At 48.5% G+C, this 60,440-nt stretch overlaps 1 protein-coding gene across 7 annotated transcripts; it reads right to left on the bottom strand.

Annotated features, from left to right (window-relative positions):
* Positions 1-346: 346 nt before the first annotated feature.
* ZC3H4 (zinc finger CCCH-type containing 4) lies at positions 347-59,553 on the bottom strand. 7 transcript variants are annotated; one of them, XM_043994146.1, is made up of 17 exons: positions 59,461-59,553; positions 46,022-46,241; positions 44,729-44,839; positions 42,618-42,840; positions 41,862-42,040; positions 41,068-41,164; positions 40,795-40,937; positions 40,410-40,520; positions 40,046-40,157; positions 39,612-39,721; positions 32,570-32,940; positions 31,984-32,387; positions 30,313-30,564; positions 28,266-29,502; positions 15,262-15,318; positions 1,080-1,135; positions 347-815 (listed from the first exon to the last, which is right to left on the bottom strand). In XM_043994146.1, the coding sequence occupies exons 1-16, from the start codon at positions 59,472-59,474 to the stop codon at positions 1,123-1,125; spliced, it is 3,654 nt and encodes a 1,217-aa protein (XP_043850081.1). In that variant the 5' UTR covers positions 59,475-59,553; the 3' UTR covers positions 347-815; positions 1,080-1,122. The 7 variants fall into 7 exon arrangements, with proteins under 7 accessions (XP_043850081.1, XP_043850083.1, XP_043850082.1 ...); XM_043994148.1 differs by lacking the exon at positions 15,262-15,318 and having other exon boundaries at positions 348-815; XM_043994147.1 differs by lacking the exons at positions 347-815; positions 1,080-1,135 and adding an exon at positions 12,556-12,693.
* Between the last annotated feature and the right edge of the window lie 887 nt (positions 59,554-60,440).

The raw sequence follows: 60,440 nt of genomic DNA, 5'->3' as shown, positions 1-60,440 counted from the left end.
GAGAGGGGGTGACAGCAACTGCCAGGGTTAAGTTCACACCAGACTGAATAATGATCAAGAAAACCAATGGGAGGGGGCAGCTAGGTGGTGCAGTGGATAGAGCACCAGCCCTGGATTCAGGAGGACCTGAGTTCAAATCCGTCCTCAGCCACTTAACACTAACTAGCTGTGTGACCCTGGGCAAGTCACTTAACTCCAATTGCCTCACCAAAAAAACCCAAACAAACAAACAAAATAAAATGCATAGAAGAGAACAAAAGGAAGTTCTGAAAGAAACACAGACAAGCAGGAGAGTTGTGAAAGTAACAGAATTTATTATGTATTTTTAAGCAAGTGATATGAGAATCATGATTTCATATGGAATTTTTTTCATGTTCATATGGTTTTGGGGGGATTAATTTCAAAATAAAAAATAGTTATTTTAAAAAGTGCTGCCAACCTAGGGAAGAGATGAGAAAAGATAGTTCCCTCTCTTCTTTGCAGAGGTGGGGGACCAAGGGTGGGGAATGTGGCAAATACTGTCGGCTTTGGTTGATGTGTTGGTTCAGCTGAATTTTTCCACCCTCTGATTTGTTTTTTTTATCCTCTGCTACAAGGTCTGGCTCACTGCATAGGGGAATAGGTAGGGATATATTAAGAAATAAAAGTGATGTAAAAACAATTAGAATTCTTTTAAAAAAAAAGTATGGCTAGACATTTTTTTGAGTCTCTTCTGAAGAGTGTATCCATAATAATATGTTTTTGCAGGTTTGGCACCATCCTTCATGCCCAGAGTGAGCGTGGACTGGTGGGAAGCCCAGGTGCAAGATGAAGCCCTATAAGAAATGACAGAAGGGAGGGTATTGTGAGCCTTGTGCAATCAAGCTTCCCTCCCGTGAGGGTACTCTACAGTTGGGGGAGTGACTATATTCACCCATGACCAATCCTATGTGAGGCCTGAGAAGTCAGTCAGAGCTACCCCAAGAGAAAGCTCCAGGCCCAGGAGAGGACAGATTCTATTAGCCCAGGACAGCAGCAGGGGTGAGAGATCTGCCCCAGGGATGTTCTGAGGAAACTGACACTGACTTTGGAACACTCACCTGGTGGGAAGAGGCATCAGCAAGCCATCAGATCTGGCCAAGGTCACTTCTCATCTCTGAAAAGGGATAGGGAAAACATTAATGCAAATTAGCACTGGGCCAAGTGTGGAGTAAGATGAAATCTGGGTGGTTGTTGTTTTTAAAGTACTTATAAGTAGAGGCAGTTAGGTAGCACAGTGGATAGAGTACCGGCCCTGGAGTCAGGAGGACCTGAGTTCAAATTTGGCCTCAGACACTTGACACTAGCTGTGACCCTGGGCAAGTCACTTAACCCTCATTGCCCTGCTTAAAAAAAAAACAACTTACAAGTACAAGACTGGGTGAAGCATAGCTGGACAGTAGTATATCTAAAAAAGATCTGAGAGATTTAGTAGACCACAAGCTAAGTCAGCTGTGGAGACCATGAAAGTTCATGCCATCTCAGGCTGAATTAAAAAAAGGCACCATGGGGCAGCTAGATGGTGCAGTGGATAGAGCACTGGCCTTGGAGTCAGGAGTACTTGAGTTCAAATCTGGCCTCACTTAACCCCAATTGCCTCACCAAAAAAAAAAAAAAAGGCACCATATTCCATCCAAAGGTGGGAGGAGCTGATTTGGGAGGTCTGTTCTCCCTCACCAGAGGTCTTCAGGCAAGGACTGGGTGACCAATTTGTTAAAGATGATACCAAGGGGATTCATGTTGAGGTCTGAGTTGGGTTAAATAGTGTCTGATAAATTCCTTCCAACTCGGAAATTCTGCAATTTGGCGACCTCAGAACACGGAAGGTCAGAGTTATAAGGAACCTTTAGAGCACAGAACGTCAGAGCTGGGAGGGACCTTAGAACATAGAATGTCAGGGGCAGCTAGATGGTGCAGTGGTTAAAGTGCTGGCCCTGGATTCAGGAGTACCTGAGTTCAAATCCGGCCTCAGACATTTGACACGTACTAGCCGTGTGACCCTGGACAAGTCACTTAACCCCCACTGCCCCGCCAAAAAAAAAAGAACATAGAATGCAGAGGGGGAAAGGTCCTTGGAGCACACAATTAGTCAGCATCTCAGAGCAAAGAATGTGACATAGTTGGAAGGGACTTTAAACATACATAGAATGTCACAGATGAGAGGGACTTTAGCAAAGAGAATGCCAGAGCAGAGACAGAACTCAGAACATGGAACACAATAAATCAGAGCCTTAGAAGGGACCTTCGAACATAAAACAAGGGCTCTCAAAGTTGGGAGGAATCTATGAGATATAGAATATTGGAAGTCAAAGGAGAACATGTTAAAATTAAAAGAGACCATAAAACATAAAATGTAAGATTTTGAATAAGAAGCATTAGAAGATAGAACTTAGACCAGCAAAGCTATACAAGAACTGGGAGCACAAAATTTTGAGTTGCAAGGAACATTAAAAGGAACATTAAGAGGAAAAGCGGCCTCTAGAATATAGAAAAGAATATAAGAGCCAGAAAAGACTTAGAAATTAGAAAGGCAGTGGCAGAAGGGACCTTAGGACAGCAAATGTCTGACCCAAAGAATACTTTAGAACAGGGCGCTCAAGCATTTGGGGGGTTCTGGACCCCTTTGGCAATTGGTGGATCCTAAAGAGCTCTTTTCAGGATCATGTCTTTAAACGAACTAGTGTCGCACTATTATGAAAACATTCAGAGGTCCATAGTCATGGATCCCTGCGGAACCCAGATTAAGAACCCCTGCCTTAGCATTGGAACTGGCGAGTACCTTAAAATACTGAACACAGAATATCACTGCTGACAAGAAACTTAGAATATAGAAAGTCAGAGCTCCCCATCAACTGGCAAATGGCTGAACAAGCTGTGGTGGATGATGTTTGATGGAATACTACAGTACTACAAGAAATGACAAGCAGGATGCTCTCAAAAACCTGGGAAGACTTACATGAACTGATGCAAACTGAAATGAGCAGAACCAGGAGAACATTGTGCACAGTAACAGCAACACTGGACAATGATCAACCGTGGATGACTTAGCTCTTCTCAGTAATACAATGATCCAAGACAATTCCAGAGGACTCATGATGAAAAATGCTCTCCACCTCCAGAAAAAGAACTGATGGAGTCTGAATGCAGATCAAAGCATACTTAAAAAAAAAAAAAAACTTTCTTTGTTTTTCTTGTGGTTTTTTTTTTTTTTGGTCTGTGGTTTCTTTCTCAAGATGACTAATATGGAAATATGTTTTGCATGACTGCACATGAATAACATATCAAATTACTTGCCTTCTCAATGAGGGCAGAGGGGAAAGAGGAAGGGAGAGAATTGGAACTCAAAATTTTAAAAAAATATTAAAAATTGTTTTTACATATAATTGGGGAGAAACAAAATATAAGATATATATGTATATATTTCTTAAAAAGTCTGAGCTAAGAGACCTGAAACTATATAGTGGATGGATTGAAGAGGTCATTTGACCAAGAATGTCTGGGCTGGGAAGGGCCTTAGAGCATAAGGAAATGTTTGTAGACAGAAGCTGCTTTCTTTTCTCCCCCCACTTAACTTATACTAACAAGTTTAACCCCTTTCTGGATTATTTCCCCTGAGGGTGACTACTTCCCTCAGATTCAAAGGGCACTCTATGGGTCCACACTCTTTTTTTCTTTTGCAGGGCAATGAGGGTTAAGTGACTTGACCAGGGTCACACAGCTAGTGTCAAGTGTCTGAGGCTAGATTTGAATTCAGGTCCTCCTGAATCCAGGGCCGGTGCTTTATCCACTGTGCCATCTAGCTGCTCCCTAGCTTGTCTTTTTAAGGGTCACCCTGGGCATCCCCAATCTTTCCCAGGCCAGTGGCCGGGCTCCCTTTCTAATTTTATCAAAGAACTTTTTCCCACACTTAATAACGGTGTAGATGCATCTCTGCACTTGGTTGGCCTATTAGCACCTTGTTACCTCTATTATCTGTCCTTTAATTGCTAGGATTATATAAACCAGCTCGGGGAGTCCAGGGACCAATCAATCCCTCATTACTATTGTGAGGAAGCCAGCAGTTTCTATTAGGCTTAGAGTCTTTTGTGAGGTCCCAGGCCTTCTCCATACAGCTGGTGGTCCTGGAACTTACACTCACCCCCAAACACATAATTGTATAAATCTGACAACAGAGTTCCTTAGCATCTTAAATTCACTTTGGTGCTTGTAAGAGTCTGGACCAACTCAAACAATAAGGAAAGGGGAAAAGTAAAACACCTAACAGTAGCCAAATAAATAGTATAAGCAGAAAAAATGAGAATTAAAAAAATTCCCCTCCTGCAAAGGGAAGTCTAGTCCTAGAGAAACTTCCAAGTGCATGTGGGGTGGCCGAGAGGAACCTGAGAATGTGAAATGTCGGAGGTGGAAGGGACCTTAGAACATGGAATGTCAGATCTGGGAGAGGCTTAGAACATGGAATGTCAGATCTGGGAGGGATCTTAGAACATGGAACATCAAAGCTGGAAGGACCCTTAGAATAGGGAATGTTAGATCTGGCAGAGACTTAGAACATGGAATGTCAGAGCTGGGAGGGACCTTAGAACAGAGAATGTCAGATCCAGAAGGAACACCTTAGAACCACAAAATGGAACCATCGGTGCTAGAAAGGACTGTATAAGATAGAACGTGGACCATTACCGCGAGGAGTTACCTCCAACCATATAACAGGAAGGACGAAAAGAACTGAGTACATAATGTAAATAACATCAAGTGGATTAATAATTCCAACTATTCTTAGCAATCAGCTAAGGCTCCATCTTGTAGAGATTCTCAAAACTCACTTTGTTGTCTTTTGACTTCCCACCCATATTTTCATCTGGGAAAAGGTATCCGGTTCATTTCTCAGGTATATGTTTTGTACCCACTTATTCTCCCTATCTGTTGCGTTCAATCTACCCTCTCCCCCACACAGAATGTAAGCAACTTAAGGACAAGGGTTGTTTTATCTTTGAATCCCGAGCACCTAGCACCCGCCTGGCAACTAGAAGAGCTTATCGGCTTAATCAAATTGAACTAAATAAGTGGAACTTGGATCTGAGTTGTGGTAGAGGTGGAGGTTGTTAATGAGGAGGAGGATTGGGGAATAGAGACTGGACTTGTGATTTTATTGGTTAAATAGCCTCAATGGTGAGGAAACTCCCTCCAGCAGTGGAGGTGGGCAATGCAGAGAATTGCCTAGAACCCTAAAAAGTTAAGTGACTTGGGGCAGCCAGGTGGCGCAGTGGATAAAGCACCGGCCCTGGATTCAGGAGTACCTGAGTTCAAATCCGGCCTCAGACACTTAACACTTATTAGCTGTGTGACCCTGGGCAAGTCATTTAACCCCAATTGCCCTGCAAAAAACAAACAAAAAGCAAAAAGTGACTAGCCCGGGGAACATATGGACAGTATTTGTCAGAGGCAGCACTTGGATATCCCTCTAGGAGAATTTAATCTCTTTAAGGGCAGGGATAATGCTTCATTTTGTCTTTGTATCTCCAAATACAGAAACAGTTTCTTGCTCAGTACATGCTTAATAAAATACTTATTGTATTGGATCGGAAGGTGATGTGTGCCATCTGCTGGAAATCTGTGGAACTGCAGAAATCAGCAAAAGAGAGGAGCGTGGGAGAGCAAAAACCAGCCCTCCCTGCCTGCTGGAGCCCCACTCAGGGCAGTACTATAAGTCATAGAGATTACAAGGCTTTCAAAAAGGCAGCTTTTGAGCTAGACTCTAAGGGTTGGCAGGCAAGTCCTTTCTGTGTTCACTGACTTGTAAAAAATTATACTTTTGGGGGCAGCTAGGTGGCGCAGTGGATAGAGCACCGGCCCTGGAGTCAGGAGTACCTGAGTTCAAATCCGGCCTCAGACATTTCACACTTACTAGCTGTGTGACCCTGGGCAAGTCACTTAACCCCCATTGCCTCACTTAAAAAAAAAAATTATACTTTTGAGTTGTGCAAGCTTGAATGCTTGTAATAGGCTGGGGGGAAGTGCCATATAGCGATGTTCATCTGATGGAAGGAGGCAACAAACTAAGAAATGTGCCCATGCCAGCCTCTACCACAAGAGCTGAAGATGAGGAGGGAATTGAGCCAAGCCAGATCCCTCCCTCCCCTAGTTCTCTGGGATCCCTTGGGGGGAAAAAAAAAAAGAGAGACATAAAATGACAGGCTCTCCTCAGAGCCCAGTACAGTGTCTTGTGGGCCAAGGTGTACCAACCCCCGCCCCCCAAGGGGCTCAGCGTCCTTGGTGCTCTTTCAGCTCAAAATCTAAGGTCCTGTGCTTTAAAGTCTGCAGTCTGTCACATCCACAGATCTCACAGAGTCTCACCACCACCATCTGAGTTAGATATTTTATCTAATGAGGTGAAATCCCCATTTTATAGATGAGGAAACAAAAGATCAGAGTTTGACCTGACTCTCCAAGTCACATAGTGGTGTCAGGGGCAGGATTCAAACGCAGGTTTTCGTGACTTGGAGACCGACTCTCTAGCCACCACATCATACTATTTCACATCCAATTGATATTTTCCTGTCCCCAGTGAGAGGCAGTGTGCAGCCCAGTGGATAGAGTCGGACTTAGAGGTCAGAGAGACATGGGTTCAAATCCTATCTCCTTAACTTTTATTACTTCTGTGATGTTGGGGCTTGGATTAACTCTCTGAATCTGTTTTCTCATCTGGGAAAATGGAGATAATGATCCCAACTGTGCCTAACCTAGAGTGAGTGAAGATCAGATGAGAGGAATGTATATCAAGTGACTTCTTTTTTTTTTCCTTTGCAGGGCATGAGGGTTAAGTGACTTGCCCAGGGTCACACAGCTAGTGTCAAGTGTCTGAGGCTGGATTTGAACTCAGGTCCTCCTGAATCCAGGGCCAGTGCTTTATCCACTGTGCCACCTAGCTGCCCCTATCAAGTGACTCCTAAACCTTAAAGTTTTTGATGTTCTGTGAGGAACTGAAATCCTGTGCTGATTGTGAAACTCCTCTTCCTTGACAGGAGTATTTGGCATGAGCTTTTAGGGAAGGGGTCTTTGGCCTTTTTCTGCATCAGTGCAGGCATGTTAAATTTTATTTATTTATAATTATTGTTATTTATACTTATATAAATATAAATATTGTTATTGTAGTCATTCATAATAACAGCTAGCATTTTATACAGCAATTTAAGGCTTACAAAGCAAGAGAAACTACGTTAACTCATCTGACTTTCACAACACCCCTGTGAAGCAGGTTGCTGTTATAATCTACCCATTTTACAGATAAAGAAATCGAGGCACAAAGTGATTTGCCCAAGGTCATCCAGCTAAGTTAGTGTCTGAGGTAGGATTTAAACTCAGTTCTTCCTGACTCCAAGTTCTGTGCCACCTCGCTATAACTCTTTAGGTTAAACTAGAAAACATGACTCTTTGAGGCTAATATGAAAAAATAATGATCCAAGTACCCTAAAAAGTGTGTGAGTGTGCGTATATGTATATACACATATATGTGTGCATGTATATGTGTATGTATGTACATATGGCAGCTAGAGGTGCAGGGGAGTGTTGGACTTGGAGTCAGGAAGAGTTCAAATCCGGCCTCAGACTCTTATTAAGCTGTATGACTCTGGGAAGTCACTTTACCCTGTTTGCCTCAGTTTCCTCATATGTAAAATGAGCTGAAAAATGAAATGGCAAACCATTCCAGCCTCTTTGCCAAGAAAACCCTAAATTGGGTCACAGGGAGTTGGACATGACTTAACAACTACAACATATATATGTATGTGCATACATAATATATGCACACACATATATTTGTTCTCTCATACAACCTAGGATATACTCTTCCATAGCAATGGTGTCAAACTCAAATAGAAATGGATCCCTATGGATAACACACTGACTTAGAAAATTAACATTATCTACATTTCATTGTATTTTTATTTATTTTGTCAGATATTTCCCAATTCCATTTTAATCTGCTTTGGGCAGCACTCAGGAGTTAGGCTCCTGCCAGCTGCTAATTACAGAGGAGCCTGATGGAAGACCAGTCTCTGTTATACACTGACTGTGTGACCTTGGACAAGTCACTATAGTTGAGTACAGAATTGATTAGTGGAGTTCCCTATACTATGACTGCAGGCCCATATGAGTATGTACTAGGCCATATATTATCTATTATATGCCTTCTATAAAAATCTGAAAATGAAGCTGCCTCCCCTTCCATTGACTATTTTTTGTTTTTGTTTTTTGTTTTTGCAGGGCAATGAGGGTTAAGTGACTTACCCAGGGTCACACAGCTAGTTAAGTGTCAAGTGTCTGAGGCTGGATTTGAACTCAAGCGCTCCTGAATCCAAGGCCAGTGCTTTATCCACTGCGCCACCTAGCTGCCCCCTTCCATTGACTATTAATTAGATTATGGGGGTTTTTTGGTTTGGTTTTTTGTGAAGCAATTGGGGTTAAGTGACTTGCCCAGGGTCAGACAGCTAGTAAGTGTCGAGTATCTGAGGTTGGATTTAAACTCAGGTCCTCCTGACTTCAGGGCCGGCATTCTATCCACTGTGCCCCCTAGATTATGTTTTTAAAGAAAAGTTCTGTCACAAGAAAATTGTGTTTGGTCATTACAGAGCCTAGGAGGCTGCTAAGAAGAGAAATGTTTAAATGTATGCCATGGGATAGGATAGACTGGAAATAGGAGTTGTCTAATTTTGTCTGAACAGAAATTAGGACTTTATTATGTTTTAATATAATGCTAGGAAAGGGACTGATCAATAGATACAGAGGTCTGGATTGGGGAAGGGGTGTATGTAAAAAGAGACTATACTTGTGTTTTTATTACCATAGGAAAGCCCCAATGAGAAAAGCCCTCCTACCAAGAAGAGACCCTCAGCTGCTCGGAAACTTAGCATCTCTTCCCCTAAAGCACTGATCAGTGGGTGACTTCCCCAGGCTAGACAGTAGGTACCTTACACTTGGCTCTTCCTGTGCTCCCAAGTTGGCTATCTACTCTATAGTAATGCACTGATGCTCTCATAGATAGACTTATGTGGGTATTATGTATGTGTGTATGTGCATTGTATGTGTATGTGTGTGCATGTCATGTGTATATATGTGTGTGGATGTATTGTGTATACATGTGTGTGCATATATATATGTATTGTTGTGTTGTGTGCATGTTATGTGTATATGGATGTGTGTGTGTGTGTGTGTGTGTGTACTGACACACACTTCTGTGGATCTCATCACCACTCCTGCAAGGAGAGACCACGACCAATCTACTACTCAGTAAGACTTGCTGGAGGGACATACAGATTAAGTGATTTGCCCACTGCTGGAACCTGGAGTCAGGAAGACTTGTTTTTTCAAACCCGGCCTCCTAGCGCGTACTAGTGGTGTGCCGTTGAGCCCTCAATTAACCCCTCTGGGCCTTGGCTTTCTCATCTCTAAAATGGAGTCACTAGGGCCCGTTGCACCAGCCGCAGAGTTGTTGTGAGGGAACCTGCAAAGAAGTATGTAATCACTAAACCTTAATGCATGAAAAGAGTGACAGTTACTGCTCTATGCATTTCTATGATGAGATAAATCTAAATATTGCTATATCAATGTAATATATAAAGTAATGCCATAATTATAATTCAGGGCCTCAGAGACAAGAGCTGTGGGTTCTACCCGGAGATCACCACATCCCGTACAATTTAGCAGGCTCATTAATTACTGCAACTAAGAGAAAAAAAATGACCAGTGGGGGCAGCTGGGTGGCGCAGTGGATAGAGCACCGGCCCTGGAGTCAGGAGGACCTGAGTTCAAATCCAGCCTCAGACACTTAACACTAGCTGTGTGACCCTGGGCAAGTCACTTAACCCAATTGCCTCACTTTAAAAAAAAAAATTAAAAACGACCAGTGAGCAAACTCTGAGTGGGGCACCCCTGCATATCCCTAATTAGCTGGGCTGGGCTGGGCTGGGCTGGCCTGTGAACCAGAGATAACAGAACCCAGCACCAGGGCCTGTCCCAGAAGATTTTCTGGTGTGGGAGTAGGGGCGGGGAGGGACTGCAGTTTGCCCTCTCATAGTGGAGATTCCGTACATCACAGTGAGGCTGTAAGAGGAGGGGCTTTGGAGGGCGTTGATTAGTAAGAGAATGAGTGCTTCCATCTTAACTCTCTGGTCCAAGAAGTCCTGAACTGCTCTAACTCTCAGGAGAGGGTACTCAGGACAAAAGTTAGAATGGGCACAAGTGGAGAAGAGGGTGTCGGGGTGAGCCTGGTGTGGACAATTAAGAGGAAGAGAAGGGTCTGGCTGGGACGGAGTGGAGCCTTGTGTCAGAGTCAACAGGCAATGATTAAGCACCAACATATACAATGTGTGTGTATATATGTATGTATGTACTTGCAGCCGTCTGCGAATCATATCAACATCTCTGTATACGTTGTTGTTGAGCTGATGAGTTGTGTCTGACTTTATGACTCCATTTAGGGTTTTCTGGGTTTGCCTTTTCCTTCTCCAGCTTTTTACAGATGAGGAAATGGAGGCAAACAGGATGAAGTGACTTACCCAGGATCACACAGCTAGTAAAAGTCTGAGGATGGATTGGAACTCAGGTCCTCCTGACTCCAGGCCCAGCACTCTATCTACTGTGCCACCTAGCTGCCCTTTATAAATGTTACCTATTTTAATCTTAATTTTATTTATTTATTGGTGGCGCAATGAGAGTTCAGTGACTTGCCTAGCTAGGGTCACACAGCTATTAAGTGTCAAATGTCTGAGACCAGATTTAAATCTAGGGCTGGTGCACTATCCACTGCCCCACCTAGCTGCCCCCAATGTTAGCTATTTTTGAAAGGATGGTGGTGATGGTGGTGGTGGTGGTGTTGTTACTCTCCCTATCTACTTTTGTGCCTCCTACTTCTGCTGGACTGGGTGCCCAGAGGACAGGCAATCTATCTGACTAGACCTCATGCTTCTCTAAGGGTAGCCATCTGCAAATCATAGGACTTAATAGATGTTTGTTGAATGAATTCTAAATAACAGGCAGGCTGGGACATGGGCTCCAAGAGAGGGTCAGACCCAGGACTAGGGGAGGCAGAGAAGGAAGAGAACACTCCCAGGGAGCAGGGCGGGGGGGTAGTCCATGCAAGCTTCCTGGGGCATGGGAGCCCCCTAAATGCTGGTCTACCAGGTCCCCTGCACAGACTCCCAGGCCTCAAAGATGGCCCCTGTCTGACCCCACCCTACAGGTCCCTCACCACCTAAGAAGCCAGTGCTGGCTCCCTAGCCAGGCCAAGAGCAAGCCGTGCATGGGTGCCATCTTTGAAACTCCTTCATCCCATCTCTCCAGTGCTCACAAGAACTTGGTTTGTTGTGACAAAGAATACAGTGTAGTGGACAGAAGGAGAAGTCATGGGACCTGGGTTCGAGTCCAGCCTCAGACACTGACCAGCTTTGTGATGGGGGGGGGTGGGACCCCACCTCTCAGAAACCCCATTTCATCCCCATGATGGGGAAAACAATATTTCTATGACCTCAAAGAACTATACAAAGGGCATATGATTATTCAATGCAGTCAAATTTAACAAGCATTTATTAGGTAGCTACTATGTATTAAGCAGGGATAGGAGGGAGTTACAAAGACAAAAATGAAATCATTCGAGCCCTCAAGGAATTTTCATTCTGTGCGCTGGGGGTGGGGTAGGGAGCAGAGGGGCAGGGATACAAGCTGGCCACTGAGGAGTCTGTGACACAAAGTATAAACAGCATAAATACAAAGTTAGCTGGGGGGGGGGGTCACCAGGAGAGGCTTCCTGGAGGACATAACACTTGAGCTGAGCCTTGAACGGATCTGAAGATGGGAAAGGTGGAGATGAGAAGGGAGGATATTCCAGGCACTGGAGGAGGGGGATGGGGCGCCAGACTGTGCAAAGGCAAATCGGTGGGAGGTAGAATAGCGTGTACGGGGAATAGATAGGAAGGCAGCCAGTTTGGCCGGACATGGAATGTGTGAACTGTGGGGAGAGTGTAGACGCAGCAGCTCGTGAAGATGCCGGAGCAGTGGCGTGTTTTATCCTAGGGGCAATGGCCGTGCTTTGGGGATATCGATTTAGCAGCTGTGTGGAGGATGGATGGTGGAAGGGAGAGACTGGAGGCAGGGAGAAGAGGCTCTGGAAGAAGTCCAGGTGAGAGGTGAGGTGCAAGTGCCAAGCCCAGGAGCTGAGGGAAGGGGAGCGACCGTGGAGACAGGAGTGATGAGATCCACCGAGGATGGGATGGGGGGGGGGGGACCTGAGGGAGAGTGGAGAAGGGGGAATAAGTCCAAGGCTGAAAACCTGGCATTCCACAAGGATGGTGGGAAATAGGGGGGATTCAGAGGAAGGACAGGCTCAAGGAGAAGAGACGATGCCATTTTGGATGGGTAAACTTGGAGAGGCCTATCGGACACCCAAGCGGAGATGCTGACCGGGCACTGGCACTCAGGACACAGGTGAGGTCTGGAGCCATCTGCAGAGAGATGATAAGGGAGTCCAGGGCCTTGATGAGATCACTGGGAGGAACAGGCCTGCGGCCACACCCATGAAGAAGGGGGCGGGACACGAATGAGGATCCAGCAAAGGAGACTGAGAAGGAGCTACAAGACAGGAAGGAGAACCAGAGAGAGGATCCAGGAGGAGGGGACGGTCAACAGCTGCAGAGAGGTCAAGAAGGATGAGAATTATTAGTCAAGGCCTCTGCAATCTGGCCCCAGCCTCCCCTCGCTTCCACAGCCCCTCTCGATAGAGGCCCAGTTCTCGCACCAACTCCCACTCCCTTTGCCAATCAAAGCTCAGCACGCTCTTCCCCTTTCTTTAAGACATATTCTAGACTCCCTACCCAACACCACCTACACCCTTGTCCTGTGGTGTGTGCCTAGTCTCCTAACAATTCCATTTCTAGCTGGAAGAAACCTTGCAAGTCTGGTCCAACCCCATTTTATAAATGAGACAAGTCACTCCACCTTTGTCAGTCTCAGATTAATCAACTGTAAACACCCACTTCCCAAGGTTGTTGTGAAGATAACACAAAATGATATTTGCAAAGCGCCCTGGAAATCTTCAAGCCCTATAGAAATGTTCATTGCTGTTGTTCTAACCCAGGACATTCTAAGCTCCACAGGCCTAGCCAGGCCCCCACAGCACAGGCTTTGGACCCCCTTGGGGGCCACCCAAGAGAATAATTTCTCTTCGCCTTACAATATACCCTTACCCTACTGAAAGGAAATTCATAAAACCATGGGATTTAAAGCTAACTTGATATTATCTCCCCTTACTGGCTCAAAGGGAGTAGGGGGCGGAGATGACAACTATCACTGAAATTAGAGGCTGCTCCCACTGTCCAGAGAACAAAGGGGGAGGCCAGATGGGAGTGAGGAGGATCTGCTTCCGAGTTTACTGGCCGTGTGACTGGACAAATGACTTTACCTCTGACGTATCAAATGGGGCAAATACAGGCCAGCCTCTCTGGGTTGTCTAAGATTCAGCTAAGGGGTGCAAAGCATTTTGCAAACTAAGCTCGGAGGGCTACAGAAATGATGTCTCCCCTCCGACCCCCAGGAGAATGTCACCGATCACTGAATATGCATTTATTACAAGCTGAACATACATACAAAGTCAAAAATGAATTTGCATCTATTTATCTATCGATAAATGTGTCATGAAAATTCCTTGAGGATGGGGGCAGGGGGTGGTCCTCTCAGTCTGAGATTTTTCTCCAGGGTGCCTAACACAGTGCCTGGTCCCATCTATAAGTGGCCCTCTGCAAGCGGGCATCCATCCTTTCCTTGAAGACTTCAGGGATGGAGACCTCCCTCCCAGATCAGCCCATTACCTTTGGGGATCACTCTTACAAGGGGGATATCTAGCTTTTACTAACAATCGGGGCACCTAGGTGGCGCAGTGGATAGAGCACCGGCCCTGGAGTCAGGAGTACCTAAGTTCGGATCCGGCCTCAGACACTTGACACTTACTAGCTGTGTGACACTGGGCAAGTCACTTAACCCCAATTGCCTTACCAAAAAAAACAAAAAACAATCAATCATAGGGACAGTGATTGGGAGAGACCAGGGCCCAGATTCCAGCTCAGCCACTTTACCACCCGTAGGACTTTGGGGAAGCTACTTTCACAACTCTTGGGCCTCAGTTCCCTCATGCATAAAATGGGGTGGTTAGCTCAGGTCCTTTCTGGCTCTTACTCTACCGTCTAAAGTCAAGGCATCATCTGTGATTCCACTCTCCCTCTCATGCCCTGCTGCTGCCTTTGGTTCTAATCAGGAAAGACCAGCTCCACCCCCTCCTTTGCCTATCAGCCCTTCTCTCTTCTCCAATTCCTTCCAGCAGTTTTTCTATATCATAATCCCTGAATTTCCAAAAGAACTACAGTGTTTAACCCTACCCAGCATGATCACCTGCATGTCTTTTGGTAGCCGGGCCCTCAACACATGGCACCCTAAGCCAGTCATCTTTCTCCCCGCAACTCTCACACCCCCTTGGAGGAAAAACTGTTCGAGGCAGGCTTCCTTCTACTTTCTCCCTGAAAGCCACCCCAGAGCAGGAGTCCATCAGCGAGCTGGGGAGGCGGAAGCACTTCAGTGCCCTTCTAGTCCAACCCACAGCCGGACAGGAAGGCCCTCCATGCCATCCTCAGCCTTCACCCGAAGACCTTCCCGATGGGAGACCTGCCAAGTTAGCTCTTTCCACCTCACTGGGAGGGGGCGCAACTCCCTCCCACCCCCGCCCCCCCCATCCCAATTCTGTACTTCTTCCCTCTTGAAAACACTTCATCTTATTTCCAAGGTAAACTCCCCGATTCCTTCCACCAGTCTCCATACGGATCTCCATACTGATCCTAAGGCTTCCGCTCTGCCAGACTCCTTCCTCTGCACTCACTTCCAGCTGACTCCTCAACGTCTTCCCTAAGAACCAAACACAAGGCCAGGGCGGGGATACTGAGGGGCCATCCCATCCCTGGTGACGCCACCTGCCCCGACAACCTGAGTCATCATCTGCTCCAGACGGACCAGGGAACTGGGAGCCAAGCCCTCCTCCCCAGCTGCTTCCCTGCACCCCCTTTCCTTGGCGTGTCGGCTTCCCCGGGCCAATCCCACGGCACCGTCTTCCTTCAAACCCTGGCCCTAATTCACTCTTAAGCACAGCTTGACAAGCGGAGATGTGCGCCCAGCCCTGGAGGAGGACGACGTCTGGGTCAGCGTCTCTCTTACCTCTGCTGGCTAGACATCCTCTCGGCACAGACGGCTTCTCCTGGGGGACAAGGGGACCTGTTGGAAAGGGGGAAAACCCAGGGCTGAAAGAGAAAAGTTAGACACATTACACCCAGCCCCACGGGGAGAGGGGAGACCTGCAGCTCAGCACTTCGGGCTTCACCGGACCTTTCCAAGGCCCCTTCCCCTGGCCAGTCACGACAATGAGAAAAACAAACAGAAAACACAAGTATTCTATCTACTTTATCTCCTCTGAAATACAACCTATCCCGGTGGGTACCAGGCTGGGCAACAGGGACAGGCTCCCCTGAGTCCAACTAATCCGCAAAGTGAGGCCCAGGGAGGAGGGGAAGAGCCTCCCCAGGTTCCTACCCACGTAGGAAACAGCAAAGCTAGAACTCAAACTCGAATCTTCTGACCCAGGGAGCTCTCCTTCTACCACACTGATTTCCCCCATTTCACAGGTCAGGAAACTGAGGCTCAGGCAGTTTAAGGGATCTGCTCCAAGTTTACACAGCCAGTAGTGGGAAGACCAGGGACTGAACCCTGTTTCTAAAGGGCCCTGTCCTTTGCAGTCAAGGAATTTCCAGTCTAGTCGGGGATGGAGATGCAGATAAATGAGTAACTATACAAGTAACAAGCACATTAATGAGGCATAAGGAAAGGAGTGTCACATGACATTGGAGGGAATGAAAGCGGAACCAAGGCTGAGGGGCAGGGAGGGGAGATGGACTTTTTGAAGGAGAAGGGCTAGAAAGGAGGGGTGAGAATTCAGGAAGTGAGGCTTCTCATGAAGGTCCAGCCAGTAGATCTCACCCACATCTTGGCTTGGGTGACCACAGATTAAGCATCAGTTTTCTCAACTACACAATGGATGGGTTGGATCAGACCCTTTCAAAGGGTCCCTTTCAGCTCTAACTCCTTTGGCCGTCGGGGCTGACCATCTCAACCTTGAAGGCCAGGCCAGGATTCCCCTGACACGTCCTTTGCTCTGCTTCGTGAGATTCACGGGGGGAGAGTGGGGAATTATCTCCCTTGGGGGAGCCAGGCTGAGGCTGACGGGTCAAGAAAGAGGGCCCATGTGGCATGAAATGAGGTTTTATAGACTGGAGCACCAGCCACATCCAAGAAGGTCCTTGACCCCTCTGCCTGCCCCAAAGTTGCTGCTGCAAAGAGCGTAGGTGACATCAGGCTCTGGTCCCCTAGAAGAACTGAGTGACCGCTTCTCGGGTGTGCTAGAGGAAGGATACTTGTTGAGGAACAGAATGACTGAGAGCGCCTCCGGTGTCCCTTCCAACTCAGACATTCTGTGACATGCCTGTTTCTCCGGGTCAGATTTGTAAGGTGCGTCTGAAGGTAGAGGGGGATGTTCAAATGCTCAGGTATCAGTTCATAAACATTTATTAAGAAGCTATTCTGGGGGCGGCTAGGTGGCTCAGTGGATAGAGCACCGGCCCTGGAGTCAGGAGGACCTGAGTTCAAATCCGGCCTCAGACACTTAACACTTACTAGCTGTGTGACCCTGGGCAAGTCACTTAACCCCAATTGCCTCACTAAAAAAAAAAAAAAAGAAGCTATTCTGGGGCAGCTAGGTGGCACAGTAGATAGAGCACCGGCCCTGGATTCAGGAGTACCTGAGTTCAAATCCAGCCTCAAACACTTAACACTTACTAGCTGTGTGACCCTGGGCAAGTCACTTAACCCCAATTGCCCTACCCCACCCCCAAAAAAGGAATCTATTCTGTGCCAGGCACTGTGCTAAGTGCCAGATGGACAGGTGAGAGGAAGATAACAGAGTCAAGAAAAGTCTGAATTCCAAACCTGTCTCCAATATCTACCTGCTGTGTTGTGTGACTGCGGCCAAGTCCCTTCTCCTGAGCCTTGGTTACTTCATCTGTCATTTGGGGATAATAAAATCTCTGGCCCCTAGCCAAGTGAGGCAGCATAGATAAAAAATTGTTCAAATGGGCCATAGAAATGTCAGCTGCTAGTACCTTCTCAGACACGTGGCTGTCAAGGAGAGCACCTGATAAGTCTTCAGGGGACAAAAGTTCGAGTCTTAGCACTGCCTCTAAAGGACCATGTGACTTTGTCAAACAGGGCAGTTAATCTAACTTAACTCATGGTGAGACTGAAAAAGTCTTTTTCCCTCTGTGATTCTCAAGCAAATGAGTTAGCATGACGTAAAACACTTGGCCAACCTTAAAGCTAGTCTACCACTGTATGGACTTTTAAATTAAATTTAATTAATCAAATTAAAATGTCTAAATCTTGGGGGCAGCTAGGTGGCGCAGTGGATAGAGCACCGGCCCTGGAGTCAGGAGGACCTGAGTTCAAATCCGGCCTCAGACACTTAACACTTACTAGCTGTGTGACCCTGGGCAAGTCACTTAACCCCAACTGCCTCACTAAAAAAAAAATAAATAAAAATGTCTAAATCTTGCCATTCCTATGACCAGTTTCCAGGGCCAGGTCTTCCAAAGGCCTGGGCTAAGTCCCTTCCTTACTCTCTGGGCTTCGGGTTTGCCATCTAGAAAATCTCAAGTTTATGTTTCTATGACTGAACCCAAAAGATGTCGGTTCTAGTCCTGGGTCTGCTAGTACCTTCTAGGGCCTCACACAAGTCACCTTGCCTTGGTTTCCCCTCTATGTGAAACGAAGGGCTGGATAGCATAGTTAGGGCCAATGCGGGGGAAAAACTACACACCTCCCTCAACCAGTCACCCTACGGCCCAAGCTTCCATGGATGCCTGGCAGCCAAAGGGTGGCTCTGAAATTTGGGCTACGACATGGCCATCAGAAGGGACCTCGGGTCAGTTAGTCCAAAGGACCGTCTCTCCAGCCTCTGCTTGGTGGGGGGAGATGCCCCAACTTCCCAAGCAGCCTTCTCCATTTCTGGATGGCTCTTTAGGTTAGGAAATTTTTCCTCAAGCCATGCCCAAATCTACTTCTCTGCAACTTCCACTCACGCTCCAAGTTACGACCTCTGGGAGCAGGAGGAAGCCCACAGGACAACTCCAGTTTTCTCAAACAATTTTCTAAGCTATAGTTTGGGGACTCCTTCCCCATCTTGCTCATCTTCTTCTAGAAGTATTCCAGTCAATATCTTCCTTAAAATGTGGCACTATGGGGCGGCTAGGTGGCGCAGTGGATAAAGCACTGGCCCTGGATTCAGGAGTACCTGAGTTCAAATCCGGCCTCGGACACTTGACACTTACTAGCTGTGTGACCCTGGGCAAGCCACTTAACCCCCATTGCCCTGCCAAAAAAAAAAAAAAATGTGGCACCTTGGGGGCAGCTAGGTGGTACAGTGGATAAAGCACTGGCCCTGGATTCAGGAGTACCTGAGTTCAAATCCGGCCTCGGACACTTGACATTTACTAGCTGTGTGACCCTGGGCAAGCCACTTAACCCCCATTGCCCTGCCAAAAAAAAAAAAAAAATGTGGCACCTTGGGGGCAGCTAGGTGGTACAGTGGATAAAGCACTGGCCCTGGATTCAGGAGTACCTGAGTTCAAATCCGGCCTCGGACACTTGACACTTACTAGCTGTGTGACCCTGGGCAAGTCACTTAACCCTCATTGCCCAGCAAAAAAAAAAAAAAAAATGTGGCACCTAGAACTCAAAAGAGGTTATGCCGAGGTAGAGTGGAGAAGGACTATCACCAGCTCCCTTGCTCTGGACATCACTCATGCATTTCTCAATGCCACCTGGGACAGCTGCCATCGGACATTATTCACTTATGTGGAGGTTGTGGTCCACTAAGACCTCCGTGCCCTTTTTGTACAAAATGTCTGCCCATGCCTCCCCCATCCTCTACTTGTGGATTTAAAAAACTCAACTGTAAAAGTCTACATTCAAATAAATTCCCTCCTTTTAGGTTCAGCACCATTGTTCTAGCGGGCCAAAGTATTTTTTTATGTTGGCTCCATCATGCATTTCCTGTTAGCTATCCCTTCCAGATTCATTTTATTTGCAAATGTGATGACCATACTTTCTATACTTTCATTCTAATCATTGATGAGCATGTTGTACAATAAAGAACCAAAGGTAGATCCCTGGGGCCCTCTTCTAGAGACTTCCCTTCAGGCTAATGACTCATTCATGCCACTGCTTTAAGCCTGGTACCTCAACCCATTCTGAAACTACCTAAATGTGTCAGGATACAGCCAAACGGCCTTGCTGCCACCTAAGTGTAGCATGTTACAGCATTCCTCTCCTTTATAGGACCAGCAACCCTGTCCAGAAAGGGAAGGTTAGTGATGCATACCCTACTCCTGGAGAAGTCACGCTGGTTCCTTTGTGGCTGCCACCTCCCTTCTGAAATGACAACCAACCAACCATCCCTTCCACAAAACATTCTAGAATCTTGCCAGTATTCTAAGCCAAACTCACCAGAACAGAGTTTTGCAGATTCCACCGTCTTCCCTTATTAGAAAATCAGGATAACATTTGCCCTCCTCTAGTTCTGTGGCAGCTCTCTCATCCTCCATGATCTTTCAAAAGATCACCGACGGCCACTAAGCAATCAATCGCACCTGTCCATCCTCTCAGGGACCTGGGATGTGGTTTTGTCCGAGCCTGGTGACTTGAACTCCCTGAGGTCAGGAGGCTGCTCTGAATTATTCCTGGTTGTGCCAACTCCCTGTTAACCACTTTTGAGCTATCCTTCCCAGTCAAAGATCATTCTCCTGATGGGACCAGTTTCCTTCCTTTTCCTCTCAGAGATCAGGGCATGTTTTTAGACGTGCTGTGGAGTGAAATATTGTAAGAGCACAATCTACAGTCCACAAATCAATGTACTGGGAGGATGCCCAGAAGGGAAAGATTCACACCTGAATAACGACATCCCGTGGGCCTGGCTCTGCCACTCACTCCCCCATTCACTCCGGCCAGATTTCCCTTTTTGTAAGACGAGGGGGTTCGATTAAGACTGCTAGGGTTGGGCAGCTAGGTGGCACAGTGGATAAAGCACCAGTCCTGGATTCAGGAGGACCTGAGTTCAAATCCGGCCTCAGACACTTGACATTTAGTAACTGTGTGACCCTGGGCAAGTCATGTAACCCTCACTGCCCCGCAAAAAAAAAAAAAAAAAAAAAAAAAGACTGCTAGGGTCTCTTCCAACACTGTTTGACGGGTTGGTGACCAAGTCCTAATTGTGCCTCCTCAGGCAAGCCCCTTCCCTTCTATGGCCCTCAAGTTTCTTCTATCCATAGCATGAAGGTGTTAGGACCAGCCAGTCTCTAAAGTCCCTCCTAGTTCACATTTTCAAGGTTCTCTGGCATGCCAGGGGCCCAGAGACGGTGGAAAGAGATCTGGGTTTGGAGTTAGAGGATCCGGGTTCAGCTCTTTGCAAGTCACTTAATCTCCCAGGGCCTTGGTTTTCCTCCTTACAAACTGGAGAGAACAGCACCTCTAATACAACAGAGTCGTTCGGATAAAATGAGGTAAGATATGTAAAATGCTTTGCAAAACTATAAATCGTTACAAGGATACTGGCCAGGAGTCACTGTTGGGCGGGTAAAAAAGGAACTGGCTGGCAAGGAGCCAAAGCCAGGGTGGTGGATGACAGTAATGCGCCAATGGGGAAAACAACAATTCCTAGCAATGAGGAAACAAGAGCTTGCTGGGAGGACAGAAAAGAGACATGGGGTAGTGGAAAGAGCACTGAATTGGGGGTCTGATGACCTGGGTTCAAATCCCAGCTTTTCTCCTTTCCCTCCCAGCACCCAGGAGGAGAAGGTTGGGCTGAACATTGTCCCTTTCAGTGACATCCTACATGTTTCCCTGAGGGAAGATCCCAGGACCATTAGCCCTAGTGTGTGTTTGGGGAAGAACACACTGTCTCCTTTTAAACCCTCAGAGGGACATGGGATTGTGTCTGGGCTTCGTGTCCTGCACAAGGGAAGCTAAGGTGGGTCATGTAAGCATGACCAATTTAGACCATGAATAAGGGGCCATGGCTGCTTGGGAAGGGACCTTAGAGATGGGAAAGACCCACAGTGAGTTAGCCAACGGCCAGGTCAGAAGGAAACCCTCACTAATACCTGCCTTCAAAGGAAAAAGAAAACCAGGACCCCCTGCTGAGCGGCTGGCTTCAAGAACAAAGTGCCTTGGGTTTAAAACCTTCTCCTCCCTCCATGGAGAGAAGACAGATGTCTGTGCTAAAACAGATTTCAATGGGAAAGGTTTCCAAGTTGGCCAACTCTCAACCCTACCCTGTGAACCCCACCTGCAAAAAAAAAATCCCACCCAAAGATACAGTGCTATTGTGGGGGGGGTGGCAGGGGGGTTGGCTCCATCTTGAACCAAACTCCTAGGAACCAGTAGCATCCCTGCTCTGATTTCTATAGCTCCTTCCTCAGAACAGCCTGGTGAATAGGGACAACGCAGATACTATTCCCATTTTGAAAATGAGGTTGAGAGAGATGTTTGGGCCCTAGGCCTTGCCTTCCCATGGTGACACAGCTAGTAGATAGACTCTGATCTCCTGACTCATCAGGAGTCCTTTTATTTATTACAATTTTTTGTTTATTATATTTGCTGTCTTATTTTCCTAATTATGTTTAAAATGTCCTGAGGTCAAATGCTCACCTAGCTGGTTATTAAAATTTAGAAAGCAGAAAATGTGGGGCAGCTAGGTGGCACAGTGGATAGAGCACCGGCCCTGGAGTCAGGAGTACCTGAGTTCAAATCTGGCCTCAGACACTTAACACTTACTAGCTGTGTGACCCTGGGCAAGTCACTTAACCCCAATTGCCTCACTGAAAAAAAAAAAAAAAGCGGAAAATGCTGGCCCTAATTGATTTGGGAAGGGAGACCTGTCTGGAGGGGAGACAAAGCTTCTTGGGGACACCCCAGTCAAGGCCCTCAGGGAACAGCAGCAATGGTATGGATTTTCAGGAGAGGTCTTTGGGGTCAGACTAAGATGAGGGGGGAAGGCTCAGAATACAAGAAGCAAGAGCTATTGGGTAGGTACACCCATATCTGAGCTCTCCCTGGGTCCATACCCTCTGCACCCAGGTCATGGAAGCCCCTCCTCCAAGCCCCCAGGAGGGCTTTTACCTGCTCTTGCTAAGTGGGATTTCAGGAAAGCTGAGCCCCCTTTGGGTCTGTCCTCCTGCTATCCTGGGTTCACCGTGGTAAGCCTGGCTGATCAGAGACAGCTTCCTAAGCCTGGGACTTTCTCCTCTAAGATAAACAGCCTGGAAGAGAGAGAGCCTGGGGTCTGGAGCCAGTGGACTGGGTTTTGAGAACCATTTAACTAGCTGTGTGTCCTTGGGCAAGTCATGCAACTCTCTGGGCCTCCATTTCCTCTGCTGTTAAAACGACCAGAAATTCTCAACCTTTGTTATGTCAGCAGTTTGCTGAAGCCTGTGCAGAACCGTGTTATGTCTGGTTTATTTGTAAAGGAAGGAGATACTAATTCCCAGTAAGAGATTACTGAAAATATTTTTTTCATCCAAGTTCATAGACTCCCAGCCCCTGTCATCTCTCCACAGTCCACCAGAGATCCAGGGCTCCAGGACAAGAACTCCTGCACTGGACGGATGATCTGTAAGGTCCCCACCAGCTTTCAGTCTTACACCGCCCACCCACGCCCGTTGTAATGTCTAAACCCTCCCTGTGTGCAGGGCCACTGCAGGTCCTAAGCAGTGGGCCTCAGCTTGCTTGATGTTTAAGTCTACTGGCTGGTCCCTAACCTACTGAATACTCCTCCCTCTGTAGACGCTCTGTCCTGGTCACTGTCACCCCTTCTTCTTTCCTTTCTTAAACACTCCAGGATCCCAGAGGGTGTTTTTTGTTGTTTTTGTCTGGTTTGGTTTCCAGGAAAGAGATGACAGCGCTTCAGAAATAGTAACACGAGGGTAAAATATTTGCAAAGAGGAAAGAAAAACCTGCAAGTGACTGCAGGGGCATCAGAAAGACTCATTAATAACTGAGACTTGAGGTGAGACAGTCATGTGGTGAGGAAGAGAGAGCACAGATGGATGGCTGCAGTGCTGGCCTGGGACAAGATATGGAAAAGGTCGAAAGAAGACCCCCTAATGGGCTGATGTAAAGTCATGGATGAGAATCACAAGGACCCACACCAGCAAAGTCATGGATTCACTAAGGATCTAAGCACGAAAGAACATCACCAGGCTCCTGGACTGGGAAGGTCTCCATTCTCAAATTTATCAGATTTTAAATTAAAGTTCCCTAAGAGGGCAGCTAGGTGGCATAGTGGATAGAGCACCAGCCCTGGAGTCAGGAGGACCCGGGTTCAAATCTGACCTCAGACACTTGACACTTACTAGCTGTATGACCCTGGGCAAGTCACTTAACCCCAATAGCCAAGCAAGCAAGCAAACAAGCAAGAGAGAGTGAGAAAGAGAGAAAGAGAAAGAGAGGAGAGAAAGAAGGAAAGAGAAAGGAGAGAGAGAGAGAGAGAGAGAGAAAGAAAGAAAGAAAGAAAGAAAGAAAGAAAGAAAGAAAGAAAGAAAGAAAGAAAGAAAGAAAGAAAGAAAGAAAGAAAGAAAGAAAGAAAAGAAAAGAAAAGAAAAGAAAGAAAAGAAAGTTCCCCAGGGCCAGTTCACCTACCCGCTCCCCACTGCCCCACCTCCCTGGTGGTCCTCAAAGAGAATGGCTTCTTCCCATCCCACAATCTCCCTCATTCCCCACCTCCCTAAACTGGGCTTCATAGGATTTCAAGCTAAAAGGGACAGGAGAAATCATCCAGTTGAGCCCTTTTCCTTTCCTGAAAAGCAAACTGAGGTCAGAGATCACTGAGATGGTAAGCAGCAAGCTAGGATTTGAAGGCCAGGCCCCCCTCTGATGGGGAAGGGGCAGGGGGCTTATAGACCACCCCCAAAGGGCTGCTGCAGGCATTAAAGAGAACCACCATCATCACTGCTGACCTTATGTCCCACAGAAAGGCCTATTCTGAAGCATTCGAGTCTTCCCCGGAGCTTGGTCCCTGCCCCTCAGAAAGCTCACACTATATAAGGAATGGGGGTTCTACCGCATGTATACAGGTAAAATGTAACCTGAAGAGGGAGAGGGAATTCCCAAGTCTTCACAGCCATGGCCAGGTGGGGGACGGAAGGTGAGGACTCTGAGGGGAGGGAGATGCAGGGAGCACATTCCAGCCTCAGCTGCATAGCCAGCTAAGTGGAGTTAGTCTAGAAGTATCCAAGAACTGGGATGTGTCTGCAGGCGCTGGGCCACGGACGATCTCATAGGAAGAGCTACGGAAGCCTCTCTCTGAGTCAGGGGGTGGCGTGGGCACATCTGTACTTTTCAAGAAAATGCTGATTTTCACAGCTGTGTGGAGAATGGAACAGAGAACAACATAGAGCCGCTTTATGGTGGAGCAGGAAAGAAGTGATGAGGGCCTGATCTGGCCGGGTGCCTGTGGGAGGAGGGGGAAAGGGGATGAATGACGTGCTGCAGAGGGAGACTCAATAAGACACATGGACCAACTGGATTGGGAGGGGGCCCTGGAGGAAGAAAGATGACTCTGGAGGTCACAGATGTGCAAGGATGATGGGAGAGTGGATCGAAGGGGAAGAAAAGGAGCCGTTCTTTGGACACTTCAGAATCTAAGGAGGCTTGTGGGATTACGGAGGAGACGGACATTGTGAAAAGAACCAGAAAGTGAGTCCTTTGCAAACCAGCACCAAGACACCCCCAGATGTGCTGGGACTGGGACTGGGACCCACTGCCTGGTGTGGGGCTCTTCTCCCTTCACAGCAGGAGCATCTTTTGCACAGAGATGCAGGGATTTCAAAGCCCAGCTTAACTATGACTCAAAAGAGGAGGCCATAAAGAATGTGGCAATGGATCCCAAAGCCAAATGAGAGCGTCTTTAAAAACCTCCAAGGCACAGCAAGAGGGGGGCTGCCCAGGAAAAAGGGCAGTGGTTGTAGAGGGAATGAGTCCTCAGGCTCCGTCCTTTACTCATGATCCCCACTGTCTGCTTTCCTTTGGAAGCAGATGGGCAAGAGTTACTAAGATGACATGGTGCGAAGTCTGCAGGATTCTTAACTGGACCTGCTCAATGGAGGGCAATGAGGAGAGAAGGGTGGGGGAGCAGAGTGGGATCCACAAGGCCCTGAGAACACTGAAGGAACCACACATGTGGGCTGTCTGTCCCCCCATTCACAAGACAGGAAGGGACTTTCTGGATCTCTCTCACTCCTCTCAATAAGCCCAAGAGCAATCCCAGGGGCCCAGATCTAGACCTGAAAGGGACAGATGAGGCCGTCCTGATGCCCACAGCCCATTTTACAAATGGGGGAACTAAGGCCTAGGAGGCTCAGCCTGCCTGAGGTCATACACACAGGTAGTGAGCCACAGTCTTTCACCACATGGAGGTAGATTCATCGTTAATTATCAGAAGAAAGTCAGGCCGTCCAGTCTGTCAAAGGCAGTGCTTTTAGGCCGGAGGAGAAGGCGTACAAGGGCTGGGATCTTGACTCCGCAGTGTAGGCCTTGCTAGGGGGCGTGTTCTCCACGCCATCATCAGAGTGAATGGGCACTGCCTAGCGGGGTGGGCGGCCTGTCTCACGCTCTGAATCCTGCCGAAAATGAACACCAGCAGCAAGGGACCAGATCACTTTAAAATAACTGCATCTTTTAATGGCAGTAACACAATTATTGGGGAGGAAGGGACCACAGGAGAAAGGCGCGAAGGACATTTCCTGGAAGACAGATGTGGGATACAAAAAAGGGGGTGGGGTAGGTGGGCTGAAGGAGAGCCATGCGACCATAATTGTAAAAATACAGTGCGGTATATACATATTTGCATCATCAACGTCAACTCTGAAATATTATTTACACTTTTATTACAATCTTGGTTAGAGAACGATTTTCCTTTAAAAGCTCTAGCCTGATGGGAAAAACTATGGACGAATTAGAGCTCTGGGAGGTTCATAGCCGGTTTCTAGGTCCTCAAGAGATTTCCTTTAAAAAATTATTTCATTTTAGTTTTACAAAAAAAAAAAAAATCCCAACAAAAAACACCGTATCTTGCATATTTTACAAATGCCATGGAACCTGGCCCTTTGGGGGAGAGAAGGGGAAAGGAGGGGGGCAATCTTACTACTGATCGTGTCCCCCGCCCCCCAAACACCTGATCAATAACAGCACAACGACCCTGACCATGTCTGCCTGCCTGCCATGTGGAGGCCCAGCCCAGAAGGGGTGTGGGCTGTCCCTCCAGAGAAGCTGCAGCAGCCCCACAGTCCTCCGAGAGAGGGAAGCCACATGCCAAGGGAGGCAGTTTCTACATTATTTATGGAGACAGTGCCAGCAGGCTGGGGAGGGAAACAGGAGGTGGGTGGGAAAGAGGAATGTGCCAGGGGCTATGAAGAAGGTTTGCAGAGTCCACGTAAAAAAGACAATTTCTTAGCTTAGTTTTTTTTGTTTTTGTTTTTTTTTTTGGTTGGGGGGTAGCCTGGGGAAGAGCATGCAGGACAGCTTCCAAATAAAACCGTGCCTGAGTTCTTCTCGTTTGCAAACTAAAATTCTCCTAGCAAAGTGGGGCCATTACATGGCAGTGACTAGGCCAAGTGGACAGGACACAACCATGCCAAGCATCTCAGAAAGCCTGGCCTGGCCTCTCCCCGGCCGCCAGGCTGTCCCCAAGCGGGACAGCCTACCTTTGGCTGATGCCAGCATCCCCCTCTCCCCACAGGAGAAAGAGAACCAAGGCCCAGCCTGGCAGACCTTCCCTCCCACAGAGCGGGACTCCCTGCCGGCCTAATGCTCCCTTTGTCCTCTTTGATTCTGGCCTGGCCTGATTGCTGTTTCTAAAGATCCACTATTATACCTTTGGCTCTGAAGCCCAGAACCCACCAGGGTTTCATTGGTTCAGAAATTAAAAGAAGGCATGAAGCAGAAGAATGACAAAAGTAAAAACCTTCTTGAAAGAAAAAAGTTGGGGACTTTTCTTGAACGATTTGTCCGCATTAAGGAAGCAGGAATGAGGAGGATGGGAGGGCAGTGAGGGTGTGAGCAGGGGTCTGGCCCAGCCCAGGGGGGAACAGGGCAGGCAGGGCCTACAACCCCTCCAGAGCCAGACTGACTAACGGACAGGCTGAGGCTCACTAGGGGCTGCTTCAACCCCTTGAGCCCTGCTCCCTGCAGGCCAATGGACAAGTGGTAGAGAGCCTGAGGCCTAGGGACCCCTGCCCCTACCTCCCCACCCTCGCTCCCTCACTTGCGCTTAACAGGTGAATCATAGGACACAAGCAGCTACCCTGGGGCAGTGGGCACTGGCCCCTTCCCCACCCTGGTCCTGATTCCTGGGGGGGCTTCCCTCCAGCTCTGACTCAGCATGAGCCACACCCCAGTGTGCCCCGGGCCCTGAGAATAGGACAGTGATGGACAGAGGAGCTTCGTGATTTACACACAAAGGGACAGAGGACAGGACGGCTGCACAACTTGACCAAAACTGCCCCCGAGACCCAAGACAACACGGGGCCCAAGATGCACTTTTAAGGGATCTGGGCAGGAGACTTTGATTGTTCAGTTAAAAAAGACATTTTCTTGGAGATAGCCTGGGAGTCGTACAGCACTGACCAGAACCAAAGGTTTTTATATACAATTTATAGGAACCAAAGAATAAAAAACCCCCACGCCCTCTCCCCGTCCCCCCCCAGCCCCCTCCCCTGACATTCCCAACACTGAATGTGGCCATGAAATACAATCACAGGATGGGGGCTGGGGGACGGGGTCCAGGTTAACACTACTGGCAGAAGGGGGACGCGGTGGGGTCAAAGCCTTTAAAAACATCTTTGAGGGAGCCGGCATCCTGCTCGCTCTCTCGGGAGGGGCTGTTGCCAGCGAAAGGGCTCCCAGAACCAGCCTTGGACGCCTGCTTCACGGTCCCAAACAGGGTGGGCACAGGCAGGTTGTGGAGGCCGGGCTGGGGGGCCCCCTCCTGAGAGGGCGTGGCTGAGGGGGCGGTGGCGGGGGGCGGGGCTGCCTTAGGGCGCGGCCGATTATAACTGTTGTACCTGTCCGTGGCCGTGGGCTCCGAGCCTGCCTTGCCCGCCTCCGGCTGTTCCAAGGCCGACTTGCGGATGAACGGGGGCTCTTTGGCCTTGGCCGCTGGGCTTTTGCCGTTGCCGTCAGGACCCTTGGGCTGAGCACCCCCTTCGGGGGCTGGCTCGGCCCCTTTGCTGCCAGAGTTCGGAGTCCTCGGGTCATAGAGACTGATGCCGCTGAGCACACTGCTCTGCCCACTCCCGCCACCTTGGCTGACCCCCCCGGCCGCCAGGACCCGCGGGTCATAAGGGGCGATAGCTGGAGGTGAGGCCTCGCCAGAGGAAGCAGGGGGTGGGGCAGCTACCTCAGGAGTGCTGGGCTTGGCGGCACGGGATGATGTGGTGTCCCCAGGTTTTTGCAGCCGGGGGTCGGCAGGGGCTTTCCGCACCCGGGGGTCACTGGGCTTCTCGCTGGGACTGGGTGCTGAGGGGCCGGACGCATTGACGGTCTTGAGGATTCGAGAGAGCAACTCAAAATCGGGCAGGTTGGCAGCAGAGGCAGCGGAGGCAGCACTGGGGTCCGAGGGGGCTGCCCCACGCTGCCGGGGGTCTGAGGGCCCAGTGGCAGGGGGCCGGTGGAGGCGGGGATCGAGGGCGGCAGGAAGGGAGGCTGCAGAGTCTTGTTTGGGAATGGGGAGCGGGATGAGGTCCTCGGGGTTCCAAAGAACAGTGCGAGCAAAGCTGGGCTTGTTCAGGGTCACATCCTTCTTGATGTGGCTGAACTGCTGTAGCTGCAATCTAGGATCCCGCAGGGGGGCCCCTGGTAGGGCATCCAGAGGAATGGTCACTGCTTTTTCCCTCAGAGCCCTCTCCCCTTCTTCCTCTTCTGAGGGCCCAGACCCCTTCCCACCACTGGTACATGCTGGGCTTGGATGGAGTCCATCAGGCTTGGAGGTGGGAACGGGACGGGCTAGCCGGGGGTCCGAGGGCCCCGAATCCCCTGAGCCCGAGGGGCCAGGAGCATCGGTGTGACGAGAGAGCCTGGGGTCCCTGGCGAGGCGTGGGTCGGCAGGTCTGCCCCCGGCAGCAGAGCCCTTCTGGAGACGGGGATCGCCCACTGTGGGCAGGGGCCCCGCACCACTACCCCCTGACTCCCCGCTGGGTGCAGGGGGCCGACTCGAGGTCTGCTGTCGCAGGGTCTTAAGGATGGAGGTGACGCTGCTTCCTCCGTCATCCTCGTCACTAGAGTACCAGTTGCCCGTGTCACCTGTGAGAGAAGGACAGACATCAACAAGTGGGTGTGGCTGACATCCCCCCTTTACACCTGCAGGTCCCCACGATAACCACCCCCCCTGCAGAGGTAACAAATGCCAGGCAGCAGAGTGAGGTCCGTGCAGTCCATCAAGTCAAGGGGAAATGCTGTCCAAAGCCTTCAGCCTGGCTCTTGGGCATCTACGCTGGGAACTCTATTAAACTCATTCCTCTGCTACTCAAAATGCGGGGGGAGGTGCCGAGAGTCTTGGCCTGAGAAGGGCTTCAGGCCCAGCTGTCTCACCACCCTCTGGCTGGGACCATGGGCCTCCCTCTGCTCCATTGCCCAGCTGGAGGTAGGAGGTAGGCGCTTTGTCATGAGAGCAGGACTCCGCCCAGTTGCCTGCTAAGCTGCTGCTCCCACAAAGGCCCGGCTCTCCCTCTCCCGCCCTCGCCTACCCTGACCGCAGCAGCAGGGCTCCCCACATAGCTGTGAGTGGGCCATGGAGGGCGGATGTTCCTGATGACCGATGACTGCTCAAGGTGGCAAGCTCAAAAAGCAAATGTCTGTCTCTATCACCCAGGCATCCTTCAAGGCCTCTGTGGACCCTAAGTCATACTTGGGCATCGGGCGCTATGACTCAACTGTCCACTGTACGATGTGTATGGATGCGTAAGGCTCTCTGTGTAGGTGGTCAGCAGGCCGGCCGGCCGGCTGGGCTCCTAAGCCTTTGCCCCCATCCACAGACTGCAGGACGCTGGCTCCAGCCACGCTGCCTGGGCCAGGCCGCAGCAAAGGGAGGCCCTGGGGCACAAACACACTTGCCTTCCTCATTCTCTCGCTCCTGCTTGCTGCTCTCAGCTAGCCTCCTTGCCCTTTCTTCTTCCTGCTGCTTCTGCTGGATGCGCAGGTATAAGGCCCTCTGGGCAGAGGGGAGGAAGTCAGGGACACTGGTGGCGGGCTGCTGTCTCCCAGGGGGCCCTGCTTCGAGGAAGCCATCAGGCTCCAGGGGCTGCTCTGGGAAAACGTGCTCTCCTGCCTCGCCTTCCATCTCCTCATAATGTCCATAGTCCTCTGCTGGGGGGAATAACCATGGGGCGAATTATTAATCTTTGGGAGGCACTTAGGAGTGGCATTCCTCCAGGGAGTACCCTCACCAGTGAGCCCACAGACCCACTGAAGGAGGCCTTCAGGAAGTCGCTTTGAACACCAAAGCCATTCCTGCCCATGGATTCCCAACCCATGTACTTCCAAGGAGATCAAATAATTTCTTTCTTCCCCTACTCTTAACCAGCGAGTGTCTGCTCCCTCATGCAACTTTAGGAGAAGCACGTGTCCACTCTTCGATAGCAAAAGGGAGAAGAGAAGGTCGGAGGGCAAGGCGTCCCTGGAAGAGTGTCCCCTAACACTGTCTGAGAACAGGTTACAGCAGGGAGGCGCAGCCAGGACTATTTGGGAGTCAAAGAACAATGGCCTTGGGGAGTCACATCAGCAAGGTGGAGGAGTGCCTTAAGCAGCTGGACTCAAGAGACCCTGAGTGAGAGCACACCCGGGCAGTCACATGAAGAGCTCTCTCCTCTGCATGCAGAGAAAGAATGTGTTCTTCCTTTGGGATTCACTCTAAATTGAGAAATCATTTGGGAATTGTAAAAGCGGGTTCTTTTCTACTTATGGAATGAACAAGAAAGTAAGAAGTAATGGCTGGGTTACTTCTAACAGACCTCATTAACAGCGCCACCTCTGACCCCAGCACCGAGCACAGGGCTGAAGGCGTCCAGTATCCACTTAATGAATGCTTACTAATGGATCTTGGCTTGTGAAAAATAACATGTATTTCCCATTGAACAACAGTCAAACTTCAAGTATACACGTTCATTTCGCTCCATGAAATCTATCTCTATGTTGGACAAGGAAAGTGTTGAGAATGAACAGACTCAAGGCCTGTTGTTTTGGGGGTGGCTGCTGTCCTCAGAGTAAGTGGGGCCAAGTGATTATTAGTGAGCTGAGCCAGTCCACTTCTGGTGAGCAAAGCTGCTAAATCCTTGCTCCCTTGCTACGGGAAGGGCAGGAGAGGCACCAGCCACAAACGGAACCTGCAGCAGTCTTTGGAGCCAAGCAGCCAGTGTGTGTAACGACCATCAAGCCAACGAGAAAGAAGTGACCCCTCACGGCAGATGACACGAGGAAGAGACAAGAGAGCAAAGCCCGAAGACTGTGGATGACAACCGGCACAAAACCCGGAGTCGATGCACAGGAAAAGGACAGGATGATGCTATTATTCTCTTAGCTAAGGTGCTATAAAAACCGTAACGGAGACATGCAAGCAAAAGGTTCCGCTGCGTGATCTCCTCTCAACTCTTCTTTTGTGTTTGTCAGTAGATGTTAAGAGCTCATTTAAAGCCAGAAAGTCTCCCCAATGATTCAAACCAAATCGAATCCTCCCTGCCAGTTTCCCCAGAGCCCAGCTGCCAACCCCCATCCCAGGAAGGCACGTACCTGCCTCCCCCATTAGTCCAGGGTCCATCTCCATGCCCTCCTGCTGCTGGTAAAAGTTTTCATAGAAGTTCTGGGCTGGCGGAACAGGGGGCATCATTCCGGAATGTGGGGAGTCTCCAGGGCCATAGGGCATCATTGGTGGGCCCCCAGGACCCATGGGGGGGCCAGGATTCATCCCAGGGCCCATTGGCATGTCCGGGTGCATGTCGGGATGCATGTCCGGGTGCATATCGGGATGCATGTCCGGGTGCATGTCGGGATGCATGTCCGGGTGCATGTCCGGGTGCATGTCAGGATGCATTGGTCCTGGCATGGGCCCAGGGGGTCCCATGTTGGGCCCAGGCCCCATTGGCCCAGGGGGCCCCCCAGGCCCAGGGAATCTGGGGGGAGGTGGAGCAGGGTGTCTAAAAGAAAACACAAAATGGGATTTTGATTCTACTAACTTCCTATGTCATTCTACTCCTCTCTCTGGGATCCAGGAGTTCATCTGGTCTGTGATTGGTATCAAGGAGGCCAAGGTCCCAGGCTGCACCCTCCCCACAGAGCTCTCACTTGCCCAACAGCCCACCGCCAGCTCAGCACTCACCTCACCCCCAGCTTCTCAGCAAGCTGCCCCGTGGGCCGAACAACAATCTCAAACAGTGATGGAATCTTCTTATTGTACATGTCCTGCTGCTGCTGAAGTTGCTGGGGAGAGAGGGGCTCATGCGATGGCATAGGCATAGGCATCTGGGGGGGTCCAGGAGGCGGAGGTGGGGGTGGGGGAGGAGGTGGGGGACCTCCAGGCATGGGCCGGCCATTGGGAGACGTTGGAGCTGGGGGAACAGGGGGACGTGGTGGGGTGGGCAAGAGGCCGACTCCCGGCGGAGGCTTCGGTAAAGGGTTGATGCCTTGTTTTTTCAATTCTTCCACTTCCTTCTCATCTTCTGCACCTGCTTCTGCATCATCTGCTAACATCTAACAAGAACAGATGGAAAGCAGGCATGAGGGTGATTGGAAGGGCAAATGCCTGGGGAGGCACAGAGGTGGCAGCATTTTCTTGAGATAAAACCTGAACCTAGTCAAGAGACCATGGTCTTGAGGAACTCACTCCAATGAGACACTTGTCCTGACTTAGGGGAGAAAAGACCAAAACTGAAGAGAAATGAAAGGCGCACTAAGTGAATGAAGAGCCACCAGCCTAAGCTAAGGGAAGCCCCAGAGAGCAGACAGCTGAGCAGCAGACTGGTGAGCCAGGAAGAAGCCAGGGCTTGGGCCGGGTCCTCTTTGCCACAAGCCCTTCGATCTAAAACCGTTTGATGATCCATTGGGTCAGGTCAGCCTGTGGCTCCTACTTCTGTTTCTGCTTCTCTCCCCTCCTGCCAAACCATTCCCTGGAGAGCTCCCCTGGTGGGTGCCAAGGAGGATACAAAGACAAAACCAAATCATCCCTTCCCTCTGCCTTTGGAAACAGCATGTACATCTACAAGTGAAAACAAAACAAACACAGGAAATATGAAATACCCTTTTTTTTTGGGGGGGGGGGGAAGGGGACAGGGAGGGATGGGCGGAAAGCACTGGCAGCTTAAGGGAGAGGGGTTAGGAAGCAGGGAGAGAGACCTGGCACAGGAAGAGCAATCAGGAGGCTATGGGCAGAGTTCAGGAGTCTGAAAGGGAGGCCGAGCTGTGGAGGCAGAAGCATGAGGTTGGAAATAATCCCTTAGCAAAGTTGCAAGATATAAAATGATCCCACATAAATCATCAGCATTGATGCATGTTACCAAACAAAACCAAGATGAGACTGGAAGAAAAAATTACACTTAAAATAAATTCAGAAGTATCAAATACACGTCTACACGGCAGAAGTCCCATAAGAACTACGTGAATACAACTATAAAATGCTCTTTACAGAAATAAACACAAATAATTGGGAAAATATTAATGGTTCAAGGGTAGACTGAGCCAATCAAAGGACTGATTTTAACTAATTTACTTATTCAGTGCCATGCCAATTGTAAGAAAATAATGGGCTTTGCCAACGCCCAAAGGCCCCAGCTCAAGGTGAGTGATTGGATTGATTTGGACTGATTAGATTGACTGAGATTGACTGACTTCACTGATTAACTCACTTAAAGTTAATTCAATTGAAGCCACACCTGTCTGGCCCTCAGGAGGATGTGTTCTCAGAGACTGTGGACTCTGACCTCAACACAGGACCACCCTCAAGTCCAGTGAAGCAATGGATTTGGGTGATGCCAACCAATGAGCCTGAAGTAATGTGGAAGGACCACCTCTCCTTGGGATGCAGAGGAAGCTTCCATGCTCAGTTCATCTCTTGAACAGGCTGGTGGTAGAGGACCTGAGAAAGAACCAGGTCAGGCTGGAACTCTAAGCTAGATAGGCCTTTTCTTAACTTTCTGAGCCAAATGTTCTCTTTTTACTAACACATGGTATGCTTTTTTTTTTTTTTTGGACTGGGCAATGAGGGTTAAGTGACTTGCCCAGGGTCACATAGCTAGTGTCAAATGTCTGAGGCCGGATTTGAACTCAGGTACTCCTGACTCCAGGGCCGGTGCTCTATCCACTGCGCCACCTAGCTGCCCCTTTAATAAATTCTTTTTTTTTTTTTTTTAGTGAGGCAATTGGGGTTAAGTGACTTGCCCAGGGTCACACGGCTAGTAAGTGTCAAGTGTCTGAGGCCGGATTTGAACTCAGGTACTCCTGAATCCAGGGCTGGTGCTTTATCCACTGCGCCACCTAGCCACCCCCCTTGAATAAATTCTTAATGCTCCAAAACTAGTGCTAAAGCTTCTAATTTATAAGTAAACCCTAGCTAATTTTCCCTACACTTGGGACAGGAATAAGGCGACCACACATTTAATTTTACTCATCACACAATCAAACAACCAAAGGATTAATAACTTGAAAAGGTGATGACAGGGGCAGCTAGGTGGCGCAGTGGATAGAGCACTGGCCCTGGAGTCGGGAGTACCAGAGTTCAAATCCAGCCTCAGACACTTAACACTTACTAGCTGTGTGACTGGGCAAGTTACTTAACCCCAATTGCCTCACTTTAAAAAAAAAAAAAAGGTGATGACAAAATTCATCTAGAGGAACAACAAGGTCAAGAAAGTAAAGGCAAATAAAAAATGTGGGAAGGAAGGAAGGAAAAGGACCCTAGCAGTATCAAATAGACTACAAAGCAGTAACCCCCACAATTACTGGGTACTGCCTAAAACCCCAAAAAGTTAATCAATGGATGAGATTAGGTACAGAACAAACTGAATGCCCTAATGTTTGATTAACAATAATCATAATCAGAACAATATGATAAATATAATTTATCATGATTTATCATATATAGTTTGATATAATTTAATAAATTATTTGTTAATTGTTAACTATAATAATGATAAATTATCATTGTTATTATTATATATCATTAGAACATCACAGAACATACAGAAGCAAACAAACCTGGTGCCCTAATGTTTTCAATCCAAAGATTCCAGCTACTAGGGTACAAAGAACTTATGATCTGAGAAAAAACTGTTGTAAAAACTGGAAAGCAGACTAGCAGAAACTAAGTGTAAACAAACATCTCACACCACATACCAAGAAAAACTCCAAAATAGGTACATAACTTAGCAAAAAAGGGCGACATCATAAGCAAAGACATTATTTTCAGATCATGTATAGGAAAAGAGTTAATGACCAAAATAAAAATGGAGATCCCCCCCCACCAAAATAAAGGATTTTTGCACAAACAAAACCAATGTAGCTAAAATTAGAAGGAAAGCAGAGAACCACAAAAAAAATCTTTGCATTGCAAAAAAAAAAATCTCCAATAAAGATCTCGTTAGTAATAAATAGGGAGGGGCAGCTAGTTGGCACAGTGGATAAAGTACTGGCCCTGGATTCAGGAGGAGCTGAATTCAAATCTGGCCTCAGACACTTGACATTTACAAGCTGTGTGACCCTGGGCAAGTCACTTAACCCAAATAGCCTCACCAAAAAAAAAAGAAAGAAAAAGAAAAAACAAGAGTAATAAATAGGGAAATGATTCAAATTTATAAGAGCCATTCCCTAACTGATTAAGAAAAAGAGGAAAGTGGCCAATGTTGGAGGGGCTATAGGAAAACAAGTATAGTAATGCTACTTTTGCCTATGAGGTCAAGGAGCTGGTTTGGTATGTAAGCAGTGTCCAAGTGATCACAGTCACAGCCTAGTCCCCAGGATGCATGGGGAGAATGTTGCCCTACCATGCCAGGGTTGGTAGAAGTGTGAATTGGCACAGTCCTTCTGGAAAATAATTTGGAACTATGCCCAAAAGTTATTAAACTATAGTACCACCAACTAGACCTATACTTCAGAAATCAAAGGAAAAAGAAAAGGACACATATAGACAAACATATTTATAGTAGGGTTTTTTTTTTAAATGTTACAGAACTAAAAAATAAGAGGGTGTCCATTAACTGGGGAATGAATGGCTGAGCAAACAGGAGCTTATGAATGTAATGAATTTTTTTTTTTTTATGTCATAAGACATGATGAAAGGGACAGTTTCAAAGGAACCTGGAAAAATCTGTATCAACTGATACAGAATGAAATGAGCAGAACCAAGGGAACAATTTATACAATAACAACAGCTGTAAAGACAACTTGGAGAGACTTAAGAGCTCTAATCGATGCCATAACCAACCACAATTCCAGAGGACCAACAGTAAAGAACACGACCCCCCTCCTGAAAGGGAGGTAATGGACAAAGAACATAGATTGAGACAGATTTTTTTAGACATGGCCAATTTAAGGAAACTGTTTTGCTTGACTATTCATATGTGGTACAAGGGTTCATTTTTATTTTTTTTTCTAAGGTGGAGGGGAGGGAGAAGGGATAGAAAATAGATTTTTAATTTAAAAAATGAAATTAATTTTTTTTAAATGACAAGATTTGAAAAGTTTTTTGATATGATAGGCATGGGAAGAGAAAAGAATAGGGAATGATTCTGAAGGCTGTAAACTTAGGTGACTCAAAGATGGTGGATGCCCCTTATCAGAGGATGGGAAGATTTGGGGAGAAAAGCAATGTGTTGTTCCATACATGTTAAATTTGAGATGCCTATCCAATGGAAAATGCCCAACAACCAAATGAAGCAGAATTGAAGCTCAGTAGCAGATTTAACAGTGGTGACCTCTGAGAGGGGCCTTCCAGGAAAGGAGGGTTTCTGTACACAAATATACACAAAGAGGAGGATCCCAGGAAAAAGGGGATGAAGTGAACAAAGGCATGGAAGGGGGATGCCTGGGTAGTGTTTCTGCAAAGACTAATTATATGAGTGGTCCAGCATTGCTCTTGGTTTGGAAAGACTAACTTTTTCTAATTGAGGCATGAATGCCTTGCCTTCCAGTTACTTTTTTTTTTTTTAAGTGAGGCAATTGGGGTTAAGTGACTAAGTATTAAGTGTCTGAGGCTGGATTTGAACTCAGGTCCTCCTGACTCCAGGGCCAGTGCTCTATCCACCTGTGCCACCTAGCTGCCCCTTCTTTCTTTGTTAAATTTCCAAGGACCTAAGATGAAAGATGCTGTCCACCTCTAGAGAGAACTGAAGAACTCTGAATGTGGACTGAAGCAGATTTTTTTGGTTTTATTGCGTTTTCTTTTCCAGCTTGGCTAATAAGAAGATGTGGCTTGCATGACTTCACGTGTATAATCCCTATCAAACTGCTGCCTTCTCAAGGAAGGGGAGAGGAGGAAAGGTAAAGAAATTTGGAACTCAAATTTTAAAAAACGATTGTTAGATTTTTGTACATGTAAAATGGTAAATATTTAACACAATATATAAAACAATGTAAAAATAAATGTCCTGGGGCAGCTAGGTAGCGCAGTGGATAGAGCACCAGCCCTGAATTCAAGAGGTCCTGAGTTCAAATCTGTCCTCAGACAGTTGACACTTACTAATTGTGTGACCCTAGGCAAGTCACTTAACCCCAATTGCCTCACCAAAAAAAAAAGTCCTTTTAAAGAAAAACAAAGCTTATTTTTTCCCCCTTTGAGGATTGTCCAGCTTTGACACACTGACTTTAAAGATTCCAATTGGGACACAGCACTCTTAAGTTACTTTGGGTCTGGAGCAGGGACTGATCAGCAGAGGGCACTACTTAGTAGGCCTCCCCTCCCATGTCACATGGGAGGCAGGCCAGGGGAAGGATACGTCTCCTATGACGGGCTGACCTGCTGCCCCAGCAAAAAACGCTGCTCTTAAAATAACATGACACCAGAGGTTCTTCAGGAACTTCGAGAATGCACAGAATCAGCGAGACTGGCCTTCGATGACAAGTGCTCTTAATGCCTACCCCCAGGGCTCCTACCTCAAAGCCCAGGTGGTGCTAAGAGTAACTACCATCTGGAGAGCCTTGTAGCCCTACACGTCAGCTATCCTTGTAACACTCTGTAGAGCTGAGGAGCTGGTTCAGACTAGTCTAGACCAGGGTTTCTTAAGACTTTTTCTTATGCGACCCACAGTTCAAGGAGCTTTGGTCTAGACAACAGAGAACTCTCATCTCTTTTAAACTATACTACTAAAGCATACCCAAGTAAAGGCCGAAGGTAGCAAAGACCTGAACTTGTACAAGCATTTACTGTTAACTCTGACGGGCACTGTGGGTGCCAAGTGCTGGGGAAAGCCCTGCCCTGGCCATGCCCTAACAGAGGGAAGGACATAGCCCAGTAAGGATATGGGAGACAAACCACAGACACTGCCCTAGGAGCTGGGGGCACCAGCTATGTGCTGCACAGAAGTGCTGCAGTCTCTGGTCCTTTTCAACGGCTAATTCTAAACTGTTTTTTTCATCAAGTTTCACTTCTCAAGGGGCAGCTAGGTGGCACAGTGGATAGAGCACTGGCCCTGGATTCAGGAGGACCTGAGTTCAGGTCTGGCCTCAGACACTTTACACACTTACTGTGTGACCCTGGGCAGGTCACTTAACCGCAATTGCCTCACCAAAAAAAAAAAATTTCACTTCTCCCCGAGTGACTAACTGGTCTTCCTGCCTCTGGTCTGTGCCCCGCTTGGCTATCAAAATGATCTTCCTAAAGATCAGACCCAACATTCAACAAACCCTGGCAGACGGGTCCCTGGATGGCAGAGCACGTGGTGGGGAAGAGAAGGCTAGTGAGCCTGCAAAGGAGGGTGCGGGGGGCATGCTGGGAAGGGCTTTGAACGCCACTGACCCATTCTCCCCGCCTCCCTGGGCCTGGGATCTCTCCCTCCTTCTGTCCATTTACTGAACCCTCTGCTTTCCTTCCAGTCCAGGCTCCAATCCCGTCTGGAGGAAACCTTCCCCGCCCCTGCTTCCCTTTCCTGCTCATGCCTTCCCTGTTAACCTAGTCTGTCTCAGTCTTGTTCTTCCATAGCTATTGGCCTGTTGTCTGCCCATGAGGCTGAGGTCCTTGAGAGTATGGGCCGTCACCTTTCTTTGTACCCCCAGAGCTCAGCATGCAGTAGGTGCTCAATGAACATTTATGCCCCGCCCCAGCCCCACCCTCTAAAACAAGTCCTCAGGCTTTGGCTTCCAATAACGGGACATCAAAGGGCTGGCCTGCTTTCTTAGCTGGCCCCCTCCCAAGTCGGTCCCGCCCCCACGTTTACCTTATCCAGAAGCTCCCTTGTCTCTTCAGTGAGGGGGTCATGAGAGAACATGCAGTCATCACCATTGATACAGTTCCCAGTTGTGTGAAAGAGCTTACAAGGAAAATCACGTTTGTGGTGGTCAAGGCAAACATCCTCTGATGTCAGAGACGGGAATGGGCTGGCCTAATGGCCAGGCCTCAGAGGAGGACACAGCAGGTCAGAGAAGCCAAGGATCTCCCTGCAGACTGCCAGTGCAATGAGCTTCCCTGTGCCCACCTGCCCTCACGAGGGGTTGCCTCAGTGGGTGCAGCCAGCACCAGCAACCATTCCCACCGAGGGCTGCCTCCAGGCCATGGGGCTTCAGGCACTGCCTGTTAGGGAGTGTGAAGTCAGGAGACAGGAGCATTATCAGGGCCCAGGGCCTCAGGGAGGGACCAAGAGTCAAAGGATATCATGCATGTATGGGCAGTTTTCCGCTCGGGCACAAAAGCCTGTGATGTAAAATTTGCACAGCTCGCGCTTCTTCGGCAGCTCGATATCGTGGCTAAAATTGCAATGTTCTCCCTGCAGAAGGACACAGAAGGGCGGCGCCCCGGGATGCGCTAGTGAGGGGAGCCCAGGCCCTCCCTCGGGTGTGATCACCCACCCTGACAGTGGTGTCCTTCATTTCAGAGGCCCTTGGACACCACTGTGAGAAGACACAAGGTCTGGGGACAGAGGTGTGGGAAGGAAGTCTCACAAGGAGGTCACCAAGCGCTCTCCTCTTGGTGTGGCCCCGCCACCGCTACCCCACCCTGCTTGACGGTCTGGACTTACCCATGTGCACCGGCCTTCCACAAAGTACTTGCAGATAACCTTGCCCTTCTTGTCTGACTGCTGGTGGGGCTTGTCATGGTCATTCCTCCGATAGCCGCCACCACCACCATCCTGTCAAGAGCCACAGGAGGTCAGTAGGCCTTGTGTGAGTGACCACCCTGACCAGAGGTCCCAAACTGGGGGGGGGGGGTGGACACCTCCCCTGACACACCCCTCAGAATAAAGGAAACGTATGTGCCGAGTGTGACTCCCAGGCAGCCTCAGCGCCCATCCACACAAGGTCTAGAGAGGGCAGGTCACCCCGCCCCCAGGGCAGAAGGCAAACCCAAGAACAGCCAACTCAGGGCCCTCCAGGACCCAGGGTCAAATGTAAAAGTCCACTCACTCCCATGTCCTCATCATAGAACTCTTCGTCGTCATTCATGCCTCCTCCCTTGTTCATGCCTCCCCTGCTCCCACCTCGACCACGGCCTCGTCCCATCCCTTTGCCTCGACCTCTCGAGCCACGGCCTCGGCCCCGACTTAAACCTGAAGGAGAGAAGAACCGCCTGACTGTGCATTCCTTCCACCCAAAATCAGACGCTGCCACGGCCAGGCCAGCCCCCCACAAGCCACTGACGTCCAACCGAGCCCCGGACCCCTCAGGGACCAGCCGTACCTCGCCCTCGGCCATCTTTGGGCCTGCGATACTGGTTCATGTCTTTGGAGTACTCATCATAGTCCTCTTCACCCATCAGCTCTTCATTCTCGCCAAACTAGAATTCAGAAAGAGGAGGTGTCTGCAACAGAGACCGAGGGAGGCCTCCACTCCAGTCACGGCCACGCGCCCCTGACCTTTCGTTCTTTAACTTAGAATGACAAGCATGGCCTCCAGGGACACCTAATGGCCCTGGCTTGCTAAACCTTCATGGCATCTCCATACCCCAATTCCTTCTTTAAACAATGAGGAGTGTTTGAAGGTGGCGAGCCAATTACCTTCAACTCCAAGGTGATTCAGCAAAGCTGTGGGTTTATGAGCTCTATAGAGTCTCTATATCAGAATCACAGCACCAGAGAGTGGGAGGGAGAAGGGGTACCCAGAGACCACCAACTCTAGGTCCCTCATTTTACAGACAAGGACCCCGAGGTCCCGAGGTCCCGAGAAGGGAAAAGCTGTGGGGCCCTTGCATCATCTACACATGGGGAGTGCTTCTAGTCCTTTTGTAGTCTCTGGAGGACAGCTGTACTGCAGAGACTAAGTGTTTCCCATCTTGTCTCCATCAAGCCCTTGCTCCCTCCCCTTCCTTCAGAGACTGCTTAGATCTGTGTTAGCTTTGAAATTTAGGTTAAAATTACTCCGACTCTTCTTGGGTCCCGAGCTCCCAGACCATTCTTTGGAGAACACTACTAGGGTTCTTCACAGCAGACACACAATTACGAAATTGCAAGCCACCTAGGACAAGCAGCACGTACTTCCATCTCCTCTTCATAGAAATCTTCTTCCTCTTCTGGATGGTCTCCCATAGAACCTCTGCCCCTTCCTCGGCTTCCTCGGCCCATTCCTCTCCCTCTGGCTCCTCCACGCCCTCCTCGGACTCTGTAGCCTCTCCCTCGGCCTCTGGCTCCTGCAGGACGGTCAATGAAATGGTGGGCTGTGAGCAAGATCAGAATCCAGGACAAGAAAGGCTATGGGTATGAAGGCTGTGCACATGGGCAGACTCAGCTAATGTGCACCTAGCACCTAGCCTTTCTGAACTGCTTTTCTTTCTGATTCTTTGTTACAAGAGATGGCTCAATGCGTAGGGCCATCGGGAGGGTTAGGCAATATGGGAAAGAAGTAAGCCCCATGCAGGCGTCCCTGCCTCCTGTAGACCCTCTCTAGAGCAAAAAGAGAAAGATTCAGGAGGACCTGAGTTCAAATGCGGCCTCAGACACTTGGCACTTACTGGCTGTTTGACCCTGGGCAAGTCACTTAACCCTCATTGCCCCGCAAAAAAAGAGAAAGCAAGGTCACACAGCTTGTGGACTGTGAGCCACATCACCTTTCAGCAGCTTCTCAGGGGAGAGGAGGAGTAACTTATGGGTGATCACCACCCTGACAAAGTGGTGCCAGGTTGGGAAAGCTGCAGATCCCTGTTCTCCACCGTCCCACAGAGACCCTTCCTTACACTTCAAGGCCAAGGATGCGTTTTTACAGCAGGAAACTTTCTGCATTCTGGAATAGCTTACCTCGCCCTCGGCTGCTGCCTTCCTTGGCCCGTCTATACTGGTTCAACTCTTTGGTGAAGTCATCATACTCCTCTTTCCCAAGGTCTTCCTCTTCTTCCCCTTCATATTCTCCATACTGCTCATTCTCATAGTCATCATACATGCTGTAATTCTTGCTTTCCATTTTTGAGTAGCTCTTCTTGGACAAAGGGGCATTGTGAGATGAAGGATACTGCTGGTGAGACTAGAGGATCCAAGGGAAACAAGGGAAAATGAGCCGAAGGTGACCAACGGCAAGTTTCTCTTCTTGCTGAGGTGAAGCTGAGGCCCAGCAAAGGAAAAGAATTGACCCCAGAGGCTCCCGAGTGCATCCCAGGCAGAGCTGGGCCTTCCAGCTCCCACTGGAACGCAGACACCCACTATGCGTGGAAAAGCACTGCTGTCACTTCCATGGCCCCAAGGCACTTTGGGGTAAGGTTCGCCAAACAGAGCATGTTTGGGACCTGAAACATGCCGCTCTCTGGGACTACATCCGACAGGTCTATTACAGACGCTGATGGACACAGTGGCCAATCACAATTCCAGAGGCCTCAAGATGAATCCAGCTGACCCCCTCCTAACAGAGAGAGCATGGACTCAGGAAGCCAATGGAGATGTTCTGAGGGACATGGCCTATGTGGGAATCTGTAAGAGGGGTTTGGTTTTTCCTGCTTTCTCAGTGAGAGAAGAAAGAAAGAGAGAATAAGGATCTGAAAATTAAATTAAATTACTTGAAAAACCCATGTCTGACTGCAACAATACCAACATAAGTCAATTAACTATAAAATCTTTCATGGGCTTAACTTCCTGTTTATAATGACAGTTCCCCAATTTACAAAGCCTTGTACACCACACATGCCACAATAAATTCCAAAAGGAACAGTTCTAAATATAAAAAAGTAAAACAAAAAAAAAATAGAAAAAATTAAGAGGATATGGGATTGTTATCTCAACTCTGGAGAGGGGATAAATTCTTAGTGAGCTGTAACTGAGGGGAAATTGTAAAAAATAAAATAGATTAATTTGATAATATTTTTTAAAACTGTGCAGAGAAAGGTGGGAAAGAAAAACTGGGGGAAAGCTTTCACTCAAGTATCTTGATAAAAGTCTAACATCCCAAATCAGGATGTGAAAAAATAGCTGAGCAGTCACCCTCCTATTCTCAATGGCAATGGCACACTCTGCACCGCCTAACAAAAGCCTCATGAAGCAAGCGAGACAAAAACCCTTCTCATCCCATTTTACAGACACTGAAATAACAACTGCCTTTGATAAAGCACTCCCCATGCATTCTCTCTTTTCTGCCTGGCAACAACCCCATGAGACAGGTGCTTCAGATACTGCTCTTAATTTTACACAGGACTAAACCAAGGCTCACAGAGATTAAAGGGCTTGTCCATAGTCAGACAGCTCATATCAGCAGCAAGCACTGCACCCAAGTCTTCCTAACTGTAAGTTCAATGAGATACTCTATATAAAGGGCTTTGCCAACCTCAAAGGCCTGGCTAAGTTTTCATTCTTTTTCTCAGCAGCAGCAGCATCACCCTGCCTGGCCTATGGGGACACAACTAGTCTGAGTCACAGCTGGGATTTAAACTCAGATTACAAATTTAGGGCTCTTTCTACATCACACTGGAATGTCAAAACCTAATCTCTTATGACCCATTTCCAGAACACTTGGAACAGTGAGATATCTACTTATTCTCAAAAAAGATATTTGACTTGGGTTAGGAGAGGGGAGGTAGAGGAATTCCTTTTCTAAGGTAAAAAAAAAAAACCTATCCAAAAGGAATTTAAATTTACACCAAGCTCAAAGATGATAGGATGGGGATTTCACTTCAGATACATAAAAAATTTCCTAAACAGCTCACAAAGGCCCCATGCTCACTTTCAGAACCAATCCTTAAAGTCTGAGGGAGAGCCTGCCAATGAGAGCATTCAACACTCTTCCATAATAAAACATCACCCTACTGGGACCACACAGAACTGTGTGCTTTGTTCCCAGAGCCAAAACATTGGGATTTAAGCAAAGCTTCGTTAGGAGGGAATCAAAAGCCTAGTAGAACACTCTTCTATTTTGTCAGCGTACTCACAGATGAATATGGAGGGCTGTAATCTCGATATTTTCGGTGGCTTTTCTCGCTGGGGCTGAAATCAGAGTCATCACTGAAATCGGAGAAATCATCGCTTGATGATGCGTGTCGCTAGGATAAAAGGAGGCATATTTACTGCTTTTGTTAGAGAAGGAAGAGCCTGTGACTTTAACAGCTTAGCCCAGAAAAACCCAGCAACACAATTACGTATGTACACCTGAAATGTCCACCTCAACAGTGTCTATTGCATCTGTCCTCTTCAGACAAGCCTTTATAACCCCTCCTCTGGTCTCGGGCTCTTCATTCATCTCATGCCTCTAGTCTAGCCTCTCCCAACATCAAATGCAACAGCAAACATTTGGTGTATAATCTACTCCATGCGAAATACTCCCCCAGACAGTGGAGGACCCAAGACAAGATCACTACGGTCACTATCCTTTTGGGGATTCTAGCCCAGTAAGCAGAGGGGCCCAAACCGTAACTGATGCCATCACATTACAAGATCATTAGGGAGTCCCAAGGCAGAGGACTGCCTCAAGTCTAACAGTCAGGAGGGCCAAATGACGAAGGAAAAAAACCTCATGGAGGACACGGCATCTGAGCTAGTTTTAAAGGGTCTTTTCAAGAGACAAAGGGGGAGGGGCAATTAGGTGGCACAGTGGATAGAGCACTAGCCCTGTATTCAGGAGGACCTAAGTTCAAATCCAGCCTCAGGCACTTGACACTTACTAGCTGTGTGACCCTGGACAAGTCACTTAACCCCAACTGCCTCACCAAAAAAAACAAAAAACAAAAAACAAACAGAAAAAAGAGAGACAAAGCAGGAAAGAAAGGCTATGTTGCAAGCAGAGCCCTGGTGTGAATTACAGTAACAGAGCATGGTCCCATAAGGCCAAAGCCCAGGACCGATGGGCATCAAGTGGGCCTTGAATACTAAGCAGAGGAATCTGAATTTCAATCAGCAATAGGGAGCCACTGAAGGTAAGTGACAGCCATCTGTGTATGTAGGAAATGTTCTGATGTGAGTATGAAAGATGGATTGTTCTGGCATGAGAACAGAGGCAACAGCACAGAGACCATATCCTAGGGTGGTGCCAGTGGGAACAGAGGGAAGGGGATACAATGCAAGGCCCAAGAGTGTTGAGGGATCATCTGGTGCCTAGACACTGAAGATGAGAGCCGGTGAAGAGAAGCCTATGGACCCAATTACTCCCGACAACACTGCCACAGTCATTTTCCTAATATAGCATGCAGTACATAGCAGACATTTCCGAAATGTCTACACGGCCTTACCTTGTGTTTGGATTTCCGCTTCTTCTTGGACCGCCTCTTCTCTTTTTCCCGCTCCTTCTTTCTCTTCCGTTTCATCCTCCGGTGAGCCTTCTCATCATCCGAATCGCTGTGATGCTTCTCTCCTTTTTCTCTGCGGCTCCTTTCTTGCCCTGTGGAAAGGTCCTGGGTCTCTTCAGCCCCATCATCCTCCAGCTCTCCTTCTTCCAACTCTCCATCTTCCCTATAAACCAAAGGAAATCCAAAATTAGAAGGCCTTTCAAGTAGCTTTGCTAGTAGGCCAGGCTTCTTTCTGGTTCTGCCCTTTAACATATAACAGGGAACATAGGGGTTCCTCATATAGCTGAAGATATAGGAAACCAGAGAGAGACAGAGACACAAAGGGATCTAGACAGCCAACTGGACAGAGGGAGAAAGAACAATGTCTGCTTAGGAGGGCCTATGGGATCTAGGGTCACTGCCCTGCCTTGCCACTTCTGGCACCGCCATTCTGAAGGGAAGGAGCAATAGGAAAGTCAATACCACTGTTAAAACACCCACAATCCTAGAGAAGCCCTGAACGAATTCATGCTGGGAAGAATGGAACAAAGCACAGAAAGAGGATGGGGGTATGTGGAGGTAGCAGTGCTGAGGTGCTAGCAAAGACAGAAGGTCCAGGACAGCCCTTGTGCCCCAATCAAATGCCCACATCTACTGACGGTGTTAAGTCTCTGGGACCACATTAGGATGTGACAGGCTTAAAAAAGAGTTACGGTGGGGGCAGCTAGGTGGCGCAGTAGATAGAGCACCAGCCCTGGATTCAGGAGGACCTGAGTTCCAATCTGGCCTCAAACACTTGACACTTACTAGCTGTGTGACCCTTGGCAAGTCATTTAACCCCCATTGCCTCACCAAAAAACCAAAACAAACAAAACCAAAAAAAAAGAGTTATGGTGAAAGACACGCAACCCCGCCCCCTGCACCCCCCCTATCTTTTGGCTGGCTGCACAGCGGATAGAGCACTAGGTCTGGGATCAGGAAAACTTGGGTCCAAATCCCATCCCAGACATGTCCAACCTGTGTGACCCTGGACAAGTCATTTACCCTCTGCCTGCCTCAGTTTTCTGAAGTGTAAAATGGGGAAATCAACCACATCTCCCTTGCAGGGTTGTTGTGGGGATCAAATGAGATGGTGTCTGCTTACATAGTGCTTGGCACATAGCACGCCCTCTTTCGAGGCTCACTCCCTTCCGATTCCTTATTCACCTAAACTTATCCTGCACTACCGTGCCCCTCCAAGTTCCTCTCTACCCTCTAACCATCGAATCCTTCCATTTCTATGCTGAACACCCCACTCTTTCTTGCTCTGAAAATTGAAACAGCTCTCCAGCACAACGGTACCTACAAATAGGAACCTCAAGGAGAGAAAGAAGAAATTAAGGAGGAAGAGATCACAGGGAATCCTCATCTTTACCCACAGACAACACTCAAACTCAGGAGCTGAAAAAGGAAAATGGGCTTCCAAATTCCTTCCCCCAAGTCCCCAGAAACATGTGCTTACAACTATGGGAACTCCACCAATTCCAATGAATCAGTAAGCCGCAAAAAGGAAATGAAACAAGATCCACAGGGCTGGCAAGAAAATTCTATGATTCCATCTCCAGGACCTGGTCAGTCACTTGACTTCAGGTCCAGAAGAACATTCTACAACTTCGGTTTTCCACCTCTACACTGGGGGCATAAGCAAGCTAATTAAGAGGAAACATATAAAGAAAGGCCTTTTCTGTGGATAAAGCACCGGCCCTGGATTCAGGAGTACCTGAGTTCAAATCCGGCCTCAGACACTTGACACTTACTAGCTGTGTGACCCTGGGCAAGTCACTTAACCCCCATTGCCTTACTCAAAAAACAAACAAAAAAAAAAAAAACAAAACAAAAAAAAAAAAAGAAAGGCCTTTTCTCTGGTCCCCAGGAACACCACCTGTAACTGAGCACTCCCTCCACCACCTTCCACTCTGGAATTCTCCTTCTAGGTATCCAGTATCGCTCCCCAAGGTATAAACCTGCCTGCAGAAAACTGGAACTCCTGCTCACCTCTATTCCCAAACGAAAAGCATCAGGGACCCATGGTAAAAGCCTCAAACCGGTGGAGCAAACCACAATGGGCGATGTTCAGCTCACTGCCTTCCCAAACACAAATGAATCCACTCCAATTTCTAATTAGAAGGATCAGGAAAAGCAGACTCACAGGGCAGGCGGACACATTTCTGCCAGGCATAGCCTCAGACACCTGCCCCAATGGAACCATTGCCACCCTCCAAAAAATGCCAGGCATGGCAAGAACCCTTCCCACAAGGTCCCTGTAAAAAGGAGGCCTCTCGGTATTTCCCCCTGCCCTCCAGGAGGGGAAGTGGTTAACTGGTGCTCTGGTCCAGTTAAGGAGGCTCCCCCTAGGAGCCCTTGTGCTCCCCAGAGCGAGCTAAACGGCAAACCTAATTGAATCCATTCAAGAAGAGCAAAGCCCTTTGGGACAAATGTAAGCCTCCTCACCAGGGGCAGGCATCAGTGGCTGCTCCAAGGAGCAGAAGACTCTGCTCAGGTGTCAGGCTGGCTACAGAGAGCCGCACAGCTCTGCGTGCATGATGCCCTGATCATTTGCTAAAGGGATTCACACAGCAGGTCTAAACCTATACCTGGAAAACAGTGGGGAGTTCATTATCTTCAGAGCCTTAAGAAAGATATTAAGGCCCCAGAGAAGGATGATTAGCTGGAATTCTCGAGTTTCAAAGGGGAATTTTTTGGTCACCAGGAGAAAAAGGCAAATGACAAGGAACAAAGCCCAGTCAAACATACAATGAACAGCTTATGCAGAACACAGACAACACTCACAATGGAAGGGTCCTACTTAAAGGCCAAGAGAGGTATAGGAGATGACATTTTAAGATGGGGAAACTGAGGAGGGGCTTTCTAAGGGGTCACAGTCAGCCAAAAGTAGACCAGACTAGAATTCAGTTGATATTCCTTTTTTTCAGGTGTGACATGTAAAATGTCCCTAGGCCTGGCTCCGTGTAGAGTACTCTGTGAATGAGAAGGGATGGTCAGAGGGTGCCTGCTCACTGGCCTGTATTCCTGAAGGAAGGAAACAGACCAACAGTCCAGCTGTTCCCCCAAAGGGGCTGTCCTGGATGCCCTTCACACTCAGAGAATGCAATCAGTGCCTTGAGCATTTGTGTTCCGTGAGACTCTACTTTGCACCCTGGGTAGGAAAGCCCCGGGAGGTAGAACTCGGGGAAAACAGGAGCAGGTTGAGAAACACTTGATGTCAGTTCATGGATGGCTGACCTTTAATGGTTTATTAGGGAAGCCGGGGTGGTGGCTTGTCCCTAATCTTCTCTGGCTGAATTCATGGAGCACAGCCCTGCTCCATCCACCTCTCACTGCAGCCCTTATTAGGAGAACACAGGGCCTGAGAGGCCACTGGTCTGAGCCTGCAGAGCAATCCTAATGACCCCATCAGGTTTTCTGAGCTAACTTACTTCTGAGGATCCTCTCACAATTAGCTGCAGGTCAATGGTGAAAGACATACTAAATGTCAAGTGTCAAGATAAAGGAGGGCATTCTTAAGTGTTAAATGCTCGAGTATGCATTTCTGTGTATCCTCCTATCCATTTTCTAAGACTGAACACAACTGATACCAAAAACAATGAAGGGACTCCCCAAAATAAAGGCAGATAGGACAGATTTAAGGCAGAGCACTTGAAGAAACCAATTCTCAATAAGACCCAGAATAATCTCACAGCAAAAGCCCATTTACCTAGACGTATTTGGAGGCTGATCTTACTGGCACTAGTGATTTGACAAGGCATCCTTCCATCACTAAAGCTTACACTGAGAATATAATGGGGAAATCACTCAGTCATTTCAGCTAGCCAAGGTTATCAAAAACAAGACACTGTCCTGTATTCATACCTATCTCAAACCAGGCCACCAAGGGGTGGCAGGGGGCCAAATAAAAGGTTAATTCCTCAAATAGCTAATTCTCCCCCTTCCTACTCCTAAACTCCTATGCAAGAGGGGGCCCAAAGGGCTCTGAAGAGGACAAGTGTGTGTCCCAGGCACTGTGCTAAGCATTTTACAAATACCTCTCCTTTGAGAAACACACAAATGGGCTCTTAGAGCCAGAAGTGCCATTTGATGTCATCAAATCTAATCCCCTCATTTTAGAAGTCAGGAAACAAGAGGCCCCCAGCTGGGAAGTAGCTTGTCAGGCTGACACAGCTCATTAGGACCAAAGCCAGGGTTCACAGGACTTGGAACTGCAAAGGACTTGAGGGTCATTCCATCCAAGCCCCACACTGTACGGACAGCTGCAAAGTGAGGCCTACGGTGAGAAAGGGACCGGACCAAGATGACACTAAGAGGACTGCAAAATGGGGTCTCCAAGTCTTCCTGACTTTCAGGGTTCTCTCTGTTGCGCCCCCCTCCCCAAAGCATCCTGCTCAGAGAATCAAAGGTCTGAATCTCCTAAGCAGCAAGCCCATTCTAGAGAATTAGCCAAGGGCCAAGTGGCCACAGTACACGGGCAGGGCCCGCGCTCTCTACACGACTAGGCTCCAACAACAGCTCTTCCTCTTCAGGAACCAAGCACAGCTACAGGAGCAAACACCTTCAGTGTACGGCTGCCTACCAGAAGGAAGAGCCAGGCAGCCGAGGCGAGCCTCCTTTGATAAGCCTAAAATGAAAGTTTCCCTTGCTCAGAGGAAATAATGCAGTCAAATCCTTTGCAGGGGGAATGATGAAATCAAAGGCGTTTCAATGTCCTGTCTCAAGAGCTCTGCTAACAAAATCAGGAAGCTGGTGTTTCCCCTATTTCTATAAGGGTGGGGGGATGATTGGTAAAATGGTTAAAAGACAAGCAGTCCAGGGCATCTTGAAAAGAGCAGTAATGAAATAACCAATCTCTGAAGAAGAGATGACACTGCTTGCAAAAATGAAGTCAAGAAACATGCAAAAAACCCCAACCAAAAACCCCAAACCCTGTGAAATGAGGAAGGACATAGGTGATTGGAGCGCTATCTAGGAAAAGAAATCTGGCCATTCATGGCAATGGTGGGGGTTACCTGTAGAGCATGAGAGCCGCTGACAGAAGGCAGCTAGCTAGCTAGGCAATGTGAAGGCCAAGACTATGGTGATTGGCAGCCCTAACCCTCAATGTGCCGAGTGCCTGGGGAGGCTCTCTCAGTGTTCAGTGACTCAGGATATTCAGAATGTATCCCGAAGGGTTCAAAAAGGCCCCGGATGGAACAAGCCCTCAAAAATTAGATACAGGCTAGTTTTCACAGACGTTTAGCAAATGACCAACAGACCTAACTAGGTTCCTCTGGAACCCTAACATCTGACATTGCAGGAAAACTTTTTATACTAGGAATTAGTGGGACTAGATAAAGCTTTTCTCTTAGAAAATAATTTGAGGCCTCTGCCAGGTTCCTAAGAAAGGTCTCCGAGGCATTCGCAGGGTCTAAGTGGTAAAGTCACGGCATCACCACGGTAAACCTGGTTCACGTATTTTCAGGACCAGAAAAGTCTCAAAATAAACCTTTGGTCTTTCACGTGTTTTGCTGTGTCCTTGCTACCTAGGTTCATTAAGCAAGAGAAAATGACTAAGAGTCTAGCCTCCCTTTCACAATTCTCCAGTGTGGTCATAGCTCAGCATCTATGACATCACTTCTAGGGTCTCCGTGGCGATGTGCTAACACTAAAGCCTATCTGTCACACCAAGCAGAAACTGCGTTAGCAAAGACAGGAAACATGGGCTAGCATCGCACATTGCCATTCTCTTGGCTTTCAATCCAGCAGACAATTCTGGTTGGATCAAACGGTAGCCTGGACTACCATGGAGGCCCCCGTCAGCAGCTCGGCCACTAGCCATTTTTTCTCACATGTCAAATGATGAGAGTGACTTTACTACCCATCTTCCCATCTCGAAGGCATAACAATAATAAAAAGGATACTGTATGGACCAAGTGGGCTAACAAAGCATTCTGAAAAGTAACAAGCTCAACACAAACTTAGGGCTGTGAGTGGACATCACATTCACAGCCCTCAGAGGGCTGTACCTGCTAAGGCGACGTAAGTTATAAATGTATCATTCTCTGTCAGCCACCCCCACCTGCTTAAAGATGGCATTGCACAGAGCAGGCAGGTGCTTGGTAACTGACAGAAGACAGCACGCTGGGGCCCAGAAATGCGGAGACAGTCTATAAGAAGTGCTAGAGTTGGATTTGCCCTTCCAGTATTTAAAATGGTGTCAGCACACAGTTAGGGTTTAAAGATCTGACTTCACCTAATGGAGTAACTGAGGGTGGAGAAAGAAGGGTTAAGTCCAAGGCTGCCCCCCCTCCCCCCGCCCCATCATGTAACGATACCAAGTAAATTTAATTTCAAGATGATCAGCTTAGCTGTACAGATGGAAGACGGGGGGAGAAAGAGAGACCACGCTTAGGTGACTTGTCCAGAGTTACTCAGGAGAGAGAGGAAGCAGGTCTCAATGCTCAGTCCAAGGTGAAGATGGGCACATCTGCCTACTGTACCCTAAGCAGCTTATAGTACAGGTGTGGTTCCAAAGAGGAAATCCTTCTTAGGCAGAGCTTTGCATCTGGCTACAGCTTAAAGTAAGATTTACTGTGAAAGCTTGGGGGCAGCAAGTACAACTGACTGAGGACCATAGGACCTTTTCCCACCACCGAGGCAGCTACTCCCTCAATGAAATGTTTACAAAGCTTACTTGTAGCTTTGGTAACACTTTTCTATGGCAATATTTAACTTTCTTAAAAGATCTTCGCCAACCATGGCCGAGTCTCCTATCAGACAGACCTCTGAAATAGGCGGCCCCAGAAAACTCCAAAGTCCCTCACCTTTCTGACAACTCAGACCACAGGACGGCACTAAGCTAGGACAATAAAGATGACTGTGATTCCAGGAGGACCAATTTCTAAATATTTAAGGGAAAGGCACCCGTCAATCAGTTCTCAAAGCAAAGGAAGCCTTCACCTCACAGTACCTGGCATATAGTAGGCACCTACTAAATGCTGCTTGCCATATTGCTTCTCTCTTCCAAGAAAATCAGTTTCACTGATTGCAAACTTTTAGAGGCTAATGCAACCCTGACAATCCCCCACTGCAACTCCCTTATTGTGCAGCTGGGGAGGCTAAGACTCAGTGAGGGGACTTGGGCCAAATGGAAGAAGCTGGTAGAAGCGAGGCTACAACTCGGCCCAGCAATTCCCACAGTGAAACATGCTGATGTGATCTTTCTAAATTCACTAAAAAGTTCTATTCTCCACATACTCTGGTCACTGCCATCAAGGTGGGACTGGAAACTCACACCCACTGGCAACTGGAACCGGTTAATATGATGCTGGTGTCCTGCAGAGGCTGCATTCCTTCATTCAACAAATATTTACTTCGTATGTGCAAGGCTGCCAAAGAACAGGGTTGAAAATGAACTGCAACAGCCCACAAAAGGAAGCCCTGGCTCATGCTACAGGCAGTGAGACATTGGCCTGGGAGACATGAATCAGGGTAGAAGACAATGGACTGGAATGCTACCCATGGCTTGACTGACTGGGGAACAGGCCAGTCTCAGGCTCCTGACTTTGTGCCAAGGGCTCTGTGATGACATACACATCTTCTAACCTGCGACCCAAATTCCCTTGGGCTAAGGAATCCAAAAGCCAAGGGTCCAGTACAAACTCCACGGATCTCTCTAGAAGTGAACTTTACCCTTCATCTCGATAAATGCCTAAAAGATAAGCCACACCATTACCCAGAGGGAGCTGTGGATGTCTTGGGCTCGACTCTAACATAGCCAAGGAGACACTTTTTTCCACAATCCCAACCACTAGGCCCCGGCACAAATTTTGGCCTGGGTTGTCAAGTGATCTGGCCTAATCCCACACTAGACAGCTGGTCTAGAATCCAGTTTAGTCAGTGCTGAGCTAGGCTTCAGACTAAGGCTCCAATTTATTCTTAAATCCAAATCTGCAGATACATTTTAGATACATTTTAAAGGCCCACATATCTAAGCGGTGTGAGCATCAGTTACTCAGCAAACCATTGCTGAACACCAACTGCTAGGTACCTCACGCACAGCTTAGACAGACATGGCCAAAGGGGAGGGGTGGGAGAAAGAAACTGTGGCTTGATGAGGAGGCTCTCCTCCTTTAAAGGCCCTGAACAAACAAGTAGCAAGAGGATGCCTGAAGCCTCCCCAGCTGTCTCTCAAAGGGACAAGCCAGGATGCAGAAACAATGGAACCTCGGAGCAGAAAAATCTCTCCCAACCCACAAGAGGGTAAATCACAAACTAGTGAGCCCCAAGTCACAGACCCTGGTTAGTAGGACAAACAGTAGCAGAACCAAATACTCCAGGCTTCCACGTGGTCTGCCAAGATATTAACTGGCACCAATGACCAACCTTCTGCCTCAGTTTCCCCATTCCAGAGAAGTTATGAGGATGAAAGGCAGCCAATGAAGACTTAGCACAATCTTAGTCACTGATACAGCTTAAAATAGTAGTATCAGGTCAGAAAATAAAACACACCAAAGATGCCTCAAAAGTCTTCTAGAATATATACAACCCCAACAGCGAATTTATACACATCACAATTTAAACTGAATGGAACCTGAAAAGAGCTTAAAAAACAAACCAAAAAACCAAGCTAGCTTCTCTGCAAATACTTCTGCTAGGCCTGGTCCCAATAAACACACCAGACCCTAAGAATGCAGAGTCCCAGATTTGGGTTAGGCCAATTCCCTATGAACTCACCTTCTACAAATGCTCTATGACAAGAACTGGCCCTAGTTCTGCCTTCCAAAAGAAATCAGGATGCACAACAAAGAGGCTCAAGGATGCTATTCCATTGTTATGTGAAAATGGTTTGCATCCATCAACCCTTAACTATAAACATACAAGCCTCCATCACTTCAGTGCACACCAATTTAGCCATTATTCCCCAGTAGAAGAGAGCCATGGCAAAGTGATATTCAAAGTCTAACAAAGAGCAGCAGAGATCCTTATTACAAGTCATCCCAACATTTCAGCAAGTCAAGCACCATGACCAACTAGATGCCTATCCAGGCAGGATACAACCCTGCCACCAGCCATCTAGCTGGAAAAAAAAGGTACCAACTCACCTCTTTTTTCTATACACACAGTACAGACCGACAGATTCAAGCCTCATCCTTTTGAACAGAATTAAGTCGGTCAAAGGGCTAAGTACCGCCTGCCTACTCAGCTCCTGGGCAGTGAAGACTTAGGCAGCCCACAGACTTTTTCAGTTAAATCACCCTTTATGCTGGCCAGGTGATTTTTCCCAAATCTCCAAGAATAAGGTTACCTTCACAAACTGCTAGAGCTCCAAGGGCTGGCCTAGTCCCAGCCTCTCATTTTCAAAATAAAGTCACTTCTGGAAACCCCAACAAAGCACATTCTCTTCCATAGATCTCCTAGTTCATCTGTTCCCCAATTCCAATTCCATATGTCCTACTTGGTCATTACATTTTTCTTCTAGGCTCTGCCTTATTCTGTTCTGTGACTCAACTGAACAAATCCCGAAAGGACTAGTCCAAAGGCCTCATTTTCCAGAGTAAACTAGAATCCAAAGAGAGGGGAACGAGTCAGGCCCGTGGTCATACGAAATTCCATTACAGAGAACTGTAAAGTCTTAGGATATTGGAATTCTATTCCTTATAACTTCAAAATAAGCAGACCATTAAAATCTTTTGGTTAGAAACAGATTCAGATCATAGTATTATGTTTTCCTGGGATTTGGCCTGTGCTCTGCTATGGAAAATATCATCTAAGCCTCACTGCTGAATGATGTTCTAATGGTTCCAACCACCACATAACTTCACACAAAAGCATCACTTATTACCAAAAAAGTGGCACTCACCAAGTAACTATTTTTCCTATGTCACAGGAGGGGGAGGGAAAGGGGGGAAGAGCAAGAACCAGGCCACTTTGCCTGAAAATGACACGAGAGAACTTTCTACACCAAATCTGGAAACCTTTTCTCACACTTAGAATCAGATGTTTATTTCTCATCTTGCAAACCAGGAAATAAACAGGCAAACCCTAAGTCTCAGGAACACAAGAGCACACTCACCACTGTCCTTTGGGAAGAACATTTCTAGCTGGAGGGGAAAAAAGCAAGAGGAGAAGGGACTATATCCAAACAGCTGCTTCTATGGAATCCTGGGGGTTTTGAAGGATATAAAATATAAAACTACTCAGTTCCACCCACTGTTTGTGAGCCAGAGGTCAGGCTTTGCATTTTAAAGACAGCCTATTTGGGAAAGCAACTGATTTTGAGAGGATCCTGGCTTCTAACATCTCTAACATTTTTCTGCTGAGAGGTTTTTGTTAATGTGTAATAAGTCCTAATATTTTTTCCTTAGACTGGGGGAAAAAACACCTTTGTCACACTTGGACAAATTCATTTTAAGTGGCTGCACACAAAAATGATTTCTTTAGAAGGCAGGCTATGAAACAGAATTCTTTATCTTTTAAAATGTGTTATTTACTACATGTGCTGACAGTTTCCCTAAATATCCCCCCTCTCTTTTTTGCAACATCCAGGAATTTTTATTTTGAACTGAGTACATCAGTTATTTTTTTTTAAAAAGTGATACTGTAGCAAAAAATAATTGAACAAAAGTATAAACCCAATGTTTAAAACTAGGCCTTTTTTTTTTTTTGCCTTACTGGACTAAACTTCATTTTTTTTTTTTAAAGTGAAAGGATACATATTGGTGCTGGTCTGTATTAGAAGTGGAGAGGGAGTGGGAGAGGAAGGCCCAAAATGTACCCTGTATTTGGAAAGCACTTAATGACAGAGAAACAGTTTCAACTATTTCTTTAAAAACTGTTTCACCTTGGAATAGGCCAACATACTCAATGTAAAAAAAAAAAACACTTTCAAAGAAAATGAGCATCCTTTTCCACTGACCCAAGCACCAAGCTTTTGCTGAAAGGAGATCTCCCATTTCCAAGAGTAATGGAGACCTGCTGCTTGGTAGCTATTCTTGGCCACTGGCCTCTTTGGGGGTGGGGGGTGGATTTCACACTGGAAGGGAAACTTGACAGCAACTTAAAAAAAATTCAGTTCCCTTTAGTTTGGTCCTAGGAAGAAGGGCTTTCTGAAACATGTGCTCCCTATGGGTGCTTCAGACATCTTTGCTTCTCCAGCTAGGTCACAATGCTGAGCTATGTGGTCACACTAGGCTCTCCCTCTCAGAATGATGCCCGACTGCAGCTCAGACCAAAGAGGTTATGAAGCCTTACGACATGGGAGGGCAATGGCCAACTGAACTGAGTCTGGACAGTGGTTCCTTTTCCCCCCAAAAGTGAGTCCTTTTTAATATACAGACTTGTGGATGAGGCAGGGACTACATGTGAGGGATGGTAAAGGGCCCTTATTTGTACGGTACCAACACAGGGCAAAAGGGGAGAATGGAGGTTCAACATGTGTTTTGTATTTTTCAAAGAAACTTATGCTTGTAAAACACATCAGTTGTACAGTACTGCAAGTCACTGAGTTGGTGTGGTTTTCCTTGGTACATGAAGGACAGAGAGGTATACAGTGGGAGGAGGGGCAGAGGGGTGTACTGACCACCATGATTGGGTGTGTAACATATTCACATGAACTTTTCACTGTAAGGAAGGCACGTGCTTAACAAAGGAACAGTAGAAGCAGCCAGAAGGTTGGCACTGGACAGTTCAGAGTTTGTGCTTCAACAGTATGTTACAAATGACTTGGTCAGTTTAAACTTCCATCACTGCAAGACACAGGAGAAGATGTGAGAGAAAGCGTGGACCACTTCCCCCCCCAGTAAGGGGGTGGGGGGAGCAGCAGAGCAGGGTGCTGGTTTAACAAGAGCAGATCACATTTTTCTGTCCTACAGACATAGGCATGGACTGGCACACTGATACAGTATCCACTTTCTTCATAAAGGGATGAAGGCTGGAGACCAAGCAATGGATCTGAGGGGCAAAGAGGTCAAATCGAGACCACATGGAAGTTTCTGTCAGTTACTACTTGAGAATGATACAGTAGACTTTTTTAAAAAAAGAAAACTGTGCACTTTCAGGGACAAATTCAAATTCAAACGATTAACTTGCAAGGATGTGCAACTCTAAAAGAGCCAATAGGGTTAGAGGTTCTGGTTTCAACAAACTAACTCTCTTTTAAAAGCATCTCTTTGGTCTTGGGCTAAGGAAGGAAGCAAAGAGAGAACTCATTTAATTACTTAATAAAAGAGACTACTTACCATCCCAACCCCTTGCATGCCATACACTTCTGACATAAGAGAATTCCTGAGAGGCCTGCTAATGAGTGTAAGCAGCTTGTGGTAAAGCACCTATCCCCAGGAGGGGAGGGGGCAGCCCGAAGAGAAACCTGGGCTTAGCAAACATTCATTTGCTAATCTGTTTGTTTTCTCCATCTGGAGGCTGGCAGCAGTCAGGAAGTAGGGGTTTAAAAAAATGCTCACCAAACAGTTGTGCTTGTGTCTTTGAACGTGGTTGTTTTTTTCCTTTGAAAAGACAAGTTATGCTCTCTAAAGAGAGGCAAATTCAGGGTCCTGGGGGGGGGGGGAGGGGACCTTGGGGTAGAAATACCTGGAGCCCAGCAACTTCCCGGTGAATTCCAGATGTGGAGTGAATCCTTCCGAGCGGGAAGGGCGGTGGGGTAGGGTGGGGTTAGAAGGAGCACAAAACACTTATGACACATTTCCTGTTTCTGGCCTCACCCAACCCTACATTAAACTAAACTGCACCCCACACGGGAGAACCTGCCTTCTCCTCCCGCCCCAATACCAATCTCTGAAGTCAGGATTCCTCAAGCCACTCCCTAAAAAATAAATTAATAAAAATTTAAGGGAGAGAATTTTTCTAAAGGGGGAGATGAGGGACGGGGTGTAGAGAAAGGATCCTACATTTACCCTGAGCCTCCTCTGAAAACAAGAGTTCCCCGCGCTACTCCCCAAGAAAGTGCGTGAGGAGCAATTCAGCCCAAACCCTTTCTTTCCAGAACAGGGGAGTGGGCTCCTGACTTCGGCCTCTCTGAAATGGGAGTTTCCCAAATCCAGCCCCTCGGAATGGAAAGAAGGGAAGGAGAAGAAAAAGAGGGAAGAACAAGGGAAAGGGAAGAGAACGAGACAAAAGGGGGGCGAGGGAGAGCCAGAGAAAGGGGGAGCAGACGGAGGAAGGTGGGGGACGGGAGAGTCCTAGTCTAGGCAGCGTGGTCCAGGCACGGGGCCCACGTGGTCCGGGGCCGCCAGGGCCTCGGCCCCCTCCCCGCCCCTCCCCCACCCCGCCCGCCGCCCCCACCCCCAGTCCCCGAGCGCCCCTCTCCCCCGCGGGGGGACAGGGCCGGGGGCTGGGGGCAAGGGGCGGCTGCTCACCTTGCCTGCAGCATGGCGCCCGGAGTGAGACCGAGGCAGGAGGGGGAGGGGAAGGCAGGGGGAGGGGAGAGCGGGCCGGCAGCAGCGGGCGGGCGGGCGGGCTGGCGGGAGCCCGACCCCGCCCTTCCTTCCTTCCTTCCCCCCTCGCCCTCCCCTCCCCCCATCATGGCCGCCCCCTCCCCTCCCCCTCCCCCCGCCGCCGCCGCCGCCGCTGCCGGGTTACCCGACCTGTCGTCAGGGAGCAGGCTGAGGCCGGGGCGCTGGAGTTCACGCTGGGCGGTGGGGGACGGCGGCGGCGGCGAGGACGAGGAGGGTGGCGGTGGCGGGTCCGAGGCGGCGGCGGCGGCAGGGGGCGAGCCCGGCGAGCCGCCCTCCATGGCGGCGCGGCGCGGCCCGCGCCCCCGCCCCGCCCCGGGCCGCCGGGCCTCGGGGCTGTGGAGGCAGGCGCCCCCTCACAGGCCGTCCGGCCCCGGAACCCGGGCCCTCATCGGGGCAGGCGGGCGGCGGCGGCGGCGGGCAGGGAGCGGCGGCGGGGGCTGGGGCCGGGGCCGGGCGGGGGCTGGGGCCGGGCGGGGACGGGGCGGGGGGCGGCGGGAGCGGGCGCGGGCCCGGGACGAGGTCGAGGACCAGAAGGAAGCGGCGGCGGCGGGAGGCGCTCGGCCCCTCCGGGACTCCCTGCGGGACGCCCTCCCGCCCTCCTGCCCTCCCTCAGCGCCGGCTGCCCGCGCCCGCCGCGCTCGGGACTGCACACAAAATGGCGGCGACTGCGAGCGGACGCTGAGGCGGGGGGAGGAGGAGGAGGAGCGGCGGGCCGGGCCGGGCGGCGCGGCGGCCCAGGCCTCCGAGAGGGAGGGGCGGGGCGGCGAAGCGCGTCACGTCCCGGGCCGCGGCGGAGAGGGCCCAGAGCCCGAGGGGCGGGGCGGAGGGCGGGCGAAGGGCGGTGGAAAGAACCAAAAGTCACCGCGGGGGCGGGGAAGACG

The sequence above is a fragment of the Dromiciops gliroides genome, chromosome 3 (assembly GCF_019393635.1).
Source record: "Dromiciops gliroides isolate mDroGli1 chromosome 3, mDroGli1.pri, whole genome shotgun sequence".
Taxonomy (NCBI): Eukaryota; Metazoa; Chordata; class Mammalia; order Microbiotheria; family Microbiotheriidae; genus Dromiciops; species Dromiciops gliroides.
The sequence above is the reverse complement of the archived record's forward strand: the minus strand, read 5'-3'. Positions and strand labels throughout refer to the sequence as shown.

Bases quoted from the DNA above. Each gene is read 5' to 3' on its own strand.
- ZC3H4 (XM_043994143.1), bottom strand. The intron at 40,938-41,067 runs GTACGGCTGGTC...TCTCTCCTTCAG, and splicing joins CAAAGATGGCCGAGGGCGAG to GTTTAAGTCGGGGCCGAGGC. The intron at 32,388-32,569 runs GTGAGTGCTGAG...GTTTTCTTTTAG, and splicing joins GCTGAGAAGCTGGGGGTGAG to ACACCCTGCTCCACCTCCCC.